Source organism: Manihot esculenta, chromosome 4 (assembly GCF_001659605.2).
Source record: "Manihot esculenta cultivar AM560-2 chromosome 4, M.esculenta_v8, whole genome shotgun sequence".
In the NCBI taxonomy this organism is placed as follows: Eukaryota; Viridiplantae; Streptophyta; class Magnoliopsida; order Malpighiales; family Euphorbiaceae; genus Manihot; species Manihot esculenta.
The window spans coordinates 226,695-298,783 of NC_035164.2; the positions used below are offsets into that span (position 1 = coordinate 226,695).

Below are 72,089 nucleotides of genomic sequence, written 5' to 3' on the forward strand. Positions count from 1 at the left end.
CAATCTGTCATGTCCACTATCTAACTATTACATACATAAGACTTCATTACTCTTCTTGACTTCTCTGTCTAACCCGTACCTGCAAACCTGGGGAATATGGGAGAGGGGTGAGCTACTAGAGCCCAGTGAGCAGAATAGTAAAGCATTTAAAACATATGATAACATGAAATGCATCACATCACAACTAATCATATCAAGGATGAACTTGTCACCATTTATCCCTCTACATAATCCAATCATGCCAGGGGCGTAGTGCAGGCCACACCTGGTCTTTCTCTTACACATAACATAACATAACATACATAATCCATGATGCCGGGGGCGTAGTGCAGGCCACATCCGGTCTTTCTCTTACATAGTGCCAGGGGCGTAGTGCAGGCCACACCTGGACTTCCATATCATATCATCATGTCATAACATATGAGGGCTAATGGATCATTCAACATTCATCCACATCATCAACATATTATGCAATGCAACATATTCGTGATTTCTAATGCAAGCATCCTAGAATATCACATGGCATCCGTGATGCATGAACATGCTCAAAACTGATTTATTTATTTATTTAAAACCATAAGAGTCATTCCACTCACCTCTGGCTAGCTCTGACAGACACAGAAGCAGCTGAACTCACTGCTGGGGTCCTCGGTTCCTCGGGTCCAAACCTACACAGGTGGACTCAAATGAGGGACCAACATACTATAACATAACTCTAAAAACATCCCCCAAAAACCCCCTTAAACATCTCAAAACATCCATGCAAGAACATGCAGAAGAAGGCTGGACAGGGCACTTTCGGCGGTAGGTTCGGCGGCCGAAAGTCCCTCCAGAGCCGAAAGTCAGGCAGGTTCGGCGGCACCTTCGGCGGCCGAAACTCCCAGACAGAGGCGAAACTCATGCATGTTCGGCGGCACTTTCGGTGGCCGAAACTCCCAGACAGAGACGAAAGTCTCCTTTCGGGGGCAAGCTTCGGCAGCCGAAGGCTGCCTCCACAAGAGGGTTCGGCGGCCGAAAGTCCCTTCGGCTGCCGAACCTGGTTTCTCCCAAATGGCAGAAACTTGGTTCAAACATGCACAAAAGCCTCAAACTCATACCATCATGCATTTAGCTCAACCAAAACATGCACACAAGCTCTCAGGGGTCTCAAACTAACTTAAACCCCAACTACAACACACATACACAAGCATTTGCAAGCCACATTGTTCATGAACATACATTTATACCCATAAACATAACTAAAACCTAAACATGCATTCTACCCTCATGAACTTCATAAAACTTGCTTAAAACATAATATAAGCTAGAGATCGACTCTTACCTCTTGAAGATCGAGAGTAGAGGCGACCAAACTTGGGGTTGGGAGAGATTTGAGTTCTTGAACCTCAAAGCTCCAAAACTTTGCTCAAAAGCTCAAATCTTCAAAAACAAAGTTAAAACAAGTGAAAAACTTGAAGGATCTAGAGGAAAAGCATCAAAGATCGGTGAGGGGCGGTGGAGAGCTCACCTTGGCCGAAAATGGGGAAAACTCGCCCGTTTTCGGCTAAGGGACCCTTTTATAGTGGCTGGCCAGGCCACGTTCGGGGGCCGAATGTGCCTCTGCATGCATGCCATGTTCGGCGGCCGAACTTGAGGTTCGGCGGCCGAACCTAGACTTCCCTCACTTATGCTTTCGGGGGCCTAAAGCACACCCGCAACGCATGCATGTTCGGCGGCCGAACTTGAGGTTCGGCGGCCGAACTTGAGGTTTGGCGGCCGAACCTGAGCTTTCCTCCAAGGTTGTTCTTATTCAAAAACTCATTTCCTTTTCATTCAAAATCATCAAAAACATTAAAACATCTCATGAAAACATGGTTTTACCCTTCTAGAGGTCTCCGACATCCGAGATTCCACCGGACGGTAGGAATTCCGATACCGAAGTCTAGCCGGGTATTACATTCTCCCCCCCTTAAGAACATTCGTCCCCGAATGTTCCTCAACTAACACATAGCATGGCATACACATAACATACACATAAAACACATAGAACTCACAAGGGACAAACCTCAGAAAAGATAAGAGTATTGCTGGAGCATGGACTCCCGTGTCTCCCAGGTGCACTCTTCCATATTGTGGTGGTTCCATAGGACTTTCACCATCGGGATTTCCTTGTTTCTTAGCTTTCTGATCTGGGTGTCTACGATCCGCACTGGCTGCTCAACATAGGTGAGATCCTCTTGGATCTCCACATCAGGCTCACTAAGAACCTTGCCCGGATCTGACACAAATTTCCTCAACATTGAAACATGGAAAACCGGATGGATTCTTGCCATTGAAGCAGACAAATCTAGCTTGTACGACACATTCCCAATCTTCTGCAAGATTTCGAAGGGTCCAATGTATCGTGGGGCTAGTTTACCTTTCTTCCCAAAGCGAACCACTCCTCTCATTGGAGACACCTTGAGCAATACCAGATCCCCCTCCTGAAACTCTACCTGTCTTCTGCGGATGTCTGCATAACTCTTCTGTCTGCTTGCAGCAGTCTTGATTCTCTCTCTAATTATGGGTACCACCCTGCTGGTGATCTCTACAAGCTCAGGCCCTGTCAAGGCCTTTTCTCCAACTTCCTCCCAGCACACAGGTGACCTGCACTTCCTCACATATAAAGCTTCATATGGAGCCATCCCGATGCTAGCATGATGGCTGTTATTGTAGGCAAACTCCACCAAAGGTAGGTGCTGCCTCCAAGAACCGCCGAAGTCCAGCACACACATTCTAAGCATATCCTCGATAGTCTGGATGGTCCTTTCGGACTGTCCGTCCGTCTGGGGGTGGACGGTAGGAATTTTGATACCGAAGTCTAGCCGGGTATTACAAACTATTACAAACTATATACTCTTCCTGTACCCTGCTGACTTCCCTCTGAATTCTGAACCTGCACAACTGGAGTTATGGGAGAGGGATGAGCTACTATAGTCCAGTGAGTAGAACATTAATAAAGAACAGGTGATAAAACATGCTCTCATGCAATGTATCACATCACAAGTAATCACATCTCAGTATGGACGGATCAACACTCCCTCTATTCCATATGTCTGGTCCTCGTAGGGCTGTTCCAGGTCTTTATGCCTAGTCCCCGTAGGGCTGTTCCAGGTCTTTATGCCTGGTCCCCGTAGGGCTGTTCCAGGTCTTTCCTCTGAGGGCTATTGAATCCTTACTATGTCCATACAGTCATAGGATCAAGGAAATGCAATGCATCATATTCGTGTACACGCATGCACTCACCCTATAGCATAGTCATGATGCATGAAGCATGATAAAATACTCCTTTCTCATATTAAAATACTAAGTTCAGTTCCACTCACCTCGGGTTGACTCTGAACTGACTCTGCAGGTTCTGAAACTGGACTCACTGCTGACCTCCCTGATTCCTCTGGTCCGTACCTACACAGGTGGACTCAAATGAGGGACCAAACTCACTCAAGAACATTTCTAAGAAACTCCCCAAAACCCTTCTAAACCATCCTAGAACATTCACAGAAAACATGCAAAAGAAGGCTGGACAGGGCACTTTCGGCGACAGGTTCGGCGGCCGAAACCCCTCTCTAGAGACGAAACTCATGCATGTTCGGCGGCACCTTTGACGGCCGAAGGTCTCGTCCAGAGACGAAACTCACATCCTTTCGGCGGCCGAACTCCCTCTTTCAGCGGCTGAAAGTCCCTTTCTAAACCGAAAGCTTAGCTTTCGGGGGCAAGCTTTGGCAGCCGAAACTGCCTCCAAGCATGTTCGGCGGCCGAACCTGGTTTTGTCCAGGGGACAGAACCTTGCTCTGTTTCATGCAAACTTTGCCCAAAAACCTACAACATGCATATCAACTACTCCCAACTAGCACATACTCATGGATATGCACAAAGGGGTCTCAAACTATCCTAAACCCCAAACAAACATAGCACATAACACTTAAACATGAAAGATCACCAAAAACCTCACCTAAACCTAAACATGCATACTACCCATACAAACTTCATAAAACCTTCAAAAATCAACAAAGAAGGTTCAGGATCTGTACTTACCTCTTCTAAACAAGAGATTACACGATCCTAACGTGGAGATAGAGAGAAATCCGTTCTCAAACTCTCCAAGCTTCAAACTTTGTTCTTTTTGCTTAAAACCTTCAAAAATCATCAAAACTCTTAAAACCTTGGAAAGATTTGAAGGAAATCATAAAAACCATGAAAGTCAACGTGAGAGAGGCTAGAACTCACCTCTGGCTGCAAGTGGAGGAGAAATAGCCTCCTTCCACCGACCTTTGGCCCTTTTATAGGTGGCTGGCCAGACCACCTTCGGCAGCCGAACGTGAATCCGAAACTATGCAATGTTCGGCGGCCGAAAGTGACCTTCGGCGGCCGAACCTTTGCATTTCTCCCTTATTGCTTTTCTTTCAACACTCAATTCCTTTCACACTTGAAAACATTAAAAACTCTTAAAACACACATGAAAACATATGTCTTACCCTTCTCGAGGGTTTCGACACTCGAGATTCCACCGAACTACAGGAATTCTGAGGCCGGACTCGAGCCGGATATTACATTCTCCTCCCCTTAAGCACATTCGTCCCCGAATGTCCCTAACACAACATAAAACACATAGAAAAGGGGAAAAACTAACCTTAAAACAGATATGGGTACTGTTGGAGCATAGACTCCCGTGTCTCCCAAGTGCACTCTTCTAGATTGTGGTGGTTCCATAGGACTTTCACCATTGGTATCTCCTTGTTTCTCAGCTTTTTGATCTGGGTGTCTAAGATCCGCACTGGCTGCTCTACATAGGTGAGATCACTTAAGATTTTCACCTCAGGTTCACTAAGAACCTTCTCTGGATCTGACACAAACTTCCTCTACATAGAAACATGGAATACCGGGTGAATTCTTTCCATAGAAGTAGGTAAATCCAGCTTATACGACACATTTTCGATCCTTTGCAAAATCTCAAAGGGACCAATGTACCGTGGGGCCAGTTTACCCTTCTTTCCAAAGCGAACCACTCCCTTCATTGGAGACACCTTTAACAATACCATATCCCCCTCCTGGAACTCTATCTGTTTTCTACGGATGTCTGCATAGCTTTTCTGTCTGCTAACAGCTGTCTTGATCCTCTCTCTGATGATAGGCACTAACTTGCTGGTAATCTCAACTAGCTCTGGCCCTGCAAGAGCTTTCTCTCCTACCTCTTCCCAGCAAACAGGTGTTCGGCACTTCCTCCCATACAAAGCTTCATAAGGGGCCATCCCTATGCTAGCATGATGGCTGTTGTTGTAGGCAAACTCCACCAGAGGTAGATGCTGCCTCCAAGAACCGCCAAAGTCTAACACACACATTCTCAACATATCTTCTATGGTTTGGATGGTCCTCTCTGACTGACCGTCTGTCTGTGGATGGAAAGCAGTGCTGAAATCCAATCTTGTGCCCAATTCACTCTGCAGACTCCGCCAAAACCTGGAGGTGAACTGAGGTTCTCTATCTGATACTATCGACACTGGAACTCCATGCAGCCTCACTATCTCATCTACATACACCTGCGCCAACTTGTCCACAGAATAGTTACTCCTGACTGGAATGTAGTGGGCAGATTTGGTGAGTCTATCCACAATCACCCATATGGAGTCTAGTCTGTTAGACGTCGCCGGTAACCCCACTACAAAATCCATAGCTATGTTCTCCCATTTCCACTCTGGAATCGGCAGTGGGTTAAGCATTCCAGTCGGCTTCTGATGCTCTAGTTTCACCCTTTGACATGTCTCGCAGGCTGACACGAACTGTGCCACTTCTTTCTTCATTGCTGGCCACCAATATACTCTTCTCAGGTCTTGATACATCTTGGTGGCTCCAGGGTGAACGTTATATCTTGCATTATGAGCTTCCCTCATAATGTCTTCCTTTACACTGGCGTCATCTGGTACACATAATCTCTTACCGTGACGAAGAATTCCCTCACTGTCAAATCTGAACTCTACACTGTCGCCAGACTGAACAGTCCTGGCAATCTTCACTAACTCAGGGTCTTCGTGCTGTTTCAGAGCCACTTGCTCGAGAAACACTGGTGTAACTCTCATCTGTGCAAGCAAAGCACCTGTACCAGATAACTGCAACTGTAGTCCTTCATCCATGAGTCTATAAAAGTCCTTCACCACCGGTCTTCTCTCTACTGCAATGTGGGATAAACTGCCAAGTGATTTCCGGCTTAAGGCATCAGCTACAACATTAGCCTTACCCAGATGATACTGGATCTTACAATCGTAATCACTGAGCAATTCTACCCACCGTCTCTGCCTCAAGTTTAACTCTCTTTGACTCAAGATGTGCTGCAGGCTTTTATGATCCGTATAGATCTCACACTTTACCCCATAGAGGTAATGCCTCCACATCTTAAGTGCAAAGATAACAGCTGCCATCTCAAGATCGTGTGTCGGATAGTTCAGCTCGTGCCTCTTCAGCTGCCTAGAAGCATAAGCTATCACTCTGTCATTCTGCATTAACACACAACCTAATCCCACTCGGGATGCATCACAGAACACTGTGAAGTCTTCATCATTAATCGGCAGAGCTAACACCGGTGCTGAAGTCAACCGTCTCTTCAACTCTTCAAAACTCTCATCACAATCCTCTGACCATACGAACTTCTGATTCTTCCTGGTCAGTATGGTCATAGGAGCAGCTATCTTCGAAAAGTCCTAAACGAACCTCCGATAGTAGCCTGCCAAACCCAGAAAACTCTTGATCTCAGTCACTGTCGTGGGTGTAGGCCAATTAGCTACTGCCTCTACCTTCTTGGGATCTACTGCTATTCCTTTCTCTAAAACTACATGTCCCAAAAAGGCAATGCTCCTTAGCCAGAATTCGCACTTGGAGAACTTGGCATACAAGCCATGCTCTCGCAAGGTTTGCAACACGATCCTCAGATGCTGGGCATGCTCTTCTGCATTCCTGGAGTACACCAAGATATCATCTATAAAGACGATCACAAAACGATCCAAGTACTCCCTGAAAACCCTATTCATGAGATCCATGAATGCTGCAGGGGCATTAGTCAACCCGAACGGCATCACTAGAAACTCATAATGCCCATATCTGGTTCGAAAAGCAGTCTTGGAGACATCTCCTTCCCTGATCTTCAACTGGTGGTATCCGGATCTCAGATCTATCTTAGAAAAACAACTGGCTCCTGACAGTTGATCGAATAGATCATCGATCCTGGGTAAAGGATACTTGTTTTTGATAGTAACTTTGTTCAACTGTCTGTAGTCGACACAAAGTCTAAGAGGTCCATCCTTCTTTTTGACAAATAAAACTGGAGCACCCCAGGGTGAGGTACTCGGGCGGATGAAACCCTTAGCTACCAAATCCTGTAACTGCTCTTTCAACTCTCTCAACTCTGCTGGTGCCATCCTGTAGGGAGGGATAGAGATCGGTCTGGCACTGGGCATCAACTCTATCTCGAACTCGATTTCCCTATCAGGTGGTAGTCCGGGAAGCTCTTCAGGAAACACATTTGGGAAGTCTTGAACAACTGGTACTGCGGATGGTTCCCTAACCTGACTGTCTAGCTCTCTCACATAAGCTAGAAACCCCTGACAACCTTTCCGCAACATCCTACGAGCCTGGAGGGCTGATATTAAACCCCTAGGTGTCCCTCTCCTGTCTCCTCTGAAGAAACACTCTGACCCATCCTGGTCTCTGAGACTCACTACCTTGTCCCTGCAGTGCAAGGTAGCACTATAGGTAGATAACCAATCCATCCCTATAATGACATCAAAATCTGTCAACTCTAGAACCACAAGGTCAGCTGGAAGGCATCTATCCTCTATAAACACTGGACTGAACTGACAGACAGACTCTGCCAATGATGGGTCACATCTAGGTCCACTGACCCAAAGAGGACACTCTAACTCGGAGACTATCAACCCCAATCTCTCTGCGGCTCTATAAGAAATGAAAGAGTGAGAAGCACCGGGGTCCATCAAAGCATACACCTCTGAACACCCAATGATGAGATTACCTGACACCACTGTGTTCGAAGTGTCTGCCTCCTGTTGAGTCATGGTGAAAATCCGTGCTGGAGCTGACGGACCTGCACCTCGGGAACCCATCCCTGATGAAGAGGCTGCCCCTCTTCCTCTACCTCTGCCACTGCTTGGTGGACGGACTGAAGCTGCTGACTGAACGACACTACCTGAGGTCATCTGCTGGGATGGTGTAACCAAAGTCGCCTGAGGACATTCCCGTGCATAATGTCCCTCCTGCCCACATCTATAGCAGGCTGTAGATCCCAACAAACAAGCTCCGCTATGTGGTCTCCCACACCTATTGCAAACTGGAATATCTGTACCAGAACCGGAGCCGCTCCTCATTCCCAGACCCGTTTTAATCCGGTTCCAGAACTTGCCTCTCTTTCCTCTGAGTTTGTCCCATCTCTTTTTACTCGCACTTGCTGTACTCTGTGAGGAGGAACCTGGTTTAGTACCAGAAAACTGTGCCTTTGGTTGATTGACTACTCCTTGACTTATGGCACTGGCCTCCATCTTTCTAGCAGCATCCACAATGGAGTGGAAACTCTCCTTCTCCGCGTGGAGAATCAAAGAGAAATACCGGGGATGAAGCCTTGTGGCATATCTCTTTGCCTTCTTCTGATCTGTATCATACGCCTGACCCACGTATGGTAACAATTCCAGGAACTTATCTGTATACTCATCAACGCTCATCTCCTCCGTCTGTCTCAACTGCTCAAACTCCACAACCTTTAGCTCCCTGGAACTGTCAGGGAAAGCCCACCCAGCAAATTCGTTGGCGAACTCTTCCCATGTCATACTGTCTATTCTGGGGTCCACATAGTTCTTGAACCATTCTCTGGCTTTCTTGCACTTTAATGTGAACCCTGCCATCTCAATGGCCCTGCTATCATATGCTCCCAACTCGCTTGTTATCATTCTCACTGCACTGAGATACTCAAAGGGATCATCTCCCGTATTGAATTTAGGAGCATCCAACTTTAAGTACTCAGTCATCTTCACCTTACTTCCCCCTGAAGAACTGGGTTGTGCTTCAACAACAGGGGCTACAGGTTCAGGTGGTGGTGGTGGAGGTACTGATTCTCTGGCTTTAGGCGATGCTGAACTTGGATGAAAAGGTGGGGGTGGATACATATGATATGGTGGATAGAAGGAAGGATAGGGCATATATGGCATGTAGGGTGGATATGGGGCAAAGCTGGAGTAATCCGACGTGCCTCCCATCGGATACTCTGGGCCCTGAGGAAAGGGTGGATAGCCAAACCCTGAGGCATGTGCGCCTCCCTGGGACTCCCCCATACCTTCTTCTGACCTTCCTATACCCATACTGACCTCTCTCCTCTGATCCTCCTCCATAGAAACTCTCTCTTCGTCTGATCTTCCCCCTCTGCCTATTCCTCTTCTGCTCTCGTCAGAAGACCTTCTAGGGTCTCGTGACGTTCCCTCCCTGCTTGACCTGTGAGATCTTGCCCTTGGCAAGGCAGGTGGACGAGCAGCTGTACCCTCACTTACAAGTGGGACTCTAGTCAATCTCGCGGATCGACGAGTTCCTCGCATCTTAACTCTCTATGGAAAACAACACATCACAGAGCACATAAGCAACACATATCAGCATTCATCACATATAAACTAATGCACATGTATGAATCATGGCATTGCACATCAACATATAGCGACAGGACTGACATCCTATCCTAGTGGACATGTTTCCCTATGGTGCCTGACCTGCTAAAACCTCTATAGGCCCAACTCTGTCTATATAGGTCCGACCATGTGAACCTAATGCTCTGATACCAATCTGTAACAGCCCGGAAACCGAACTGCCACCGGCACTAGGATCCAGATCGACTTAAGGTCGCCGGGACCCATAGTAAGCCTGCTATCCTGACTGTGAACCTGTGACATCCCATACATGATCATATATTTTCTGTAAAAACATAAAACTTTGCTTCATTCCAAGGCTTAACCTGTGCATGCACTATTTCTGTTCTCTACCAATCCCTACTAGAGCTCCTCATTGCTCTAGGCGGATAAAACTCAAACTCATAATGTTAAGCCTGGTTTTCTCATAAACATACAACAATATAGAAACATAAACTGATCATGTGAAAACACAAAAAGGGATTACATCTCTTGTAATCAAGCACCATTCTATACATTGTACACATACATTATCTCTTTACATTTACCGTTACATGTCCACACTAACTAACTATTACAAACTATATACTCTTCCAGTACCCTGCTGACTTCCCTCTGAATTCTGAACCTACACAACTGGAGTTAGGGGAGAGGGATGAGCTACTATAGCCCAGTGAGTAGAATAGTAATAAAGAACAGGTGATAAAACATGCTCTCATGAAATGTATCACATCACAAGTAATCACATCTCAGTATGGACGGATCAACACTCCCTCTATACCATATGCCTGGTCCCCGTAGGGCTATTCTAGGTCTTTATGCTTGGTACCCGTAGGGCTGTTCCAGGTCTTTATGCCTGGTCCCCGTAGGGCTGTTCCAGGTCTTTCCTCTGAGGGCTATTGAATCCTTACTATGTCCATACAGTCATAGAATCAAGGAAATGCAATGCATCATATTCGTGTACACGCATGCACTCACCCTATAGCATAGTCATGATGCATGAAGCATTATAAAATACTCTTTTCTCATATTAAAATACTAAGTTCAGTTCCACTCACCTCAGGTTGACTCTGAACTGACTCTGCAGGTTCTGAAACTGGACTCACTGCTGACCTCCCTGATTCCTCTGGTCCGTACCTACACAGGTGGACTCAAATGAGGGACCAAACTCACTCAAGAACATTTCTAAGAAACTCCCCAAAACCCTTCTAAACCATCCTAGAACATTCACAGAAAACATGCAAAAGAAGGCTGGACAGGGCACTTTCGGCGGCAGGTTCGGCGGCCGAAACCCCTCTCCAGAGACGAAACTCATGCATGTTCGGCGGCACCTTCGGCGGCCGAAGGTCTCGTCCAGAGACGAAACTCACATCCTTTCGGCAGCCGAACTCCCTCTTTCGGCGGCCGAAAGTCCCTTTCTAAACCGAAAGCTTAGCTTTCGGGGGCAAGCTTTGGCAGCCGAAACTGCCTCCAAGCATGTTCGGCGGCCGAACCTTCTTTCGGCGGCCGAACCTTCTTTCGGCGGCCGAACCTTCTTTCGGCGGCCGAACCTGGTTTTGTCCAGGGGACAGAACCTTGCTCTGTTTCATGCAAACTTTGCCTAAAAACCTACAACATGCATATCAACTACTCCCAACTAGCACATACTCATAGATATGCACAAAGGGGTCTCAAACTATCCTAAACCCCAAACAAACATAGCACATAACACTTAAACATGAAAGATCACCAAAAACCTCACCTAAACCTAAACATGCATACTACCCATACAAACTTCATAAAACCTTCAAAAATCAACAAAGAAGGTTCAGGATATGTACTTACCTCTTTTAAACAAGAGATTACACGATCCTAACGTGGAGATAGAGAGAAATCCGTTCTCAAACTCTCCAAGCTTCAAACTTTGTTCTTTTTGCTTAAAACCTTCAAAAATCATCAAAACTCTTAAAACCTTGGAAAGATTTGAAGGAAATCATAAAAACCATGAAAGTCAACGTGAGAGAGGCTAGAACTCACCTCTGGCTGCAAGTGGAGGAGAAATAGCCTCCTTCCACCGACCTTTGGCCCTTTTATAGGTGGCTGGCCAGACCACCTTCGGCAGCCGAACGTGAATCCGAAACCATGCAATGTTCGGCGGCCGAAAGTGACCTTCGGCGGCCGAACCTTTGCATTTCTCCCTTGTTGCTTTTCTTTCAACACTCATTTCCTTTCACACTTGAAAACATTCAAAACTCTTAAAACACACATGAAAACATATGTCTTACCCTTCTCGAGGGTTCCGACACTCGAGATTCCACCGAACTACAGGAATTTCAAGGCCGGACTCGAGCCGGATATTACAATGGGGATCTAGAATAATTTGATGTGAAAAATGCATTCCTCCACAGAGACTTGGAGGAGGAAGTGTATATGAAAATCCTTCCTGGATTTACTGATGAAAAAACACAAGGTGTGTAGGCTAAAGAAGGCTTTGTATGGGTTGAAACAATTACCCAGAGCTTGGTTTGATGGATTCGGTAGAGCTATGATTTCCTTTGGCTATCAATAGAGCAATACTGACCATATTCTATTTATCAGACATCACAATGATAAAATTACTCTTCTTATAATCTATATTGATGACATAGTAATGACAAAGGATAACACTAAAGAGATGACTCGACTAAAAAAGCTTTCAGCTCAGGAGTTTAAAATTAAAGATTTAGGAAAATTACAATATTTCTTGAGAATCGAGGTTGCTAGGTCAAAGAAGGAAATCTTTATTTCTCAGAGAAAATATGTAATACCCGGCTAGACTCCGGTATCAGAATTCCTACCGTCCGGTGGAATCTCGGATGTCGGAGACCTCTAGAAGGGTAAAAACCATGTTTTCATGAGATGTTTTAATGTTTTTGATGATTTTGAATGAAGAGGAAATGAGTTTTTGAATAAAAACAACCTTGGAGGAAAGCTCAGGTTCGGCCGCCGAACCTCAAGTTCGGCCGCCGAACATGCATGCGTTTCGGGTGTGCTTTAGGCCCCCGAAAGCATAAGTGAGGGAAGTCCAGGTTCGACCGCCGAAACTCGAAGTTCGGCCGCCGAACATGGCATGCATGCGGAGGTACATTCGGCCCCCGAACGTGGCCTGGCCAGCCACTATAAAAAGGTCCCTTAGCCGAAAACGGGCAAGTTTTTCCCCATTTTCGGCCAAGGTGAGCTTTTCGCCGCCCCTCACCGATCTTTGATGTTTTTCCTCTAGATCTTTCAAGTTTTTCACTTGTTTTAACTTTGTTTTGAAGATTTGAGCTTTTGAGCAAAGTTTTGGAGCTTGGAGGTTCAAGAACTCAAATCTCTCCCAACCCCAAGTTTGGTCGCCTCTACTCTCGATCTTCAAGAGGTAAGAGTCGATCTCTAGCTTATATTATGTTTTAAGTAAGTTTTATGAAGTTCATGGGGGTAGAATGCATGTTTAGGTTAAAGTTATGTTTATGGGTATAAATGTATGTTCATGAACAATGTGGCTTGCCAATGCTTGTGTATGTGTGTTGTAGTTGGGGTTTAAGGTAGTTCGAGACCCCTAGGAGCTTGTATGCATGTTTTGGTTGAGCTAAATGCATGTTGGTTGGAGTTTGGAGGCATTTGTGTATGTTTGAACCAAGTTTCTGCCCTTTGGGGGAAACCAGGTTTGGCAGCCGAAGGGACTTTCGGCCGCCGAACCCTCTTATGGAGGCAGCCTTCGGCTGCCGAAGCTTGCCCCCGAAAGGAGACTTTCGTCTCTGTCTGGGAGTTTCGGCCGCCGAAAGTGCCGCCGAACATGCATGAGTTTCGCCTCTGTCTGGGAGTTTCGGCCGCCGAAGGTGCCGCCGAACCTGCCTGACTTTCGGCTCTGGAGGGACTTTCGGCCGCCGAACCTGCCGCCGAAAGTGCCCTGTCCAGCCTTTCTTTGCATGTTTTGCATGGATGTTTTGAGATGTTTTAGGGGGGTTTTTGGGGGATGTTTTAGAGTTATGTTCTAGTATGTTGGTCCCTCATTTGAGTCCACCTGTGTAGGTTTGGACCCGAGGAACCGAGGACCCCAGCAGTGAGTCAACTGCTTCAGTCAGTGTCAGAGCTAGCCAAAGGTGAGTGGAATGACTCTTATGCTTTTAAATAAATAAATAAATCAGTTTTGAGCATATTCATTCATCACGGATGCCATGTGATATTCTAGGATGCTTGCATTAGAAATCACGAATATGTTGCATTGCATAATATGTTGTTGATGTGGATGAATATTGAATGATCCATTAGCCCTCATATGTTATGACATGATGATATGATATGGAAGTCCAGGTGTGGCCTGCACTACGCCCCTGGCACTATGTAAGAGAAAGACCGGATGTGGCCTGCACTACGCCCCCGGCATCATGGATTATGTATGTTATGTTATGTTATGTATAAGAGAAAGACCAGGTGTGGCCTGCACTACGCCCCTGGCATGATTGGATTATGTAGAGGGCTAAATGGTGACAAGTTCATCCTTGATATGATTAGTTGTGATGTGATGCATTTCATGTTATCATATGTTTTAAATGCTTTACTATTCTGCTCACTGGGCTCTAGTAGCTCACCCCTCTCCCAAATTCCCCAGGTTTGCAGGTACGGGTTAGACAGAGAAGTCAAGAAGAGTAATGAAGTCTTATGTATGTAATAGTTAGATAGTGGACATGACAGATTGTATAATGATGTATAGATATGTAATGATATTGAGGTTAGAAGTGTGCTTGACCATAGTATAATGTAATCCCTTTTGAAACATGATCTTAATGTTATTGATGTCCATGTTTAGCCAACTCAACTCTTGTTATGCCACCCATTGGGGGCATTGATGAGATCCCACAGAGGGGTCAAGTTTATGATTATGTATATGTTCAGTGCATGCACAGGTTGAGTTTGGTGGATGATAGAATGTATGAAAGAAAAGTTTTAAATTTTTATGTATGTTGTTGATCATGTATGGGATTAAACAAGTTTACAGGTTGCATGTCAGGCTTGCTACGGGTCCCGGCGGCCTTAAGCCGATCTGGATCCTAGCGCCGGTAACGGTCCGATTTTCGGGTCGTTACAGAATGGTATCAGAGCCCTAGGTTCATATGGTCGGACCTAGAGTGTCGGGCTCATAGATGTTATAGAAGGTCAAGCGCAATAGGAAAGGTCATGTCCACTAGGATAGGATGAGGAGTCCTGTCTTACATGATTATGTGAAATGCTATGATATGAATGATATGCTATGATGTGTGATGCGGGTTCATGTGTGCCCACATGAACCATACGATGCTAATGTTTATGTGATGTGTACTGTTTTTCAAAAAACAGGATGAGAGGAACTCGTCGATCAACAAGATTGACTGGAGTGCCACCTGAGGATGAGAGCACGAGCGCCCGTCCTCCAGCATTGCCTAGGGCAATGTCTAGTAGGTCTAGCAGAGAAAGAGCGGTAAGAGACCCTAGAAGGTCTTTGGATCTGGGTAGAAGCAGATCAGTCAGAGGAACAGTTCAGGGAGGAGCGTCAGAGGATATGGGGGATGATATGGATGTAGAGCAGAGGAGGGATGGCAGTCTGGGAGTCAGTATGTCAGAAGAAGGAATGGGAGAATCCCAAGGAGGCACTCAGGCCTCGGGATTTGTTCAGCCACCTTACTACCCACCCTTCTCACAAAACCCTAGGTATTCGATGGGAGGCACATCGGACTACCACAACTTTAGCCCTTATCCCACACAGATGCCATACCCACCCTACTACCCACCATATTCACAGTACCCAATGTATCCACCTCCACCTTACTATCCAAATCCAGCAAACCCTACCCCAGGTTGGGTAACTGGGGCTGCACCTCCTCCTCCAGCAGAACCAGCAGCCCCAGTTACCCAACCTCCTAGACCTAGCTCAGCCAGTGGGAGCAAGGTCAAGATGACCGACTATATGAAGTTGGGTGCTCCCCAGTATGAAAAAGGGGATGACCCGTTTGTGTATCTGGAGAGGGTTAAGGTGATCACAGATGAGATTGGGGCTGATGATAGTAGAGCCATTTAGATGGCTGGGTTCACACTTAAGTGCAAGAAGGCACAAGAGTGGTTCAAGAATTATGTGAACCTGAAAGTGGATAGCATGTCTTGGGAGGAGTTTGCAAACGAGTTTGCAGGATGGGCTTTCCCAGATAGTTCAAGGGAGCTGAAGATGATAGAGTTTGAGCAGTTGAGGCAGACTGATGAGATGGGTGTAGAGGAGTTCACAGACAGATTCTTGGAGCTGTTGCCATTTGCAGGGCAAGATCTTGACTCAGACCAGAAAAGGTTAAGGAGGTATATCATGAAACTCCACTCCAGATATTCCTCCTTGATCCAGTCAGCAGATAGGGAGAGCTTCCATGCCATAGTGGATATGGCTCGGAAAATGGAGGCCAGTGCCATCGTTCAAGGGTCAGTTAAGCAGTCAGTGGCACAGCCTTCTGGTTCTAAGACCCCAGGCTCTTCTTCAATGAGTGCAGCAACTTCAGGTAGCAAAAAGTGGGACAGGGGTCCCAGGAAGTCTAAGAAGAACAAGTTCTGGAACAAGGTTAAGTCCAGTCTGGGACTAGGGAGTGGCTTAAGCTCTGGTGCGGATAATGCAGTTTGTGCAAGGTGTGGTAAGCCACACAGAGGAGTATGTCGGTTTGGGACGACGGCCTGTTACAGATGTGGTCAGGAGGGGCATATGTCTCGAGATTGTCCAAGAGCAGCCCCGATGGCACAGTCCTAGCAGACAGCTTCAGGCAGTGTAGCGCAGCCAACAGCTCCAGCCATGACTCAGGCCAGTGGCAGAGGCAGAGAGAGAGGGGCAGCCTCTTCTTCAACGGGTTTCAGAGGTGAAGGTCCATCAGCTCCAGCACGGATCTTCACAATGACTCAGCAGGAGGCGGATGCATCTAACACCGTGGTGGCAGGTAACTTAGTCATTGGTTGTTCAGATGTGTATGCCTTGATGGACCCTGGTGCATCTCATTCTTTTGTTACACCGAGAGCCATCCAGAGGTTAGGGTTGATGATCTCTGAGTTGGAGTGTCCTCTCTGGGTCAGTGGACCTAAGTGTGATCCATCAGTGGCAGAGTCAGTCTGCCAGTGTAGTCCTGTATTTGTTGAGGGAAGATGCTTGTCCGCCGACCTTGTGGTTCTAGACTTGACAGATTTTGACGTCATTCTAGGGATGGACTGGTTATCTACCTATGGTGCTACCTTGGACTGCAGGGACAAGGTAGTCAGGTTCAGAGGTCAGGATGGGTCAGAGGTTGTCTTCAGAGGAGACAGGAGGGGTACACCTAGAGGTCTGATATCAGCTCTTCAGGCTCGTAGGTTGCTTAGGAGGGGATGTCAGGGGTATTTGGCTCATGTGAGAGAGCTTAGCAGTCAGGTTAGAGAGCCCGCCTCGGTGCCAGTGGTTAGAGAGTTTCTAGACGTCTTCCCAGACGAGCTGCCAGGTTTACCACCTGCTAGGGAGATAGAGTTCGAGATAGAATTGATGCCTGGAACCCGACCGATCTCTATTCCTCCCTACAGGATGGCGCCAGCAGAGTTGAAAGAGTTGAAGGAGCAGTTACAGGAGCTGGTAGACAAAGGCTTCATCCGACCGAGTACCTCACCCTGGGGTGCTCCAGTTTTGTTTGTCAGAAAGAAGGATGGATCCCTTAGACTTTGTATCGACTACAGGCAGTTGAACAAAGTCACTACCAAGAACAAGTACCCTTTGCCAAGGATCGACGATCTATTCGACCAGCTAGCAAGAGCGGGTTGTTTCTCCAAAATAGATCTGAGATCTGGGTACCATCAGCTGAGGATCAGAGATGAGGATGTGCCAAAAACGGCTTTCAGGACCAGATATGGGCATTTTGAGTTCCTTGTAATGCCGTTCGGGTTAACTAACGCCCCTGCAGCATTCATGGATCTCATGAACAGAGTGTTTAGTCAGTACCTGGATCACTTTGTTATTGTCTTCATAGATGATATCTTGGTGTATTCCAGGAATGCAGAGGAGCATGCCCATCATCTGCGGTTGGTTTTGCAGACCTTGAGGGAACATGGCTTGTATGCCAAGTTCTCTAAGTGTGAGTTCTGGCTGAGGAGCATTTCGTTCTTGGGGCATGTAGTGTCAGAGAATGGGATAGAGGTGGACCCCAAGAAGACAGAAACTGTGGCTAACTGGCCTAGACCCACTTCAGTGACGGAGATCAGGAGTTTCTTGGGTTTGGCAGGTTACTACAGGAGGTTCATTCAGGACTTCTCGAAAATAGCAACTCCTCTGACCAGACTAACCAGGAAGAATCAGAAGTTTCTGTGGACCGACCAGTGCGAAGAGAGTTTCGAAGAGCTTAAGAAGAGGTTGACTTCAGCACCAGTTTTAGCTCTGCCATCTAGTGATGAGGACTTTACAGTCTTTTGTGATGCGTCCCGTGTGGGACTGGGTTGTGTACTGATGCAGAATGAGAGGGTGATTGCTTATGCTTCTAGGCAGCTGAAGAAGCACGAGTTGAATTACCCCACTTATGACCTTGAGATGGCAGCAGTAATCTTTGCGCTCAAGATGTGGAGGCACTACCTCTATGGGGTAAAATGTGAGATCTTTACAGATCATAAGAGCCTGCAATACATCCTGAGTCAAAGAGACTTGAACTTGAGACAGAGGAGATGGGTGGAGCTGCTGAGTGACTATGATTGCAAGATTCAGTATCATCCGGGTAAGGCGAATGTTGTGGCAGACGCCCTAAGCCGGAAGTCACTAGGCAGTCTATCCCACATCATGGCAGAAAGGAGACCAGTGGTGAAGGAGTTTTACAAGCTCATTGATGAAGGTCTACAGTTAGAGTTGTCTGGTACCGGTGCTTTAGTGGCCCAAATGAGAGTGACACCTGTGTTTCTGGAGCAAGTGGCTCAGAAATAGCATGAGGACCCAGAGTTAGTGAAGATTGCCAGGACTGTTCAGTCAGGCAAGGACAGTGAGTTCAGATTTGACAATAAGGAGATCCTCCGCTATGGGAGTCGATTGTGTGTACCAGATGACATAGGGCTAAAAGGAGACATTATGAGAGAGGCTCATAATGCAAGATACAGCGTTCACCCCGGAGCCACCAAGATGTATCAAGATTTGAAGAAAGTTTATTGGTGGCCAGCGATGAAGAAAGAAGTGGCACAGTTTGTGTTAGCCTGCGAAGTGTGTCAGAGGGTGAAGCTGGAACATCAGAACCCGGCTGGAATGCTTAACCCGCTACCTATTCCAGAATGGAAATGGGAGAATATAGCTATGGACTTCGTAGTGGGGTTACTGGCAGCGTCCAACAGATTGGACTCCATATGGGTGATTGTGGACAGACTCACCAAATTTGCTCACTTCATCCCTGTCAGGAGTGGCTACTCTGTGGACAAATTGGCGCAAGTATATGTGGATGAGATCGTCAGGCTGCATGGGGTTCCGGTTTCAATAGTGTCGGATAGAGGGCCCCAGTTCACCTCCAGGTTTTGGCGGAGTCTGCAGAATGCCATGGGTACTAGATTGGATTTCAGCACTGCCTTCCATCCCCAAACGGACGGACAGTCCAAAAGGACCATCCAGACTATCGAGGATATGCTTAGAATGTGTGTGCTGGACTTTGGCGGTTCTTGGAGGCAACATCTACCTTTGGTGGAGTTTGCCTACAATAACAGCCATCATGCTAGCATCGGGATGGCTCCATATGAAGCTTTATATGGGAGGAAGTGCAGGTCACCTGTTTGCTGGGAGGAAATTGGAGAAAAGGCCTTGGCAGGGCCTGAGCTAGTAGAGATCACCAGCAGGGTGGTACCCATAATCAGAGAGAGAATCAAGACTGCTGCAAGCAGACAGAAGAGTTATGCAGACATCCGCAGAAGACAGGTAGAGTTTCAGGAGGGGGATCTGGTATTGCTCAAGGTGTCTCCAATGAGAGGAGTGGTTCGCTTTGGGAAGAAAGGTAAACTAGCCCCACGATACATCGGACCCTTTGAAATCTTGCAGAAGATTGGGAATGTGTCGTACAAGCTAGAATTGCCTGCTTCAATGGCAAGAATCCATCCGGTTTTCCATGTTTCAATGTTGAGGAAATTTGTGTCAGATCCGGGCAAGGTTCTTAGTGAGCCTGATGTGGAGATCCAAGAGGATCTCACCTATGTTGAGCAGCCAATACGGATCATAGACACCCAGATCAGGAAGCTAAGAAACAAGGAAATCCCGATGGTGAAAGTCCTATAGAACCACCACAATATGGAAGAGTGCACCTGGGAGACACGGGAGTCCATGCTCCAGCAATACCCTTATCTTTTCTTAGGTTTGTCCCTTGTGAGTTCTATGTGTTTTATGAGTATGTTATGTGTATGCCATGCTATGTGTTAGTTGAGGAACATTCGGGGACGAATGTTCTTAAGGGGGGGAGAATGTAATACCCGGCTAGACTCCGGTATCGGAATTCCTACCGTCCGGTGGAATCTCGGATGTCGGAGACCTCTAGAAGGGTAAAACCATGTTTTCATGAGATGTTTTAATGTTTTTGATGATTTTGAATGAAAAGGAAATGAGTTTTTGAATAAAAACAACCTTGGAGGAAAGCTCAGGTTCGGCCGCCGAACCTCAAGTTCGGCCGCCGAACATGCATGCGTTGCGGGTGTGCTTTAGGCCCCCGAAAGCATAAGTGAGGGAAGTCCAGGTTCGGCCGCCGAACCTCAAGTTCGGCCGCCGAACATGGCATGCATGCGGAGGCACATTCGGCCCCCGAACGTGGCCTGGCCAGCCACTATAAAAGGGTCCCTTAGCCGAAAACGGGCGAGTTTTTCCCCATTTTCGGCCAAGGTGAGCTTTCGCCGCCCCTCACCGATCTTTGATGTTTTTCCTCTAGATCTTTCAAGTTTTTCACTTGTTTTAACTTTGTTTTGAAGATTTGAGCTTTTGAGCAAAGTTTTGGAGCTTTGAGGTTCAAGAACTCAAATCTCTCCCAACCCCAAGTTTGGTCGCCTCTACTCTCGATCTTCAAGAGGTAAGAGTCGATCTCTAGCTTATATTATGTTTTAAGTAAGTTTTATGAAGTTCATGGGGGTAGAATGCATGTTTAGGTTTAAGTTATGTTTATGGGTATAAATGTATGTTCATGAACAATGTGGCTTGCAATGCTTGTGTATGTGTGTTGTAGTTGGGGTTTAAGGTAGTTTGAGACCCCTAGGAGCTTGTATGCATGTTTTGGTTGAGCTAAATGCATGATGGTTTGAGTTTGGAGGCATTTGTGCATGTTTGAACCAAGTTTCTGCCCTTTGGGAGAAACCAGGTTCGGCAGCCGAAGGGACTTTCGGCCGCCGAACCCTCTTGTGGAGGCAGCCTTCGGCTGCCGAAGCTTGCCCCCGAAAGGAGACTTTCGTCTCTGTCTGGGAGTTTCGGCCGCCGAAAGTGCCGCCGAACATGCATGAGTTTCGCCTCTGTCTGGGAGTTTCGGCCGCCGAAGGTGCCGCCGAACCTGCCTGACTTTCGGCTCTGGAGGGACTTTCGGCCGCCGAACCTGCCGCCGAAAGTGCCCTGTCCAGCCTTTCTTTGCATGTTTTGCATGGATGTTTTGAGATGTTTTAGGGGGTTTTTGGGGGATGTTTTAGAGTTATGTTCTAGTATGTTGGTCCCTCATTTGAGTCCACCTGTGTAGGTTTGGACCCGAGGAACCGAGGACCCCAGCAGTGAGTCAGCTGCTTCAGTCAGTGTCAGAGCTAGCCAGAGGTGAGTGGAATGACTCTTATGCTTTTAAATAAATAAATCAGTTTTGAGCATGTTCATGCATCACGGATGCCATGTGATATTCTAGGATGCTTGCATTAGAAATCACGAATATGTTGCATTGCATAATATGTTGTTGATGTGGATGAATGTTGAATGATCCATTAGCCCTCATATGTTATGACATGATGATATGATATGGAAGTCCAGGTGTGGCCTGCACTACGCCCCTGGCACTATGTAAGAGAAAGACCGGATGTGGCCTGCACTACGCCCCCGGCATCATGGATTATGTATGTTATGTTATGTTATGTATAAGAGAAAGACCAGGTGTGGCCTGCACTACGCCCCTGGCATGATTGGATTATGTAGAGGGCTAAATGGTGACAAGTTCATCCTTGATATGATTAGTTGTGATGTGATGCATTTCATGTTATCATATGTTTTAAATGCTTTACTATTCTGCTCACTGGGCTCTAGTAGCTCACCCCTCTCCCAAATTCCCCAGGTTTGCAGGTACGGGTTAGACAGAGAAGTCAAGAAGAGTAATGAAGTCTTATGTATGTAATAGTTAGAAAGTGGACATGACAGATTGTATAATGATGTATAGATATGTAATGTAATGATATTGAGGTTAGAAGTGTGCTTGACCATAGTTTAATGTAATCCCTTTTGAAACATGATCTTAATGTTATTGATGTCCATGTTTAGCCAACTCAACTCTTGTTATGCCACCCATTGGGGGCATTGATGAGATCCCACAGAGGGGTCAAGTTTATGATTATGTATATGTTCAGTGCATGCACAGGTTGAGTTTGGTGGATGATAGAATGTATGAAAGAAAAGTTTTAAATTTTTATGTATGATTGTTGATCATGTATGGGATTAAACAGGTTTACAGGTTGCATGTCAGGCTTGCTACGGGTCCCGGCGGCCTTAAGCCGATCTGGATCCTAGCGCCGGTAGCGGTCCGATTTTCGGGTCGTTACAGAATGGTATCAGAGCCCTAGGTTCATATGGTCGGACCTAGAGTGTCGGGCTCATAGATGTTATAGAAGGTCAAGCACAGTAGGAAAGGTCATGTCCACTAGGATAGGATGTGGAGTCCTGTCTTACATGATGATGTGAAATGCTATGATATGAATGATATGCTATGATGTGTGATGCGGGTTCATGTGTGCCCACATGAACCATATGATGCTAATGTTTATGTGATGTGTACTGTTTTTCAGAAAACAGGATGAGAGGAACTCGTCGATCAGCAAGATTGACTGGAGTACCACCTGAGGATGAGGGCACGAGCGCCCGTCCTCCAGCATTGCCTAGGGCAATGTCTAGTAGGTCTAGCAGAGAAAGAGCAGTAAGAGACCCTAGAAGGTCTTTGGATCTGGGTAGAAGCAGATCAGTCAGAGGAACAGTTCAGGGAGGAGCGTCAGAGGACATGGGGGATGATATGGATGTAGAGCAGAGGAGGGATGGCAGTCTGGGAGTCAGTATGTCAGAAGAAGGAATGGGAGAATCCCAAGGAGGCACTCAGGCCTCGGGATTTGTTCAGCCACCTTACTACCCACCCTTCTCACAAAACCCTGGGTATTCGATGGGAGGCACATCGGACTACCACAGCTTTAGCCCTTATCCCACACAGATGCCATACCCACCCTACTACCCACCATATTCACAGTACCCAATGTATCCACCTCCACCTTACTATCCAAATCCAGCAAACCCTACCCCAGGGGATGCTGCACCTCCTCCTCCTCCAGCAGAACCAGCAGCCCCAGTTACCCAACCTCCTAGACCTAGCTCAGCCAGTGGGAGCAAGGTCAAGATGACCGACTACATGAAGTTGGGTGCTCCCCAGTATGAAAAAGGGGATGACCCGTTTGTGTATCTGGAGAGGGTTAAGGTGATCACAGATGAGATTGGGGCTGATGATAGTAGAGCCATTCAGATGGCTGGGTTCACACTTAAGTGCAAGAAGGCACGAGAGTGGTTCAAGAATTATGTGAACCCGAAAGTGGATAGCATGTCTTGGGAAGAGTTTGCAAACGAGTTTGCAGGATGGGCTTTCCCAGATAGTTCAAGGGAGCTGAAGATGATAGAGTTTGAGCAGTTGAGGCAGACTGATGAGATGGGTGTAGAGGAGTTCACAGACAGATTTTTGGAGCTGTTGCCTTTTGCAGGGCAAAGCCTTGACTCAGACCAGAAAAGGTCAAGGAGGTATATCATGAAACTCCACTCCAGATATTCCTCCTTGATCCAGTCAGCAGATAGGGAGAGCTTCCATGCCATAGTGGATATGGCTCGGAAAATGGAGGCCAGTGCCATCGTTCAAGGGTCAGTTAAACAGTCAGTGGCACAGCCTTCTGGTTCTAAGACCCCAGGCTCTTCTTCAATGAGTGCAGCAACCTTCAGGTAGCAAGAAGTGGGACAGAGGTCCCAGGAAGTCTAAGAAGAACAAGTTCTGGAACAAGGTTAAGTCCAGTCTGGGACTAGGGAGTGGCTCAAGCTCTGGTGCGGATAATGCAGTTTGTGCAAGGTGTGGTAAGCCACACAGAGGAGTATGTCGGTTTGGGACGACGGCCTGTTACAGATGTGGTCAGGAGGGGCATATGTCTCGAGAATGTCCAAGAGCAGCCCCGATGGCACAGTCCCAGCAGACAGCTTCAGGCAGTGTAGCGCAGCCAGCAGCTCCAGCCATGACTCAGGCCAGTGGCAGAGGCAGAGGGAGAGGGGCAGCCTCTTCTTCAGCGGGTTTCAGAGGTGAAGGTCCATCAGCTCCAGCACGGATCTTCACGATGACTCAGCAGGAGGCAGATGCATCTAACACCGTGGTGGCAGGTAACTTAGTCATTGGTTGTTCAGATGTGTATGCCTTGATGGACCCTGGTGCATCTCATTCTTTTGTTACACCGAGAGCCGTCCAGAGGTTAGGGTTGATGATCTCTGAGTTAGAGTGTCCTCTCTGGGTCAGTGGACCCAAGTGTGATCCATCAGTGGCAGAGTCAGTCTGCCAGTGTAGTCCTGTGTTTGTTGAGGGAAGATGCTTGTCCGCCGACCTTGTGGTTCTAGACTTGACAGATTTTGACGTCATTCTAGGGATGGACTGGTTATCTACCCATGGTGCTACCTTGGACTGCAGGGACAAGGTAGTCAGGTTCAGAGGTCAGGATGGGTCAGAGGTTGTCTTCAGAGGAGACAGGAGGGGTACACCTAGAGGTCTGATATCAGCTCTTCAGGCTCGTAGGTTGCTTAGGAGGGGATGTCAGGGGTATTTGGCTCATGTGAGAGAGCTTAGCAGTCAGGTTAGAGAGCCCGCCTCGGTGCCAGTGGTTAGAGAGTTTCTAGACGTCTTCCCAGACGAGCTGCCAGGTTTACCACCTGCTAGGGAGATAGAGTTCGAGATAGAATTGATGCCTGGAACCCGACCGATCTCTATCCCTCCCTACAGGATGGCTCCAGCAGAGTTGAAAGAGTTGAAGGAGCAGTTACAGGAGCTGGTAGACAAGGGCTTCATCCGACCGAGTACCTCACCCTGGGGTGCTCCAGTTTTGTTTGTCAGAAAGAAGGATGGATCCCTTAGACTTTGTATCGACTACAGGCAGTTGAACAAAGTCACTACCAAGAACAAGTACCCTTTGCCAAGGATCGACGATCTATTCGACCAGCTAGCAGGAGCGGGTTGTTTCTCCAAAATAGATCTGAGATCTGGGTACCATCAGCTGAGGATCAGAGATGAGGATGTGCCAAAGACGGCTTTCAGGACCAGATATGGGCATTTTGAGTTCCTTGTAATGCCGTTCGGGTTAACTAACGCCCCTGCAGCATTCATGGATCTCATGAACAGAGTGTTTAGTCAGTACCTGGATCACTTTGTTATTGTCTTCATAGATGATATCTTGGTGTATTCCAGGAATGCAGAGGAGCATGCCCATCATCTGCGGTTGGTTTTGCAGACCTTGAGGGAACATGGCTTGTATGCCAAGTTCTCTAAGTGTGAGTTCTGGCTGAGGAGCATTTCGTTCTTGGGGCATGTAGTGTCAGAGAATGGGATAGAGGTGGACCCCAAGAAGACAGAAACTGTGGCTAACTGGCCTAGACCCACTTCAGTGACGGAGATCAGGAGTTTCTTGGGTTTGGCAGGTTACTACAGGAGGTTCGTTCAGGACTTCTCGAAAATAGCAGCTCCTCTGACCAGACTAACCAGGAAGAATCAGAAGTTTCTGTGGACCGACCAGTGCGAAGAGAGTTTCGAAGAGCTTAAGAAGAGGTTGACTTCAGCACCAGTTTTAGCTCTGCCATCTAGTGATGAGGACTTTACAGTCTTTTGTGATGCGTCCCGTGTGGGACTGGGTTGTGTACTGATGCAGAATGAGAGGGTGATTGCTTATGCTTCTAGGCAGCTGAAGAAGCATGAGTTGAATTACCCCACACATGACCTTGAGATGGCAGCAGTAATCTTTGCGCTCAAGATGTGGAGGCACTACCTCTATGGGGTAAAATGTGAGATCTTTACAGATCATAAGAGCCTGCAATACATCCTGAGTCAAAGAGACTTGAACTTGAGACAGAGGAGATGGGTGGAGCTGCTGAGTGACTATGATTGCAAGATTCAGTATCATCCGGGTAAGGCGAATGTCGTGGCAGACGCCCTAAGCCGGAAGTCACTAGGCAGTCTATCCCACATCATGGCAGAAAGGAGACCAGTGGTGAAGGAGTTTTACAAGCTCATTGATGAAGGTCTACAGTTAGAGTTGTCTGGTACCGGTGCTTTAGTGGCCCAAATGAGAGTGACACCTGTGTTTCTGGAGCAAGTGGCTCAGAAACAGCATGAGGACCCAGAGTTAGTGAAGATTGCCAGGACTGTTCAGTCAGGCAAGGACAGTGAGTTCAGATTTGACAATAAGGGGATCCTCCGCTATGGGAGTCGATTGTGTGTACCAGATGACATAGGGCTAAAAGGAGACATTATGAGGGAGGCTCATAATGCAAGATACAGCGTTCACCCCGGAGCCACCAAGATGTATCAAGATTTGAAGAAAGTTTATTGGTGGCCAGCGATGAAGAAAGAAGTGGCACAGTTTGTGTCAGCCTGCGAAGTGTGTCAGAGGGTGAAGCTGGAACATCAGAAGCCGGCTGGAATGCTTAACCCGCTACCTATTCCAGAATGGAAATGGGAGAATATAGCTATGGACTTCGTAGTGGGGTTACCGGCAGCGTCCAACAGATTGGACTCCATATGGGTGATTGTGGACAGACTCACCAAATCTGCTCACTTCATCCCTGTCAGGAGTGGCTACTCTGTGGACAAGTTGGCGCAAGTATATGTGGATGAGATCGTCAGGCTGCATGGGGTTCCGGTTTCGATAGTGTCGGATAGAGGGCCCCAGTTCACCTCCAGGTTTTGGCGGAGTCTGCAGAATGCCATGGGTACTAGATTGGATTTCAGCACTGCCTTCCATCCCCAAACGGACGGACAGTCCAAAAGGACCATCCAGACTATCGAGGATATGCTTAGAATGTGTGTGCTGGACTTTGGCGGTTCTTGGAGGCAACATCTACCTTTGGTGGAGTTTGCCTACAATAACAGCCATCATGCTAGCATCGGGATGGCTCCATATGAAGCTTTATATGGGAGGAAGTGCAGGTCACCTGTTTGCTGGGAGGAAATTGGAGAAAAGGCCTTGGCAGGGCCTGAGCTAGTAGAGATCACCAGCAGGGTGGTACCCATAATCAGAGAGAGAATCAAGACTGCTGCAAGCAGACAGAAGAGTTATGCAGACATCCGCAGAAGACAGGTAGAGTTTCAGGAGGGGGATCTGGTATTGCTCAAGGTGTCTCCAATGAGAGGAGTGGTTCGCTTTGGGAAGAAAGGTAAACTAGCCCCACGATACATCGGACCCTTTGAAATCTTGCAGAAGATTGGGAATGTGTCGTACAAGCTAGAATTGCCTGCTTCAATGGCAAGAATCCATCCGGTTTTCCATGTTTCAATGTTGAGGAAATTTGTGTCAGATCCGGGCAAGGTTCTTAGTGAGCCTGATGTGGAGATCCAAGAGGATCTCACCTATGTTGAGCAGCCAATACGGATCATAGACACCCAGATCAGGAAGCTAAGAAACAAGGAAATCCCGATGGTGAAAGTCCTATAGAACCACCACAATATGGAAGAGTGCACCTGGGAGACACGGGAGTCCATGCTCCAGCAATACCCTTATCTTTTCTTAGGTTTGTCCCTTGTGAGTTCTATGTGTTTTATGAGTATGTTATGTGTATGCCATGCTATGTGTTAGTTGAGGAACATTCGGGGACGAATGTTCTTAAGGGGGGGAGAATGTAATACCCGGCTAGACTCCGGTATCAGAATTCCTACCGTCCGGTGGAATCTCTGATGTCGGAGACCTCTAGAAGGGTAAAAACCATGTTTTCATGAGATGTCTTAATGTTTTTGATGATTTTGAATGAAAAGGAAATGAGTTTTTGAATAAAAACAACCTTGGAGGAAAGCTCAGGTTCGGCCGCCGAACCTCAAGTTCGGCCGCCGAACATGCATGCGTTTCGGGTGTGCTTTAGGCCCCCGAAAGCATAAGTGAGGGAAGTCCAGGTTCGGCCGCCGAAACTCGAAGTTCGGCCGCCGAACATGGCATGCATGCGGAGGCACATTCGGCCCCCGAACGTGGCCTGGCCAGCCACTATAAAAGGGTCCCTTAGCCGAAAACGGGCGAGTTTTTCCCCATTTTCGGCCAAGGTGAGCTTTTCGCCGCCCCTCACCGATCTTTGATGTTTTTCCTCTAGATCTTTCAAGTTTTTCACTTGTTTTAACTTTGTTTTGAAGATTTGAGCTTTTGAGCAAAGTTTTGGAGCTTGGAGGTTCAAGAACTCAAATCTCTCCCAACCCCAAGTTTGGTCGCCTCTACTCTCGATCTTCAAGAGGTAAGAGTCGATCTCTAGCTTATATTATGTTTTAAGTAAGTTTTATGAAGTTCATGGGGGTAGAATGCATGTTTAGGTTAAAGTTATGTTTATGGGTATAAATATATGTTCATGAACAATGTGGCTTGCCAATGCTTGTGTATGTGTGTTGTAGTTGGGGTTTAAGGTAGTTCGAGACCCCTAGGAGCTTGTATGCATGTTTTGGTTGAGCTAAATGCATGTTGGTTGGAGTTTGGAGGCATTTGTGCATGTTTGAACCAAGTTTCTGCCCTTTGGGGGAAACCAGGTTCGGCAGCCGAAGGGACTTTCGGCCGCCGAACCCTCTTGTGGAGGCAGCCTTCGGCTGCCGAAGCTTGCCCCCGAAAGGAGACTTTCGTCTCTGTCTGGGAGTTTCGGCCGCCGAAAGTGCCGCCGAACATGCATGAGTTTCGCCTCTGTCTGGGAGTTTCGGCCGCCGAACCTGCCTGACTTTCGGCTCTGGAGGGACTTTCGGCCGCCGAACTTGCCGCCGAAAGTGCCCTGTCCAGCCTTTCTTTGCATGTTTTGCATGGATGTTTTGAGATGTTTTAGGGGGTTTTTGGGGGATGTTTTAGAGTTATGTTCTAGTATGTTGGTCCCTCATTTGAGTCCACCTGTGTAGGTTTGGACCCGAGGAACCGAGGACCCGAGGAACCGAGGAACCGAGGACCCGAGGAACCGAGGACCCGAGGAATCGAGGACCCCAGCAGTGAGTCAGCTGCTTCAGTCAGTGTCAGAGCTAGCCAAAGGTGAGTGGAATGACTCTTATGCTTTTAAATAAATAAATAAATCAGTTTTGAGCATATTCATGCATCACGGATGCCATGTGATATTCTAGGATGCTTGCATTAGAAATCACGAATATGTTGCATTGCATAATATGTTGTTGATGTGGATGAATATTGAATGATCCATTAGCCCTCATATGTTATGACATGATGATATGATATGGAAGTCCAGGTGTGGCCTGCACTACGCCCCTGGCACTATGTAAGAGAAAGACCGGATGTGGCCTGCACTACGCCCCCGGCATCATGGATTATGTATGTTATGTTATGTTATGTATAAGAGAAAGACCAGGTGTGGCCTGCACTACGCCCCTGACATGATTGGATTATGTAGAGGGCTAAATGGTGACAAGTTCATCCTTGATATGATTAGTTGTGATGTAATGCATTTCATGTTATCATATGTTTTAAATGCTTTACTATTCTGCTCACTGGGCTCTAGTAGCTCACCCCTCTCCCAAATTCCCCAGGTTTGCAGGTACGGGTTAGACAGAGAAGTCAAGAAGAGTAATGAAGTCTTATGTATGTAATAGTTAGATAGTGGACATGACAGATTGTATAATGATGTATAGATATGTAATGATATTGAGGTTAGAAGTGTGCTTGACCATAGTATAATGTAATCCCTTTTGAAACATGATCTTAATGTTATTGATGTCTATGTTTAGCCAACTCAACTCTTGTTATGCCACCCATTGGGGGCATTGATGAGATCCCACAGAGGGGTCAAGTTTATGATTATGTATATGTTCAGTGCATGCACAGGTTGAGTTTGGTGGATGATAGAATGTATGAAAGAAAAGTTTTAAATTTTTATGTATGTTGTTGATCATGTATGGGATTAAACAGGTTTACAGGTTGCATGTCAGGCTTGCTACGGGTCCCGGCGGCCTTAAGCCGATCTGGATCCTAGCGCCGGTAACGGTCCGATTTTCGGGTCGTTACAGAATGAATGGAACAATTGGTACTCACTCTCACCAGACTATTCCCTTAAAGTGGGAGGTCAAGGGTTCGAGTAGTGGGGGAGGCGACCTAATTTCCAAAGGGAAATTTGGGCGAAATCCACTTGGGGAAGGATGCATTCGATGCGAGAACCCAAGGGGACAAATCCTGCCAGGAACCCGTGAGGGTGAATGGATGTTAAGAGCTGTTCACGACGCCAGTGGAAAGCCCGAGGTGGCAAAGAGGCCAGGCGAGAGATAGCCATGGGCCGTGAACGGTAACAGTACCGGGGATCACGTCCGGGCTGTTACAAAATATATTTTGGATCTTTTAGAAGAAATTGGTATGTTAAGTTGCAAACCAACAAAAACTCCCTTTGAGAGCAATCACATGTTACAAGCAAGGATTGGTGAATCAATGGATATAGGCAGATATAAGAAATTGGTAGGTAGACAGTCTTTTGCATATTCGATCAGACATAGCATATGCAGTCAGCTTAGTCAGTTAGTTTATGCATGATCCTCGTGAGTCTCACATGTAAACTGTTTTTTGCATTTTGCGATACTTGAAGTCTGCTTCTAGAAAAGATCTCATATTCTCTAAATACAATCATTTTCGCATATATTCATTCACAGATGTAGATTGGGTTGGATCTCTTGATGATAGAAGCAAAAAAATAAAGTGTTGTTACTCGATCAAATACTGAGGCGGAATATAGAGCGATGACACAAGGTATTTGTAAACTCCTATGGTTGCAGAGATTGTTGGGGGAATTGAAACTACTGGAGAGGGATAAACTCCTCTTGTACTGTGATAACAATGCTGTCATTAGTATAACTCACAATCAGGTTCAATATGACTGAACGAAGCATATAGAGATTGATCGACACTTCATTAAAAAGAAATTAATAAATAGTGTCTTGAGGTTAGATCATGTGACTTTCGATGAACAGCTAGTTGATGTGTTTACCAAATAGCTTAACAACAAAACCTATTATATCTTAGTTTGCAAGTGGTGTATGTGTGATATATTTGACTGACATAGAAAGTTCTTGATTAGGAGGATTCAAATTTTTGGAATTCTAATTAGACTTGATTTAAGGGATTTTATTATTTCTAATTCAGGTTGATTTTTTGAATTTGTAAAGATTAATTCAATTGAAATAAAATAAAAAAATTTTTAAAAAATTCTTTAGATGGATAGTGAAATTTTGATGTATTTTTATTTTGCATATTTATGGTGCTGAATGATGGGGGATTCGATTTTTTAGTCTATCTGCGTATGAGATTCGGTGGCTCGTTCTTTGCTTCTCTGGGAAGTTTTTTTGACTTCGTGATGTTTGCGTCTCGAGACTGCATTGTTATGTTTGATGGGTTACGCTCGAATAGGCTGATGATCGGCTGAGATTTACTTTGCTGCCTCCTTTGGTTTCTTGATCTGTCGGAGCCGCTGCTGTCTTTTTTTTTTTTCTAGATCTTGGTCCTTCGGCGTCATGTTTGATTTTTTCAGTTTATGTTGGTTTTCCTGTTGTTGCCGTGGCCTTTCTTGGTGCAAATTTGGTTTTCATCGTTGTTTTGGGTTCGGTAGCGCAGTGAAGACGAGCGAACGGCGTGCATTGTGTGATCAAGATTTGGCGTGTTTTCTAGGCTGTCTTGTGGCTTTGGGCCGCGTTTAAGTCTGAGTTGTGGATTGTGTTTTTCTAGATTTGGAGTGATTCTTTTTGGATTGAGCTCTGGTGATTCAGATAGTGAACATTTAGATTGAACAAATTTTCATTCTCTTTATAACTTGGTCAAAAGAAAAAATCAGCCTGGGCCCATCTTCGGGTCTCCTTGAGATTAGATAAAGCCAATATATTCCATTATCATAGCATCCAGTTGGGAGAAATCCTTTGCCACGCGTGGGGTGGCAGCCAAGCATGCAGAAACACAATTCAATCGCTTCGCAACCTATAATGGCCCAACTCCACATCAGCATTTCTCATCAGTCCTACCATCAGGCCATGGTGTAAGCTGGACTCAATTCAATCGCTGAACTCTAGCGGTTGTAAATTGTAATGATACTTGATAAACAGTAATGAACCTTCCAAATTCTGCTATTTCATTGTCTTGAATGTTGGGGTCGGCCACTTCCAACTCTCCAACTACACCTACATTATTGAACATATACACACTGCTTTTCAAATCCATTGAATAGCCATTGTTTGTTTTGGCAGTCCCTGTACACCATTCCAAGAAAGGTTTCCAATTCCAAAATCCTACTCAAACAAATAGCTCATAGCTACACCAAAAAGAAAGAAAGAAAGAAAAAAAAAAGGCAACCTTTAAATAAATGCGAAAGTCCCCACATCTCACAGGTCAAACTCCCAGAATCTTTGCTTGATTCTTAAACGTGTACCCTAACATTAAACATTAAGTGTGATGAGAAGGGAAGAGGGAGAGAGAGAGAGAGAGAGATCTTGCTGATTTGGCATTTTACAGTTTCATATAAAGCCTTGAAGAGGATGCCATGCATTGCTCAGTTCCAGAGGGCTCTGTACAGGGCTCCATATGTGATTCTTTTCACTTGTTGAAAACCTCCCAACAAAGAAAGTAACAAAACCAGCAAAGACAGAATAATAAAAATTCTAGAAATCAGCTTCTGATTGCCCCTCCTAACTGAGAAGAAATCAAGTACGCATTTTGGTGATTCCTCAGATGTCTTTGCATTGGAGACGTCATGCGTTTTCTTGTCTAATTTGATTCTTCGGTTTGCTGTTCCTTGCATAGGAATCGACTGTAAAGGAAGTGATTGTGAAGCAATTAATTCAGGAGGCTGTTGAACTTCTATCTGAGCCTCAGGCTTACTAGCAATAACTGGAAACTCCAAGATGGCAGACAATGAAGTTTCATCCAGCTTAACTATATCATCTTTCAGTATATCAGCATAAAAATCATCTTGATTATCAGAATCCTGGAATTTAAGAGCATAAAATCAGACTTTGAGATTGCAACTGAAGTCTCGACCACGTGGAAATAGAATTTAGAACAGACGATAGGAGGTGCCTTCTTATTGAGAACCTCCAACTTTTGATGTCAAAACCAAGACTACGACGTATAGTATAGCCGCTTTAAAACAAAAAATAAAATAAGAAGAGAATGGACTTTAAAATTATAATAATAATACAAAAACAAATAAGCGAACACCTGGGGACGGCTAGAAGATTCTGCCAAAAGAGCCTCATTTGATAGTTTCTGTTCAGATTCTGATGCAGAATCCAATTGCTCAATAGAATGAGAGTCGTGACTGCTACTACACTTTCTCGAGCATTCAGCTGTCTTCTCCCCTTCAGATGTGCCCGCCCGATCAAGACCACCTTCAGAAACTGATAACTGTCTTCTATTAAGAGAACTGCGGTTTGAATTGTCATTTGGACGAAACTCAACATTCCTACGAAGGCGGCAAACAACAAGAGAATCCTGCAGTTCACAAGGGGTAATTTAAACCACATACCTCATCATGTTTACAGAAAGAAAGCATAGCAACAGAAAAGCAAGTTCAAATTTACAATGAACAATGTTTGTCCACTAAAGAAATATCATAAAAAATGACATATGCAGCGAATGGTCGCATAACAAAACGAATTATTAATGCCATACCTTTAACAAGAAACTAAGAAAAATTTAAAAATCTAACAACATCCCAGCCATCTTCAATCAGTGGCAGAGGTACCAATCCAGAAAATTCTTCAATTATTGCTTTCTCAAAACTTAAACAGGCATTTAAATTTCTTCTCAAGGTTGATGCTTCAATATAAAATCACCCCAACCATTTCAATGGAATTCAGGTGTGTTGGCACTAAAAGCTTACACCAGCATATGGTGAAGCCTGTAGATATGCTAACTTCATACTGATCCATCTTTGAGCCATTCAACAGGGTGCACATTCTATTCATGAAAATCATCGAAAATAATTCATTCGTCTGACTAGAAAGTAAAAACTAATAGGCAAAAGCGACAACCAACCATACATCACTTTTCTTCAGGGTAACACTTTGGCTTTTATGAAACTGAAAGTCGCTGGGGCTTACTATAGCTAGTTGGAAAAGCAAGTTGTATATATATATATATATACAAAGTAAACCGCTTGCCTGATCAAGCTAGAGGTACAAAATTAATTTTGGAAGCTAGCTACAAGATGCTGCCTCCAGCCTAGGCTGCTACCAAAAAATGATAGGTTGAACAAAATCGCTGAAGATTAAAGGATGACCATAATTCTATCCTAGAAACCACCTGGTCGGTGCCATCAAAATCCTATTGTACATAAATGAATTATAATGTTTATTCATAATTATCGGACAAGTATATAATATGATCATAATGAAAAGGACAACATGATATCATATGAATAGCAGGGGGAGAGAGTGGCAATATAAACGTGGATAGTGACAGGTAAAAAAGACGATAATGATTATGATGAAATTGCCGGCAAAGGAAAAGAACAAGTGACCGATAAACCAAAACGATAAGTTCAAGTGTTCCATTTGCAAGAGTTAATATTCAATCATTTAATTTGGTAACTCTCTTTCTTTTAGGATAATGACTAACATATCTTTGATACCAACTTCTATTCAATTAACAAGGGGAAGCATTTCTCATGTCCAAAGTATCCATTTTGTGTGTCGGAAATGATAGCACATAAGCTCAAATGGTTCGAGCTTTTCTCCAAAAGGATGCATTTGAGAAAAAGATTTCTCTTGGGAAGGAAGCTTTAAAAGAAAACTTATTTCCACAAGAGGGATGACTTTGGCTACATAGATGTGTTAACAAACAAGTGGGGATTTAAAAAATCATGACGGGAAATAAGGACCAAATTGTAGTATAGTCACATCTACAAAACACCGAGTACAAGTCTATATCATGATTGTAAAATATGACGTCCAAGTCATGCAAGTCAGCCAGAAAAGCCATGTTTATGGCTAGTCGTGATCTTCAATTATGACTTGATAAGGTGGTGACAAGGCTGAAGGAGATAAGTTGACTAAACATGATGTTGTTTGTCTACTATTAAGGACCAAATGATTACTACTCATCCATTACTTATATATAGAGAGAGAAATGATCCTCCTACTTGTTTCTTTCTATCTTTCCATTTTTCTTTTCTTTTCCCCTCGCTCCCTTTCTCCAACAAGGTGTCAAAGCAGAAATACATACCCTGAAACTTAACTAATTAATATTGCACAAGAAAAGGTTATATATCTCACTTAAGAGGAGCTTTGGTTTACAATCATCAAGCACGTACACCTATAACTAAATAAGAAACTATAATTAACTTGATAACCAAAAATATTTCTACATGTAAATTATTCCAAAAAGAAAATGGTGCAAGATTGTCGAGCCAAATATTTACTATTGATCCACTAAAGTAAAACACTTGTCACCACCTTCTTAAGCCAAGAACCATGATGGCTTATTCTGGTAGACTTGCACTACTTGCATTTAACAATCACGACAAGACATGCCGTGTTCCTTTTCCACAATTTGCAGAATTTGTGCAGACATGCATTCAGGTTTTGTAGATGTGACTACACTTTATAGTTTTGTCCCTAGTTCCTGTCCTGATCTTGAATCACAACTTGGTTGTTACAGCTCCTTTGGGGCCAAAACTTACCCCTTTAGGGAAATGCATTTTCGCTCACCCCATTTTGGAAATACTTTTCTGAGATGCACACTTTTGGAAAAAGCTCGAAGCAAGTTTCAGCTACAAGTGTAAACTATAATACCAAAAGCAAAGGAGATAGAACGAAGGAGAGAAGAGAATAGTTCAAGGTTTTTTTAAAAACAAAATAAAAAACTTGGACTAGTTCAAGTTTCAAGAAAAAGAAATTTCTCCCAGTTTTTCTTTTGTCTGCAGGTTATCAATAAAGTGGCAACAACCAAAATGTCATCTCAATCAAAAGGCTTTCTCAATGAAGAAAATTTTCATCTCAAGTGATCCACGCACATTATATAGGTTAGCAATAAAGTGGCAGCAACCAAAATGTTCCATAACTTGAAGGCACTATTTATTCCCTCAAGGTGAATTTCAAAACAAGAACTAGTTATTGAAAATTGTGTCCCATCTCAAAGAAGAATGCTCCAGGTAATAATAATAATAATAAAACAATTCATCGGTAATAGCAGAATCACCTGGGATTTCCCATCCATGCAATATTCATGCATAATCCATTCTGTCCTTTCCCCTTTGGGTGCACGACCAGTATGAAACACAAGAGTTCTCTTCGTACCAATTACAACAGAGCCAGACTTAACATTTCGTTCTTTCCCGGTTGCCTTCCAGTAACCCCGTTCCGTTGCCCTCCTACTTTGTGAACCATTTGGATATTTTCTTCCACGAGCAGAAAAGAAGAACCATTCATTATCTGACTGGATGATAGATTTGGCTGGTTACAAATAATCCAGCACTAATCAGTGACCAAACCAGGAAAAGTTCTGCTTAGTTTATTAAGAGAACTGCATCCTGATGCCAATCCACCATCACAATACACATATACAATTATGCATAAACGAGTTTCAGCATTCTACATATGAATTCTAACAGTAGCATTATCCCCTTATTAATTTATCCATATGTATTCATTCAAAGATATTGCTTAACAGGCATAACCATAAACCAAATTTAAAAACTGGAATAAGCCAAAAGAATATACAAAACTGTTTCTGTTGATAGCACGCTACAGTTGCGCCAAAATTAAAAAATAATGTGTCGAGCTTGAACAGATCGATTTGAATCAAATCTTAACTGAATTGAAACTGAACCAAAACCAAACTACAACTGAGAAAATCCATTCACTGTAATCCAAAATTTCCAATCATTACGAGCCGCTTTGGGACTTGAAACGCGACTGAGCACCGAGCACATATATAATAGAAACGAAATTAGTATTTTTTAAAAAATAGATAATGGAGGTAAAAATTGGACCCACTCTTTGGAAATGGACTCCTATTGTCATCGGAGCACGTGTCAAACATGTAAAGCCCCAGCATGTAGTTGAAGTCGAACAAATATTACGCGTGGACGAAAACAATAAAATGGGAAAAAAAAATGATAACTTGTTTTTTTAAAGAAAAAAAAGAAAACAAGAGAGAAAAAGAGAGACAGAGTGAACCTGGCAAATCCCATGGCTCGTATTTGCAAATTTCAACCTCGGAAATGACCTCTACACATTTCTCATCTCCGTCGAACTTCTTTTTGAGGTAAAAGGAAATCAGTTCTACGTCAGTCGGAGAAAACCGAAACCCTGGAAACATCGACGACGCTTCTATCGACAACTGCGTCTCTTTGGACACACCAGCCATAACCTCCGTTTGTTTATCTCTGGAAAATAATTTTGAGACGGTTAGAAGTTTTTCTGAGAAAGAAGAAGAAGGGGAAAAAAGATAAAAAAAAGACAAAGACAATAATCATAATAATAAAGTATATCTGAGAATTGAGAATTCTTTGCTTTGCTTTGCCTTTCGGTTGCTATGTGGAAGGAAAGAGATTTATTTTTTCTTCTTGTGTTGACTCCTGAGTCGGCTTACCTTTGCTTTGCCTTGTCGGGCGTTTTTATTTATCGAGGGAATTGAGTTTAGCGTGTCCAGAGGCAGAGCTCTCCTCTTTCCCAAGAAATGCAAGTGAATCGCATTGGCACGCGACCGTTTGTACGGACCGCCATTGTGACGTGTCTTGTTCCATTTTCATGTTCTTTTATTGGGGGCAAATCGCCTTTTTAAAGTCTCGCGTAATTTAACTGCTGGGAAAAAAATTTTAAAATTTAACTGTACTTTTTAAAAAATTATTATTATTTAGTTCACGATGAAATTCATTAGATGATTTTTTATAAAATGTTGAAGTTATTTTATAGTTATTGTTAAAATAAACGTTATTTTTTAATTAATGTATATAATGTCATGAAAGTAAGAAATTTAAATGTTTTAATTTTTTTTTATAAAATGGATTTTTTTGAAGAAAATTGCATTTCTATTAGTTAAGTATTTCCCTTCTTTATAAATAATTACTTTAAAACTTTTTATAAAATTTTATTTTGAAATCATAATAAAATAGAATTTAAATATAAAGAAGACTAAGAATTTGAAAATTATAAAAAAAGGAAATATAAAAATTAATTTAAATCATAAAAATTCAAAATAAATTATTTTTCAATAAAAATTTAATTTTAGTTTTACTTTGTAATAAATTATCATAGGCATTTTTTACAATCTCGATATTCTTTTCTTTTCCATAAAAATATAACAGATTAAATAACTTTATTGAGTCGATAAACTTTTTAATTTAGGAATTGTAATAGAATCTTTGGTATAAATAATATTCTTTTATTAGTTAAAATAAAATTAGAAATTGATTTTTCCTATAAATTTTTATTGCCTTATATTATTAGCAATAGATTCCTTGTCCCTAAACAATATATTCTTTATCGCTAAATCATATAATTGGCAACACATTTTACACTCTCACTAAAGATATTCTATTTTATCAACATAAATTTTTAGTTTAATTAATCTTTTGTAAATATTTTATTTTATATTTTAATCATCAAATTTAATTAGAATTTAAGTAATAAAAGAATCCTTTAACTAATTATATCTAAATGAAAAAAAAAATCTATATAAATGATACTAAATTTTTTATATTATTTTATTGTCAATTAAAATTAAAAAAATATATTTATAATTATTAAAATTAACTATGAGCAATCTTATTTTTTTATATATTAAAGAATAATTTTGTTTGCAACTTGCATGGACTGTTATTTATATTTGTTATTTTTTTTTATAAAAAAAATCTTTTTAAATTTTTGATAAATTTTGAAATAGTCAAGTAGGTTATAATAAATTTTTTGGTTCGAAGAAATCTCTAATTAAACAGTAAGATCGGATTAAACTATAATTATAGATAAATTAGATCGATTTAGATATTTTGTTAGTCACGTGAATCACATGTGTCTAATGTCGTTAAATTGGTGTTATCCACTGTTATCACCATTTCAACGTCTCTCTCGCTGAAGTTGTTCAATGGTTTTTTTTTTCTTCTTCGAATCGTTCCACAGCATATATAACGAGTTATCCGAGGATAAGAAGAGTTGTATTCCTGTGTGGTGGGAGTGTAGCGTTGTGGTGTTTCAGAGGAGCAGAGGGAGGAGCTTGGCATCAAGGTAAAAAGGGTACCTATCAATTACAGAGTTGCCTCAGCAATCGCCGCCGGCTTAAGAAAAAGGATTTTTAGGGTCGGGTATATTTTGGTGTTTTACGAGTTGGTTGTTTTCAGATTTTGAGATTTTGCGTTCATCTATTTATCCCTTTGTGTTTCCCTCTAGATAAGATAGGGAGATAGACGCACATACAGTGAAAGAGAATACAAACCAAAACTCAAAATGATTTCATCTCTCTTTTATCTTTTTACGGTGGGTCGGGGAGTAATACAGATAGAGATTGTAAAATAGAGGTTTTTATGAGAAGTGAAAGAGAGAGAAGGAAGAAGAGGAAAGAGTCGTGAATGAGAGAGAAAATTACAAAAAAAAAAAGGAGCAACCCATATTCAATCCTGCAATTATGGATAGAACAATGGCTATAGAGGAATGAGCAATCAAAAATAGATTCTGCTTTTACTGGATAAAGTATCAGCTACGTATATGGCAAGAGTTTGGAGTGCAGATAAGAAGAACTTTTGTCCATCTAACGGAAAGGTGGATAACAATTAATTTTTTGACTTAATTGTTTAATATTATTTAATTAAGGGGTTCAATGGATCAAAAATTTTATTGAAGGTTTAAGTGAATTTTTTAAAATTTGTTAGGACTTAAAGAGTCCTTTTGCCTTTTTTTCATATTAATGCATAATATATTGCATTTCATCAAAGCCCATAAGGTTATATACAAAGAGGGTAGACAGATACATTAATGGCATAGCCTAAAGAAACTAAAACCAAACCCAACAACCCAAAGAAAAATGAAATAAAAAATCGACTCAACAAACCAAGCCAACCAACAATTGAATCAAGCCCCCCAACCCAACACATGCAAACACAGAAACCAACCAAAACATAGAAACTAATTGCACTGCTATCGACTGACTGCACCTCATCAGCGACTGAAGTCAAACAAAGCTATGCGCTTCAAAAACCAGCATAACAAAGGGCATCAGAATGGCGAATCGGGAAAACAAGTATCACAGAATAAACATGTAGGAGGATAGAGGCCATCAGCACAAACAAAAAAACCACCGACCATAACAACTCAAGAGGAAAGACGTGACAGAGCCTAGCTGAAAAATGCCGTAGGGAGCGTGAACCACCAGATGCATCGGTACTGTCCCGGGGTGTCACATCACACATACAAGAGATTCCCCTACTAGCATTTGTTAAGATATGGAGTGTAATAATATATTTGAGTGCTATTTTATCTTTTTATATTTTTTTGGATATATAAATATATAATATTCTCCTAGTATATTTCATTCAAAAACTCACAGAGAAATAAGAAAATCCTAGTCATCGTAGACGTAGCCAAATTGGTGAATCACATTAAATCTGTATGTCAATTTCTTTTCATGCTTTTTTTAGATTTTGTGATTGTTCGATTCTTAACAACTGGTATCAGACCAAAGGGGATGTATGTATCCAAACCTCAAGTGGAGGTAAATGGAAGTTGTAGGATGTCAGATATATTCTTGACTTGAAGAAAAATCTAATCTCAATTGGCCAGTTGGACAGTATGGGTTATAGAATAGTATTTGGGGAGAGTTCCTAGAAAATTATAAAAGAAGTTATGGTGATAGCATGGGGCATAAAATCTAGAACTTTATACACTATTGCAGGGTGTTCAGTTATGGTTGCTACGGTTGACTGTACATCAAGCTCAAATATATGGCACAACAGGCTTGGACACATGAGCGAGAAGGGGATAAAGATGCTAGCTTCAAAAGGGTATCTGCAAGTGTTGAAATATGTGATATGGGTCTATGTGAGAGTTGTATTCTGAAAAAGTAGAAACAGATCAGTTTCACAAAAGCTATTAGAGAACCAAAGGCAGAACGGTTAGAACTAGTATATACAGACGTGTGGGGGCCATCCCCAGTTTCTTCTCTTGGTAGTTCGAGATACTATGTTACCTTCATTGATGACTTCAGTAGGAGGATATGGGTTTACTTTTTAAAACACAAATTAGATGTGTTTGCCACTTTTAAGAAATGGAAGGCTGAAGTTGAAAATCAAACTGGGTTAAAGATCAAATGCCTAAGGTCTGATAATGGAGGAGAGTATGATTTTATAGAATTCAATAAGTTTTGTGCTGATGAGGGAATTAGGTGCACCAAGACAGTTCCTGGCAAGGCAAAACAGAATGAGATTGCTGAAAGGATGAACAGAGCATTGAATGAGGGAGCAAAAAGCATGAGGCTACATGCTGGGCTGCCAAAAATGTTTTAGGCAGATGTAGTGAGCATAATAGCATATTTGATAAATAGAGGACCTTCTATTCCTTTGAGTTTCAAGATTCTAGAAGAAGTTTAGTTGAGTAAGGAGGTCAAGTTTATTTATGCGTGCTACCTATGTTCACATTGATCCAAAAAAGAGAGACAAGCTTGATACAAAGGCTTTGAAGCATTATTTCATTACGTATGGTTGAGATCAGTTTGGGTATATATTTTGGGATGACAAGAAGAGGATGATATTGAGACATTGTGATATGATATTTGATGAGAATGTTTTGTATAAGAACAAGTCTAAGGTGTGATCTGAAGATACAGAAGAAGTGGGAGCTTAGATTGAGTTGCAGGAAATTTCACCTAGTAATATTGCAATAAGACCATAGGAGAATTCAGAAAACACTGTTGCAGAACCAAAACAACAGGCAGTTACACCTGCACCAGTGTTGAGGAGATCTACTAGAAAGGTATTGAGCTTCCCTGTATTATTTGTTGTTGACTGATAAAGGGGAATCAAAATCCTTTAATAAGACTTTGCAGGTGAAGGATTCAATCAAGTGGGAGAAAGTCATGGATGATAAGATATGGTCATTTAAGAAGAATGACACTTGGGAATTAACTGAGTTGCCTGCAGAGAAGAAAGCTTTGTTGAATAAGTGGATTTACAGGATCAAGAATGAAATTGATAGTAAAATTAGGTTCAAGGTTGGATTGATGGTTAAGAGGTATTTACAAAGAAAATATATTAATTACACTGAAATATTCTCTCATATTGTTAAGCTAACCACAATCAGAATTTTGCTGAGTATTGTTGCAGCAAAAAACTTGCACCTTGAGTAGATGGATGTAAAAATAGTATTTTTACATGGGAATCTGGAGAAGAGATCTGCATGCAGCAACCATAGGGATATAAGGTTTCTAGTAAGGAACACATGGTGGTGTGCAAGCTCAAGAGGAGTCTATATGGATTGAAGCAGGCTCCAAGACAGTGGTATAAGAAGTTTGACTCTTTCATGTGCAAAAATGGTTTTCACAGGAGTGAAAAGGATCAATGTTGTTATATTAAGAAGTCTACTGACTTCTTTATTGTTTTACTCTTGTGTGTGAATGATATGTTAATTGCAGGGTCAAGTATGGAAGAGATCAATAATCTTAAGAAGAGACTGTCATTAGAGTTTGAGATGAAAGATTTAGATATAGCAAAACAGATTCTAGGGATGAGGATTTTCCTGGATAGGTCTGCTGGAATTCTAAATTTATCCTAGAAGCAATACATTGAGAAGGTGTTGTCCAGATTCAGAGTTGATGATACTAAACCCAGGAGCATGCTTTTGGCTAACCATCTCAAATTGTCAAAGGAGCAATCACCCAAAACAGTTATGGAGCGTGATCACATGGCAAAAGTACCTTATGCTTTCGCAGTTGGGAGTTTGATGTGTGCTATGGTCTACACTAGGCCTGATATAGCACATGCAATGGGAGCTGTGAGCAAATATATGTCAAATCCAGGGAAAGAGCATTGGAAAGTTGTGAAGTGGCTTCTGAGATACTTGAAAGGAATAACTAGTATATCACTTTGTTATGGGAATGGTAAGGTAGTATTAGAAGGTTTTTTTTATGTTGATCTTAGTGAAGATATGGATACAAGCAAAAGCACATCTGGGTATATCTACACTATAGATGGGATAGCAGTGAATGAGATGTCTAAATTTTAGCAGTGTGTCTCTATGTCATCTACAGAGATTGAATATGTTGCAATTATTGAAGCTAGTAAGGAAATGATATGGTTGATTGATTACTTGGAAGAGTTGGATAAGAAGCAGCTTGACAAGGTTCTTTTCACTGATAGTCAAAGTATCATATAGTTGGTGAAGAATCCAGTGTATCACTTTAGAACAAAACACATCCTACATAAGGTACCATTTCACTCGTAGTCTGGTGGAAGAAAGTGAGATGTGTTTAAAGAAATTTGAAGGTACTAAAAATTCAGCAGACATGTTGACTAAAGGTATTAATGCTGGAAAGTTGGGGTTGTGCAAGGCCTCAGTTGGCTTTCTACAGTAGTATGGAAGATATTTGCGGCTAGGTATTTTTATTGGATACGTTGACATGGAGAATGAAAATGGTTGGGTTGACTGGATTAGTCTCCAAGTTGGAGAATTGTTAAGATATAGAGCATAATAATATATTTGAAGGCTATTTTGTCTTTTTTGTATTTTCTCTAGGCATATAAATATATAATATTATCATAGTGTATTCTATTTGAAAACTAACAAAGAAATAAAAAAACCTTAGCCGCCGTGGATGTAGCCAAATTAGTGAACCACATTAAATCTGTATATTAATTTTTTTTTATGTTTATTTTTTAATTATGTAATTATTCGATTCTTTACAGCATTAATAGTCGAACTCTCTAGAAAATAGGTCCATCAAGGCAAAACTCCCTCACACGATTCTTAACAATATTCATAGTCGAACCCTCCAAAAAATAAGTCCATCAAGACGAAACTCCCTCACAAGATCACATTGAAACTTGGAAAAAATATACAAAAAGAAACAAAAAAATAAATTGCACATCCTAGTCCTATAAAGGAGAAAACAAAGAAAGAACGATGGTAGCAAATAAATTGTCTTTCCTCACCTAAAGACGATGAAAAATGAAGCAAAACAATAAACAATCAAATCAAAAAACAAACGAAAATAAGAAAATAAGACTCACGCTTTATTTAGAAAGATCGACGTTGTAATACCCGGTTAGACCCAGGTATCGAAATTCCTGCTCTCCGGTGGAATCTCCGTTGGAATTTGGAATTTCTCGGATGTCAGAAACCTTCTAGAAGGGTAAAATCATGTTTTTATAAAATTTTTTTACATGTTTTATGCTTTGATTAAAGAAAGAAATTGAGTTTTGAAAGAAAAGACCAAGGTTGGAAAAGTCAGGTTCGGCCGCCGAACGTTGGTGACTTGCGGAAGCTCTTTTGGCCCCCGAAGGTGGTCTGGCCAGTCACCTATAAAAGGCCCCTTGTCCGAAAATGGGCGAGTTTTCTCTCTCTATTTTCGGGCAAAGGTGAGATTTCGCCCTCCTTTGGTTGATTTTGAGTTTTTCCTTCAATCTCTTCAAGTTTTAACAAGTCTTAACTTGGTTTTGAAGATTTTTGAGCTTAGATCGAAGTTTGGAAGCTTGGAGACCCAGAGCACGATTTCTCCCTATCTCCGAGTTTGGATCGCCTCTCCTCTCGATTTTCAAGAGGTAAGAGTAGATCCTACCCTTCTTTCATGTTTTTAGTGAGTTTTGAGGGGTTTGAAGGGTGTTGGATGCATGTTTAGAGTAGTTGTAAGATGTTAGGGTTTATGTGAGTTAAATGATAAAATGTATGTTAAATGTTGATGTTGTTGGGGTATAGGTTAGTTTTAAGCCCCTAAATGCTTGAGAATGTGTTTATGCATGATTTTGAGTGGTTTGGTTTGAGTTTAGAGGTTTTGGGTGGCTGGATGAGTGTTTGTGGCTTGGGTTTTGCCATTTTGGAGGACCCAGGTTCGGCAGCCAAAGCCATGTTCGGCCGCCGAACCTGCCTATGGAGGCAAGTTTTGGCCGCCTAAACTCGCCCCCGAAAGTTGGACTTTCGGCTCTAGAAGGACTTTCGGCCGCCGAACCTACCCCCGAAAGTGGGTGACTTTCGGCTCTGGAAGGACTTTCGACTGCCGAACCCTACCCCCGAAAGTGCCTGACTTTCGGCTCTGGAGGGACTTTCGGCCGCCGAACCTACCGCCGAAAATGCCCTGTCCAGCCTTCTTTTGCATGTTTTCTATGAGTGTTTTATGATATTTTAGGGGGTTTTTTTTTGGGAGATGTTTAGAGTCATGTTAGTGTTTGTTTGGTCCCTCATTTGAGTCCACCTGTGTAGGTTTGGACCCGAGGAACCGAGGACCCCAACAGTGAGATAGCTGCTTCAAAGTCTTTTCAGAGTCAGCCTGAGGTGAGTAGAATGGATCTTTATTTTTCAAAATAATTAAATTTTGAGCATATTCATGCATCACGAATGCCATAAGACATATTAGGTTGCTTGCATTAGAATTCACGAATATGTTGCATTGCATAATATGATGTTGTTGTGGATGGATATTGGATGACCCATTAGCCCTTGATATGGCATGATGATGACGATACGGTATGGAAGTCCAGAGGCCCATTCTATGCCCTGGCACGATGTAAGAGAAAGACCAGAGACCCATTCTACGTTCTGGCACTAACACGCGGTTGTCGAAGCCGGTCAAAAATAACCTTTCTGGTTATCAACAATTTTACAACTGCAGATAGTGGTGAAAGGATCGAATCCACAGAGAATTGATTACCTATTTATTTTTCTTAACAAGACCAATAAAATAAACTGAAACAATAATAAATTAAAGATGAGATAAAAGACTGAAAGTGGGATCAAATGAGATAAACTGGAAGCAGAATAAAAATAAATTGCAATAAAAGTAAAATGGGGGGTTTGAGATTGATTGCAGTAACTAATAATGAGAGTAATAATAGAAAGCAAATAATTAAAATAAAAGAGTAAATCAATATGAGAAAAGCCTAGTTGAAGATATGGATCCACTTTGGTTGTTTGGGTTGATCATTGAAACTTAAATTATCTTGATTGGTTCAATAGATTAGTTATGGGGGTGGAAGACGCTTCTCACCACCATGTCTCTCCTTATGATTAAATTAATTAGGGAACGTCCTCTAATTAATTACTAATTAACAAATTACCAAGGAACGTCCTTGGGCCATAGGCATCAAAACAATTGTCAATTGCATAAAGAAATAGAGAGATCCAATCCTAGCTACCCAAACGTATGGAGATAACGCTAGATCATGCAATTCCTTGGTTTTTACGCCAAGTGTTCTAAGGTCAGAATATTTCCAGCAATTACGGACTAAAAATAATCCCAACTAACAATCAATTAACTTTGCAATTAAAATCAAGTGGCCAATTTGATCAAAACAACAAAGTAATCATATAATTAAAGCATCAATTGCATAAATATTGAACAAAACCAAAGACAATAATTTATGTTCAGATCTCACAACCCATTAAACAACTTTAGTTTCAACCAATCCTCAACTAGAATTAAAGATTTCAGCCTCTCATGGCTGAAACAAAACTAAAAATAAAAGAAAAGAAGAAAGGTAGAAGAAGAGATGTGAATTTCGTAGGTGTCTCCCAAGGGGAGCTTAAAGACCATGTAGAGGCTTCCTATGTGGCTTTTTGTAATACCCGGCTCGAGTTCGGCATCAGAATTCCTGTAGTCCGGTGAATCTCGGGTGTCGAAACTCTCGAGAAGGGTAAGGCATATGTTTTTCAAGGTATTTTCACTTGTTTTCATGTTTTGAAGTGTTAAAAGACTTGAGTTTTGAAAGAAAAGCAACAAGGGAGAATGCAAGGGTTCGGCCGCCGAAGGTCACTTTCGGCCGCCGAACATTGCATGGTTGCGGCTTCACGTTCGGCTGCCGAAGGTGGTCTGGCCAGCCACCTATAAAAGGGCCAAGGGTCGGTGGAAGGAGGTTATTTCTCCTCCACTTGCAGCCAGAGGTGAGTTTCAGCCTCTCCTACGTTGACTTTCATGTTTTCCATGATTTTCATTAAATCTTTCAAGAGTGTTAAGAGTTTTGGTGCTTTATGAAGGTTTTGAGCAAAAGAACCAAGTTTTGAAGCTTGGAGCTTTGGAAGAGCTTTTCTTCATATCTCCACGTTAGGATCCTTCATCCTCAAGTTGTGTAAGAGGTAAGTGAAGATCCTGAGCTTCTTTGATGATTTTGAAAGGTTTTATGGCGTTTGTATGGGTAGTATGCATGTTTAGGTTTAGGTGAGGTTTTTGGTGATTTGTGGTGTCCCAGCATGATTAAGTGTTATGTGCTATGTTTGTTTGGGGTTTTAGGGTAGTTGTAGACCCCTTTGTGCATATATATGTGTATATGCTAGTTGGGAGTAGTTGATATGCATGTTGGTAGGTTTTTGGGCAAAGTTTGCATGAAACAGAGCAGGGTTCTGCCCTTCGGGCAAAACCAGGTTCGGCCGCCGAAGGAAGGTTCGGCCGCCGAACCCTTTGTGGAGGCAGTTTCGGTTGCCAAAGGTTGCCCCCGAAAGCTAGGCTTTCGGTTTAGAAAGGGACTTTCGGCTGCCGAAAGAGGGAGTTCGGCCGCCGAAAGTGTGTGAGTTTCGTCTCTGGACGAGACCTTCGGCCGCCGAAGGTGCCGCCGAACATGCATGAGTTTCGTCTCTGGAGTGGGGTTTCGGCCGCCGAACCTGCCGCCGAAAGTGCCCTGTCCAGCTTTCCTTTGCATGTTTTATGTGATGGTTTTAGGATTGTTTAGAGGGGTTTTGGGGAGTTTCTTAGAGATGTTCTTGCGTGAGTTTGGTCCCTCATTTGAGTCCACCTGTGTAGGTACGGACCAGAGGAATCAGGGAGGTCAGCAGTGAGTCCAGTGTCAGAACCTGCAGAGTCAGTGCAGAGATAACCAGGTGAGTGGAATTTAACTTAATGTTTTAATATGAGAACTGATATTTTATCATGTTTCATGCATCATGAATATGCTTTAGGGTGAGTGCATTAGTGTACACAAAGATGATGCATTGCATTTATCCTTGTACTTGGCATGGCTCCTTGTACATTGCTTATGTGAGACGGCACGGACTTCGTGAGGATTCATTAGCCCTCAGAGGAAAGACCTGGAACAGCCCTACGGGGACCAGGCACATATACAAAGACCTGGAACAGCCCTACGGGGACCAGGCAAATGGTACTTAGGTACCCCAGATGAGATAGAGGGAGTTTTGATCCGTCCGGCCGAGGTTATGTGATTATGTGTTGCATTCCATGAGAGCATGTTTTATCACCTGTTATTTGCCTATTCTACTCACTGGGCTATAGTAGCTCATCCCTCTCCCCTAACTCCAGTTGTGCAGGTTCAGAGGTCAGAGAGAACTCAGCAGGGTACAGGAAGAGTACAGAGTTTTGTAATAGCTAGTGTGGACATGAATATGTATAGAGATAATGTATATGTACAGTGTATAGAATGGTGCTTGACTATAAGACTTGTAATCCCATTGTGGAGTCACATGATCAGTTTATGTATGTTTCTTTATTATTGTATGTTTATGAGCAAAACCAGGCTTAACATTATGAGTATGATCCGCCTAGAGCCATGAGGAGCTCTAGTAGGGATTAGTATAGAACAGAGAGTGTGCATGCACAGATTAAGCCTTGGAATAAAGAAAAGTTTTATGTTTTTCCAGCAAATGTATGATCATGTATGGGATTTCACAGGTATACAGACAGGATAGCAGGCTTACTACGGGTCCCGGCGACCTTAAGTCGATCTGGATCCTAGTGCCGGTGGCAGTTCGGTTTTCGGGCTGTTACAGATTGGTATCAGAGCCCTAGGTTCACATGGTCGGACCTATAGAGAGAGAGTTGGGCTCATAGAGAGGTTTAGCAGGTCAAGCACCATAGGAAAAACATGTCCACGAGGATAGGATGTTATGCTGATGTGCAATGCCCTGAGTTATGCATGTGCATGTTTTTGATGTGTTGCTGATGTGTTATGTGATTTGTTGTTTTCCAGAGAGTGAAGATGCGAGGAACTCGTCGATCCGCGAGATTGACTGGAGTCCCACCTGTAAGTGAGGGTACAGCTGCTCGTCCACCTGCCTTGCCAAGGGCAAGATCTCACAGGTCAAGCAGGGAAGGAACGTCACGAGACCCTAGAAGGTCTTCTGACGAGAGCAGGAGAGGAGTAAGCAGAGGGGGAAGGTCAGTAGAAGAAAGAGGTGTGAGGGAAGAGGATCAGAGTAGAGATGCAAGCATGGGTGTAGGCAGGTCAGAAGAAGGTATGGGGGAGTCCCAGGGAGGCATGCAGGCCTCGGGGTTTGGCTATCCACCCTTTCCACAGGGCCCAGAGTATCCGATGGGAGGCACATCGGATTACTCCAGTTTTGCCCCATATCCACCCTACATGCCCTATATGCCCTATCCTTCCTTTTATCCACCATATCACATGTATCCACCCCCACCTGTTCATCCAAGTCCAGTACAGCCTGAAGTGAGGGAACCAGTTCCTCCACCACCACCTTCTGAACCAGTAGCCCCTGTTGTGGAAGCACAGCAACCCAGTTCTTCAGGGGGAAGTAAGGTGAAGATGACCGAGTACTTAAAGTTGGATGCTCCTAAATTCAATACAGGAGATGATCCCTTTGAGTATCTCAGTGCAGTCAGAATGATAACAAGTGAGTTGGGAGCTGATGATGGTAGAGCCATTGAGATGGCAGGGTTCACGTTAAAGTGTAAGAAAGCTAGAGAATGGTTCAAGAACTATGTGGACCCGAGACTTGAGAGTATGACATGGGAAGAGTTCGCCAACGAATTTGCTGGATGGGCTTTTCCTGACAGTTCCAGGGAACTAAAGGTTGTGGAGTTTGAGCAGTTGCGACAGACGGAAGAGATGAGCGTTGATGACTATACAGATAAGTTCCTGAAATTGTTGCCATATGTCGGTCAGGCATATGATACAGATTAGAAGAAGGCAAAGAGATATGCCACAAGGCTTCATCCCAGGTATTTCTCTTTGATTCTTCATGCGGAGAAGGAAAGTTTCCACTCTATTGTGGATGCTGCTAGAAAGATGGAGGCCAGTGCCATAAGTCAAGGTGTAGTCAAGGCACAGTCTTCTGGTGTTAAACCAGGTTCCTCCTCACAGGGTACAGTAAGTGCAAGTAAGAAGAGATGGGAGAAATTCAGAGGAAAGAGAGGCAAGTTCTGGAACAGGCTTAAGTCGGGTCTGGGAATGAGTAGTGGCTCCAGTTCTGGCGCAGATTTTCCAGTGTGCAAGAGGTGTGGCAAACAGCATAGAGGAGCTTGTCAGTTGGGATCCACAGCCTGCTATAGATGTGGGCAGGAGGGACATTATGCACGGGAATGTCCTCAGGCGACTTTGGTTGCACCATCCCAGCAGATGAGTACGGGCAGTGTAGTACAGCCAGTAGCTTCAGCCATACCACCAAGCAGTGGCAGAGGAAGAGGAAGAGGGGCAGCCTCTTCATCAGGGATGGGTTCCCGAGGTGCAGGTCCGTCAGCCCCAGCACGGATTTTCACCCTGACTCAGCAGGAGGCAGACACGTCGAACACGGTGGTGTCAGGTAATCTTATCATTGGGTGTTCAGAGGTGTATGCTTTAATGGACCCCGGTGCTTCTCACTCTTTCATTTCTTCTAGAGCTGCAGAGAGGTTGGGTCTGATGGTGTCTGAGTTAGCGTGTCCTCTATGGGTCAGTGGACCCAAATGTGATCCATCTTTGGCAGAGTCAGTCTGTCGGTTCAGTCCAGTGTGCATAGAGGGTAGATACCTTCCAGCTGACCTGGTGGTTCTAGAGTTGACAGATTTTGATGTCATTCTAGGGATGGACTGGTTATCTACGTATGATGCTACCCTGAACTGTAGAGACAAGGTAGTCAGTGTCAGAGACCAGGATGGGTCAGAGTGTGTCTTCAGAGGAGACAGGAGAGGGACACCTAGGGGTTTGATATCAGCCCTCCAGGCTCGTAGAATGTTAAGGAAGGGGTGTCAGGGGTTCCTAGCTTATGTGAGAGAGCTAGACAGTCAGGTTAGGGAACCATCCTCAGTACCAGTTGTTAGAGACTTCCCAGATTTGTTTCCTGAAGAGCTTCCAGGACTGCCACCAGATAGGGAAATAGAGTTCGAGATTGAGTTGATGCCCAATGCCAGACCGATCTCTATTCCTCCCTACAGGATGGCACCAGCAGAGTTGCGAGAGTTGAAAGAGCAGTTACAGGACTTGGTAGCTAAGGGTTTCATCCGCCCGAGTACCTCACCCTGGGGTGCTCCAGTATTGTTTGTCAGAAAGAAGGATGGACCTCTGAGACTTTGTGTTGACTACAGACAGTTGAACAAAGTCACTATCAAAAACAAGTATCCTTTACCCAGGATCGATGATCTATTCGACCAGCTGGCAGGAGCAGGTTGTTTTTCTAAAATAGATCTGAGATCCGGATACCACCAGTTGAAGATCAGGGAAGGAGATGTATCCAAGACTGCTTTCAGAACCAGATATGGGCATTATGAGTTCCTTGTGATGCCGTTCGGGTTGACTAACGCCCCTGCAGCATTCATGGATCTCATGAACAGGGTTTTCAGGGAGTACTTGGATCGTTTTGTAATCGTCTTTATTGATGATATCTTGGTGTACTCCAGGAATGCAGAGGACCATGCCCAGCATCTGCGGATAGTGCTGCAAACCTTGAGAGAGCATGGCTTGTATGCCAAGTTCTCCAAGTGTGAGTTCTGGCTAAGGAGCATTTCCTTTTTGGGACATGTTGTATCAGAGAACGGTATAGCAGTAGATCCCAAAAAGGTAGAGGCAGTAGCCAACTGGCCTACACCCACTACAGTGACAGAGATCAAGAGTTTTCTGGGTTTGGCAGGCTACTATCGGAGGTTTGTTCAGGACTTCTCGAAGATAGCTGCTCCTGTGACCAGACTGACCAGAAAGAACCAGAAGTTTGTGTGGTCAGAGGAATGTGAGGAGAGTTTTGCAGAATTGAAGAGACGGTTGACTTCAGCACCGGTGTTAGCTCTGCCGATCAGTGAGGAAGATTTCACTGTGTTCTGTGATGCATCCCGAGTGGGATTAGGTTGTGTGTTGATGCAAAATGACCGAGTGATAGCTTATGCTTCTAGACAGCTGAAGAAGCACGAGCTGAATTACCCGACACACGATCTTGAGATGGCAGCTGTTATCTTTGCACTTAAGATGTGGAGGCATTACCTCTATGGGGTAAAATGTGAGATCTATACGGATCATAAGAGCCTGCAGTACATCTTAAGTCAGAGAGAGTTAAACTTGAGGCAGAGACGGTGGGTAGAATTGCTCAGTGATTATGATTGTAAGATCCAGTATCATCCGGGCAAGGCTAATGTTGTAGCTGATGCCTTAAGCCGAAAGTCACTTGGCAGTTTATCCCACATTGCAGTAGAGAGAAGACTGGTGGTGAAGGATTTCTACAAGCTCGTGGAAGACGGGTTACAGTTGCAGTTATCTGGTACAGGTGCTTTGATCGCACAGATGAGAGTGACACCAGTGTTTCTAGAGCAAGTGGCTCTGAAACAGCACGAAGATCCCGAGTTAGTGAAGATTGCCAGGACTGTTCAGTCGGGCAACAGTGCAGAGTTCAGATTTGATAGTGAGGGGATTCTTCGACATGGTAAGAGGTTATGTGTACCAGATGATAGCAGTTTGAAGGCAGACATTATGAGGGAAGCTCATAATGCGCGGTATAGCATTCACCCGGGAGCCACCAAGATGTATCAAGATCTGAGAAGGGTGTATTGGTGGCCAGCAATGAAGAGAGAAGTGGCACAGTTCGTGTCAGCCTGCGAGACATGTCAAAGGGTGAAGTTAGAGCACCAGAAGCCGGCTGGACTGCTTAACCCACTGCCGATTCCAGAATGGAAATGGGAAAACATAGCGATGGATTTTGTAGTGGGGTTACCGGCGACGTCTAACAGACTAGACTCCATATGGGTGATTGTGGATAGACTCACTAAATCTGCTCACTTCATTCCAGTCAGGAGTACCTACTCTGTAGACAAGTTGGCGCAGGTGTATGTAGACGAGATCGTAAGGTTGCATGGAGTTCCAGTGTCGATCGTATCAGATCGAGGACCTCAGTTCACCTCCAGGTTTTGGCGGAGTCTGCAAACGGAAATGGGCACAAGGTTGGATTTCAGCACTGCTTTCCATCCACAGACAGACGGTCAGTCTGAGAGAACCATCCAGACCATTGAAGATATGCTGAGAATGTGTGTGTTAGACTTTGGCGGTTCTTGGAGGCAGCATCTACCTCTGGTGGAGTTTGCCTACAACAACAGCCATCATGCTAGCATAGGGATGGCCCCTTATGAAGCTTTGTATGGGAGGAAGTGCCGAACACCTGTTTGCTGGGAAGAGGTAGGAGAGAAAACTCTTGCAGGGCCAGAGTTAGTTGAAATAACCAGCAAGTTAGTGCCTATCATCAGAGAGAGGATCAGAACAGCTGTAAGCAGACAGAAAAGTTATGCAGACATCCGTAGGAAGCAGATAGAGTTCCAGGAGGGGGACATGGTATTGCTTAAGGTGTCTCCGATGAAGGGAGTGGTTCGGTTTGGAAAGAAGGGTAAACTGGCCCCACGGTACATTGGTCCCTTTGAGATCTTGCAGAAGATCGGGCCTGTATCGTATAAGCTAGATTTACCGGCTTCTATGGAACGAATTCACCCGGTATTCCATGTTTCTATGTTGAGAAAGTTTGTGTCAGATCCAGAGAAGGTTCTGAGTGAACCTGAGGTGGAAATCTTAAGTGATCTCACCTATATAGAGCAGCCAGTGCGGATCCTTGACACCCAGATCAGAAAGCTGAGAAACAAGGAGATACCAATGGTGAAAGTTTTGTGGAACCACCACAACCTAGAAGAGTGCACGTGGGAGACTCGGGAGTCCATGCTCCAGCAATACCCATATCTGTTTTAAGGTTAGTTTTCCCCTTTTCTATGTGTTTATGTGTTTATGTTGTGTTAGAGACATTCGGGGACGAATGTTCTTAAGGGGGGGAGAATGTAATACCCGGCTCGAGTTCGGCATCGGAATTCCTGTAGTCCGGTGAATCTCGGGTGTCGGAACTCTCGAGAAGGGTAAGGCATATGTTTTTCAAGGTATTTTCACTTGTTTTCATGTTTTGAAGTGTTAAAAGACTTGAGTTTTGAAAGAAAAGCAACAAGGGAGAATGCAAGGGTTCGGCCGCCGAAGGTCACTTTCGGCCGCCGAACATTGCATGGTTGCGGCTTCACGTTCGGCTGCCGAAGGTGGTCTGGCCAGCCACCTATAAAAGGGCCAAGGGTCGGTGGAAGGAGGTTATTTCTCCTCCACTTGCAGCCAGAGGTGAGTTTCAGCCTCTCCTACGTTGACTTTCATGTTTTCCATGATTTTCATTAAATCTTTCAAGAGTGTTAAGAGTTTTGGTGCTTTATGAAGGTTTTGAGCAAAAGAACCAAGTTTTGAAGCTTGGAGCTTTGGAAGAGCTTTTCTTCATATCTCCACGTTAGGATCCTTCATCCTCAAGTTGTGTAAGAGGTAAGTGAAGATCCTGAGCTTCTTTGATGATTTTGAAAGGTTTTATGGCGTTTGTATGTGTACACAAAGATGATGCATTGCATTTATCCTTGTACTTGGCATGGCTCCTTGTACATTGCTTATGTGAGACGGCACGGACTTCGTGAGGATTCATTAGCCCTCAGAGGAAAGACCTGGAACAGCCCTACGGGGACCAGGCACATATACAAAGACCTGGAACAGCCCTACGGGGACCAGGCAAATGGTACTTAGGTACCCCAGATGAGATAGAGGGAGTTTTGATCCGTCCGGCCGAGGTTATGTGATTATGTGTTGCATTCCATGAGAGCATGTTTTATCACCTGTTATTTGCCTATTCTACTCACTGGGCTATAGTAGCTCATCCCTCTCCCCTAACTCCAGTTGTGCAGGTTCAGAGGTCAGAGAGAACTCAGCAGGGTACAGGAAGAGTACAGAGTTTTGTAATAGCTAGTGTGGACATGAATATGTATAGAGATAATGTATATGTACAGTGTATAGAATGGTGCTTGACTATAAGACTTGTAATCCCATTGTGGAGTCACATGATCAGTTTATGTATGTTTCTTTATTATTGTATGTTTATGAGCAAAATCAGGCTTAACATTATGAGTATGATCCGCCTAGAGCCATGAGGAGCTCTAGTAGGGATTAGTATAGAACAGAGAGTGTGCATGCACAGATTAAGCCTTGGAATAAAGAAAAGTTTTATGTTTTTCCAGCAAATGTATGATCATGTATGGGATTTCACAGGTATACAGACAGGATAGCAGGCTTACTACGGGTCCCGGCGACCTTAAGTCGATCTGGATCCTAGTGCCGGTGGCAGTTCGGTTTTCGGGCTGTTACAGATTGGTATCAGAGCCCTAGGTTCACATGGTCGGACCTATAGAGAGAGAGTTGGGCTCATAGAGAGGTTTAGCAGGTCAAGCACCATAGGAAAAACATGTCCACGAGGATAGGATGTTATGCTGATGTGCAATGCCCTGAGTTATGCATGTGCATGTTTTTGATGTGTTGCTGATGTGTTATGTGATTTGTTGTTTTCCAGAGAGTGAAGATGCGAGGAACTCGTCGATCCGCGAGATTGACTGGAGTCCCACCTGTAAGTGAGGGTACAGCTGCTCGTCCACCTGCCTTGCCAAGGGCAAGATCTCACAGGTCAAGCAGGGAAGGAACGTCACGAGACCCTAGAAGGTCTTCTGACGAGAGCAGGAGAGGAGTAAGCAGAGGGGGAAGGTCAGTAGAAGAAAGAGGTGTGAGGGAAGAGGATCAGAGTAGAGATGCAAGCATGGGTGTAGGCAGGTCAGAAGAAGGTATGGGGGAGTCCCAGGGAGGCATGCAGGCCTCGGGGTTTGGCTATCCACCCTTTCCACAGGGCCCAGAGTATCCGATGGGAGGCACATCGGATTACTCCAGTTTTGCCCCATATCCACCCTACATGCCCTATATGCCCTATCCTTCCTTTTATCCACCATATCACATGTATCCACCCCCACCTGTTCATCCAAGTCCAGTACAGCCTGAAGTGAGGGAACCAGTTCCTCCACCACCACCTTCTGAACCAGTAGCCCCTGTTGTGGAAGCACAGCAACCCAGTTCTTCAGGGGGAAGTAAGGTGAAGATGACCGAGTACTTAAAGTTGGATGCTCCTAAATTCAATACAGGAGATGATCCCTTTGAGTATCTCAGTGCAGTCAGAATGATAACAAGTGAGTTGGGAGCTGATGATGGTAGAGCCATTGAGATGGCAGGGTTCACGTTAAAGTGTAAGAAAGCTAGAGAATGGTTCAAGAACTATGTGGACCCGAGACTTGAGAGTATGACATGGGAAGAGTTCGCCAACGAATTTGCTGGATGGGCTTTTCCTGACAGTTCCAGGGAACTAAAGGTTGTGGAGTTTGAGCAGTTGCGACAGACGGAAGAGATGAGCGTTGATGACTATACAGATAAGTTCCTGAAATTGTTGCCATATGTCGGTCAGGCATATGATACAGATTAGAAGAAGGCAAAGAGATATGCCACAAGGCTTCATCCCAGGTATTTCTCTTTGATTCTTCATGCGGAGAAGGAAAGTTTCCACTCTATTGTGGATGCTGCTAGAAAGATGGAGGCCAGTGCCATAAGTCAAGGTGTAGTCAAGGCACAGTCTTCTGGTGTTAAACCAGGTTCCTCCTCACAGGGTACAGTAAGTGCAAGTAAGAAGAGATGGGAGAAATTCAGAGGAAAGAGAGGCAAGTTCTGGAACAGGCTTAAGTCGGGTCTGGGAATGAGTAGTGGCTCCAGTTCTGGCGCAGATTTTCCAGTGTGCAAGAGGTGTGGCAAACAGCATAGAGGAGCTTGTCAGTTGGGATCCACAGCCTGCTATAGATGTGGGCAGGAGGGACATTATGCACGGGAATGTCCTCAGGCGACTTTGGTTGCACCATCCCAGCAGATGAGTACGGGCAGTGTAGTACAGCCAGTAGCTTCAGCCATACCACCAAGCAGTGGCAGAGGAAGAGGAAGAGGGGCAGCCTCTTCATCAGGGATGGGTTCCCGAGGTGCAGGTCCGTCAGCCCCAGCACGGATTTTCACCCTGACTCAGCAGGAGGCAGACACGTCGAACACGGTGGTGTCAGGTAATCTTATCATTGGGTGTTCAGAGGTGTATGCTTTAATGGACCCCGGTGCTTCTCACTCTTTCATTTCTTCTAGAGCTGCAGAGAGGTTGGGTCTGATGGTGTCTGAGTTAGCGTGTCCTCTATGGGTCAGTGGACCCAAATGTGATCCATCTTTGGCAGAGTCAGTCTGTCGGTTCAGTCCAGTGTGCATAGAGGGTAGATACCTTCCAGCTGACCTGGTGGTTCTAGAGTTGACAGATTTTGATGTCATTCTAGGGATGGACTGGTTATCTACGTATGATGCTACCCTGAACTGTAGAGACAAGGTAGTCAGTGTCAGAGACCAGGATGGGTCAGAGTGTGTCTTCAGAGGAGACAGGAGAGGGACACCTAGGGGTTTGATATCAGCCCTCCAAGCTCGTAGAATGTTAAGGAAGGGGTGTCAGGGGTTCCTAGCTTATGTGAGAGAGCTAGACAGTCAGGTTAGGGAACCATCCTCAGTACCAGTTGTTAGAGACTTCCCAGATTTGTTTCCTGAAGAGCTTCCAGGACTGCCACCAGATAGGGAAATAGAGTTCGAGATTGAGTTGATGCCCAATGCCAGACCGATCTCTATTCCTCCCTACAGGATGGCACCAGCAGAGTTGCGAGAGTTGAAAGAGCAGTTACAGGACTTGGTAGCTAAGGGTTTCATCCGCCCGAGTACCTCACCCTGGGGTGCTCCAGTATTGTTTGTCAGAAAGAAGGATGGACCTCTGAGACTTTGTGTTGACTACAGACAGTTGAACAAAGTCACTATCAAAAACAAGTATCCTTTACCCAGGATCGATGATCTATTCGACCAGCTGGCAGGAGCAGGTTGTTTTTCTAAAATAGATCTGAGATCCGGATACCACCAGTTGAAGATCAGGGAAGGAGATGTATCCAAGACTGCTTTCAGAACCAGATATGGGCATTATGAGTTCCTTGTGATGCCGTTCGGGTTGACTAACGCCCCTGCAGCATTCATGGATCTCATGAACAGGGTTTTCAGGGAGTACTTGGATCGTTTTGTAATCGTCTTTATTGATGATATCTTGGTGTACTCCAGGAATGCAGAGGACCATGCCCAGCATCTGCGGATAGTGCTGCAAACCTTGAGAGAGCATGGCTTGTATGCCAAGTTCTCCAAGTGTGAGTTCTGGCTAAGGAGCATTTCCTTTTTGGGACATGTTGTATCAGAGAACGGTATAGCAGTAGATCCCAAAAAGGTAGAGGCAGTAGCCAACTGGCCTACACCCACTACAGTGACAGAGATCAAGAGTTTTCTGGGTTTGGCAGGCTACTATCGGAGGTTTGTTCAGGACTTCTTGAAGATAGCTGCTCCTGTGACCAGACTGACCAGAAAGAACCAGAAGTTTGTGTGGTCAGAGGAATGTGAGGAGAGTTTTGCAGAATTGAAGAGACGGTTGACTTCAGCACCGGTGTTAGCTCTGCCGATCAGTGAGGAAGATTTCACTGTGTTCTGTGATGCATCCCGAGTGGGATTAGGTTGTGTGTTGATGCAAAATGACCGAGTGATAGCTTATGCTTCTAGACAGCTGAAGAAGCACGAGCTGAATTACCCGACACACGATCTTGAGATGGCAGCTGTTATCTTTGCACTTAAGATGTGGAGGCATTACCTCTATGGGGTAAAATGTGAGATCTATACGGATCATAAGAGCCTGCAGTACATCTTAAGTCAGAGAGAGTTAAACTTGAGGCAGAGACGGTGGGTAGAATTGCTCAGTGATTATGATTGTAAGATCCAGTATCATCCGGGCAAGGCTAATGTTGTAGCTGATGCCTTAAGCCGAAAGTCACTTGGCAGTTTATCCCACATTGCAGTAGAGAGAAGACTGGTGGTGAAGGATTTCTACAAGCTCGTGGAAGACGGGTTACAGTTGCAGTTATCTGGTACAGGTGCTTTGATCGCACAGATGAGAGTGACACCAGTGTTTCTAGAGCAAGTGGCTCTGAAACAGCACGAAGATCCCGAGTTAGTGAAGATTGCCAGGACTGTTCAGTCGGGCAACAGTGCAGAGTTCAGATTTGATAGTGAGGGGATTCTTCGACATGGTAAGAGGTTATGTGTACCAGATGATAGCAGTTTGAAGGCAGACATTATGAGGGAAGCTCATAATGCGCGGTATAGCATTCACCCGGGAGCCACCAAGATGTATCAAGATCTGAGAAGGGTGTATTGGTGGCCAGCAATGAAGAGAGAAGTGGCACAGTTCGTGTCAGCCTGCGAGACATGTCAAAGGGTGAAGTTAGAGCACCAGAAGCCGGCTGGACTGCTTAACCCACTGCCGATTCCAGAATGGAAATGGGAAAACATAGCGATGGATTTTGTAGTGGGGTTACCGGCGACGTCTAACAGACTAGACTCCATATGGGTGATTGTGGATAGACTCACTAAATCTGCTCACTTCATTCCAGTCAGGAGTACCTACTCTGTAGACAAGTTGGCGCAGGTGTATGTAGACGAGATCGTAAGGTTGCATGGAGTTCCAGTGTCGATCGTATCAGATCGAGGACCTCAGTTCACCTCCAGGTTTTGGCGGAGTCTGCAAACGGAAATGGGCACAAGGTTGGATTTCAGCACTGCTTTCCATCCACAGACAGACGGTCAGTCTGAGAGAACCATCCAGACCATTGAAGATATGCTGAGAATGTGTGTGTTAGACATTGGCGGTTCTTGGAGGCAGCATCTACCTCTGGTGGAGTTTGCCTACAACAACAGCCATCATGCTAGCATAGGGATGGCCCCTTATGAAGCTTTGTATGGGAGGAAGTGCCGAACACCTGTTTGCTGGGAAGAGGTAGGAGAGAAAACTCTTGCAGGGCCAGAGTTAGTTGAAATAACCAGCAAGTTAGTGCCTATCATCAGAGAGAGGATCAGAACAGCTGTAAGCAGACAGAAAAGTTATGCAGACATACGTAGGAAGCAGATAGAGTTCCAGGAGGGGGACATGGTATTGCTTAAGGTGTCTCCGATGAAGGGAGTGGTTCGGTTTGGAAAGAAGGGTAAACTGGCCCCACGGTACATTGGTCCCTTTGAGATCTTGCAGAAGATCGGGCCTGTATCGTATAAGCTAGATTTACCGGCTTCTATGGAATGAATTCACCCGGTATTCCATGTTTCTATGTTGAGAAAGTTTGTGTCAGATCCAGAGAAGGTTCTGAGTGAACCTGAGGTGGAAATCTTAAGTGATCTCACCTATATAGAGCAGCCAGTGCGGATCCTTGACACCCAGATCAGAAAGCTGAGAAACAAGGAGATACCAATGGTGAAAGTTTTGTGGAACCACCACAACCTAGAAGAGTGCACGTGGGAGACTCGGGAGTCCATGCTCCAGCAATACCCATATCTGTTTTAAGGTTAGTTTTCCCCTTTTCTATGTGTTTATGTGTTTATGTTGTGTTAGAGACATTCGGGGACGAATGTTCTTAAGGGGGGGAGAATGTAATACCCGGCTCGAGTTCGGCATCGGAATTCCTGTAGTCCGGTGAATCTCGGGTGTCGGAACTCTCGAGAAGGGTAAGGCATATGTTTTTCAAGGTATTTTCACTTGTTTTCATGTTTTGAAGTGTTAAAAGACTTGAGTTTTGAAAGAAAAGCAACAAGGGAGAATGCAAGGGTTCGGCCGCCGAAGGTCACTTTCGGCCGCCGAACATTGCATGGTTGCGGCTTCACGTTCGGCTGCCGAAGGTGGTCTGGCCAGCCACCTATAAAAGGGCCAAGGGTCGGTGGAAGGAGGTTATTTCTCCTCCACTTGCAGCCAGAGGTGAGTTTCAGCCTCTCCTACGTTGACTTTCATGTTTTCCATGATTTTCATTAAATCTTTCAAGAGTGTTAAGAGTTTTGGTGCTTTATGAAGGTTTTGAGCAAAAGAACCAAGTTTTGAAGCTTGGAGCTTTGGAAGAGCTTTTCTTCATATCTCCACGTTAGGATCCTTCATCCTCAAGTTGTGTAAGAGGTAAGTGAAGATCCTGAGCTTCTTTGATGATTTTGAAAGGTTTTATGGCGTTTGTATGTGTACACAAAGATGATGCATTGCATTTATCCTTGTACTTGGCATGGCTCCTTGTACATTGCTTATGTGAGACGGCACGGACTTCGTGAGGATTCATTAGCCCTCAGAGGAAAGACCTGGAACAGCCCTACGGGGACCAGGCACATATACAAAGACCTGGAACAGCCCTACGGGGACCAGGCAAATGGTACTTAGGTACCCCAGATGAGATAGAGGGAGTTTTGATCCGTCCGGCCGAGGTTATGTGATTATGTGTTGCATTCCATGAGAGCATGTTTTATCACCTGTTATTTGCCTATTCTACTCACTGGGCTATAGTAGCTCATCCCTCTCCCCTAACTCCAGTTGTGCAGGTTCAGAGGTCAGAGAGAACTCAGCAGGGTACAGGAACAGTACAGAGTTTTGTAATAGCTAGTGTGGACATGAATATGTATAGAGATAATGTATATGTACAGTGTATAGAATGGTGCTTGACTATAAGACTTGTAATCCCATTGTGGAGTCACATGATCAGTTTATGTATGTTTCTTTATTATTGTATGTTTATGAGCAAAACCAGGCTTAACATTATGAGTATGATCCGCCTAGAGCCATGAGGAGCTCTAGTAGGGATTAGTATAGAACAGAGAGTGTGCATGCACAGGTTAAGCCTTGGAATAAAGAAAAGTTTTATGTTTTTCCAGCAAATGTATGATCATGTATGGGATTTCACAGGTATACAGACAGGATAGCAGGCTTACTACGGGTCCCGGCGACCTTAAGTCGATCTGGATCCTAGTGCCGGTGGCAGTTCGGTTTCCGGGCTGTTACACTTTTTATAGTTGAAAAGTGTTGCCCTAGGTCATACTTACTGCCCAAGAGGTATTTTCTGCCCAAGATGTGTCTGAAAAGGAAAGAATCGCGCTTTTCGGCTTCAGAAGGAAGGCTGCGCGAAAATGCACTGCGGAAGGAAGTTGGTGCGCGCGGTTTGGTCTCAGAAAGGGAAGGAGGCGCAGATTATGCTTCCTAAATAAGTTTAGATGCTGATCTTACTTCCTAATTAGTGTAGAGGCTGCCCAAGGTGCTGCCCATGTGCAACTTGCTGCCCAAGTTGTTGCAGAAAAGGAAGGTGGCGCGCAGATGGCTCTCAGAAGAGGAAATCGCGCAGATTGTTTCTGAATAGGAAGGATGCACGAATTTTGATCTTCAAAGGGGAAGATATGCTTGTCCATACATTCCTTTTTAGGTGGAGCCTCTTTTGAAATTTGAATATTGAATGCAGAAGAGGAAGAGCATCTCTTTGAGATCTTGCTGCCTAAATAGGAAGATATGACTGCTGCAGTGTGTGCACATCTTTGAACAAGGAAAGAAAGATCTGCGATTTGAATTTCAAATGATCTTCTGACTAAGCTTTCCTTGTTTGCTTTTGCTTCTGCACTTTCCTCATTTGAAAACTTTTCTTTTCTGAAAACTTTCCTTATTTGGAAACTTTCCTTTTTTGGCACTTTCCATATTTGGCACTTTTTAGCAGTTTTAAGAGCATTTTCTACAGATTGTATCTTTACACCTAATATCTGCAAAACATAATTAAAACCACAAAATTAAGTAGAAAAGATGTAAATAAACATCAAGAACATAATGATAAAATGGACTAAAATATGCTCTATCAGGCACATTAGAATGTTATGATATGTTATGTTTAAGGGAAAGATTAGAGACCCATTCTACGTCCTGGCACTGTTGGATTATGTAGAGGGCTATTGGTGACAAGTCTATCCTTGATATGAATTGTTTGTGATGTGATGCATTCCATGAAAGCATATGTTTTAATATATTGTTTTACTATTCTGCTCACTGGGCTCTAGTAGCTCACCCCTTTCCCTTAACCCCCAGGCTTGCAAGTTCAAATTAGATCGGGAGGTCAGCAAGAGTAAAGACATAATGTATGTAATAGTTAGTTATGGACATGAAAGATAATGTAACATATTGTAATGTAAGATATTGTTCAGATTTGTATTGAGGATTAGTATTGTGCTTGACCCTAGAGTTTATGTGTAATTGATCAAGCATAATTTAGCCACATTTTTATTATCTTTTTTATTGTTTATTTACACATTTTTTAGTTTAATTTATGGTTTCTATCTTGTTTTTACAGAAAAGGAAAGAATTGGAAAATTGGAGAAAAAGTGCAGAAAATTGACAGAAAAGTGATTGGGTCAGTGATTCGCCCAGTGATCTGCCTAGTTCAAGCTGAAGCAGAAACCTGGAGGCAACAGGTAGAAGTGATATGGGCAGTGATTTGCCCAGGACACTCGAGGACACTGGCCAAATCACTCGCAGAAGACAGAGAGAACTGACTGGCAGAAACGTGATCAGGTCTGTGATTTGCCCAATCCCTTGAAGAAACTGGTCAAATCGCCGGGCAAATCACTTCGACAGCAGAAAATACAGCAGAGCGGGAAATTGTTCAGGAAACCAAATTTCAAGTTTTCAGAAGTCCAAATCCAACTCAATCACTACCAAAACAATTCCAAGAGCCACGAAAGAGTTTCTCACCTAAGGAATTCCAGTTGCAATTAAATTCAACATCAAAAGAGGAGTCACAAGCCAAATTAAAAAGGGATTTCAAAACCCTAGAAGGATGGAACTCTTCAACTATAAAAGGGCAACCTCCAAACCAGCAAAGGCATCTTCTGCTGAGGAATTGAACTCGCCAGAAACTCTCCAGCATCTTCCTTTTTCTTTTCCTTTCATCTTTTTGTGTATTTAGTCCACCATGAGTGGCTAAACTCTTTTCTTTCTAGTTGAAGTTGGTGAATTTCAGATTTTGTTATGAATTGGGAGATTTAAATCTCCATTGTTAAACTTCTATTTATTCTCAATATTTATGCAATTTGAGCTTTCCATAATTATTACTTTACTTTTAGAATCAATAAGGGCCCATTGCTTTTAAATTGCTTAAAGTAATATTGTTTGAATGATTTAGGTCCGTAATTGCTTAGGTTGTTCAAATACACATTTAATCAAATTGCATAATCTAAACTTGACCACGCGGTTGGAAAGGATAGAATTGGGTTTCTCTAAGTCTTAATGCAGTCAACAGTTGTTCGATGCTATAATGCCTCAAGGACGTTCCTTGGCAACTTGTTGATTAGTGTTTGATTAGCGAACGTTTCCTAATCAAACTAGAACTAAGGAGGAATTTGGATTGTGAGAAGCGTCTTCCACATCCTAAACTAATTTATTGAGATAAATAGGAGTATTAAAGAATCAATGATCAATTCTAAACAATCTGAAATAAGATCCATACTTCAACTAGAAGCTTTCCTCTTATTGATTTACTCATCTTTAAATTATTGCTTTCTTTTGTTATTTAGTGTTAATCCATCAACTCAAAACCCCCCTCTCTTAATTATTTGTTATTTACTTATCTTGGTTATTATTAGGAAGATCTTTAGTGTCAATTCCCTGTGGTTCGACCCTATTGCCACTATCTACAAGTTTATTGTTGATTGTTTAATAGGTTTATTTTTGACGGCTTCGACAACCGCCTATCAAAAATTGGTGCCGTTGCCGGGGAGTTGATTTAAACTAACGTATTTTCCCTTTATGACAAGGTCTGGCCGTAAAGACACTCTTCTTTACGATCCGGAGATTGAAAAGACTGCCAAGAGCTTAAGGAAGCAAGCAAATTTGAGGAACCAAGCCTCAAAACCATCTTCATCAACAACTCCACCTCACAGACCACCTACTGCCCCTGCTGAAGAAATTTCTGCACCAGCAGAAACTTCCATCACCGCACCTGCTACAGCAGAATTCTTACCAGAAACTGAATTTCTGGTCATGGCAGAAAATCCAGCAATGGCAGCACCACCTGCTGCACATGTAGAAGCTGAAAATCAAGCAAGAAACGTGCCCATCTAAGCACCACAACAAAGGGAAAGAACTCTCGGAGAGTTAGCTGAACCAACAGGAGATCAAGCACCCTTATGCATTGAATATCCCCTATTGACAGCACCATTCGAGCTAAGGACAGGTCTGATTCATCTCCTTCCTAAATTCAGAGGCCTAGAAAATGAAGATCCTCACAAGCATTTAAAGGCATTCCACGTTGTGTGCTCAACCATGAGACCCCAAGGCATTCCAGAAGACGATATCAAGCTTAGAGCCTTCCCTTTTTCCCTTGAAGACTATGCCAAAGAATGGTTATTCTACTTGGCACCAGGATCCATCACATCATGGGCTGATATGGTAAGAGCATTCTTGAGAAAATTCTTTCCAACCTCAAAAGCCATAGGCATCCATCGAGAAATAAGTGGCATAAAGCAAAAGCACTTTGAAGGCTTGTATGAGTACTGGGAGAGGTTCAAAAAGTTGTGCACAAGCTGCCCTCGGCATGATATTTCTGACCAATCTCTCATTGAGTACTTCTATGGAGGTTTGCTACCCTCGGAGAGAAAATTTATTGACGCAGCCTGTGGAGGAACAATTGAAAAAAAATCACCTCGAGAGATGAGGGACTTAATTTCCTCCATGGCTGCAGCTTCTCAACAATTTGGAGACCAAGAGCTGCCAACAAGGAATGTAAATGAGGTGAGTAATTCCATTTTATCATCCCAACTTTTTGAACTCACCAATGCTGTCCGTAGCCTTGTTGTGAGTCAAACCCAACAAGTCCAGCAGATTCAGCAGCCCAAGACCTGTGGAATGTGTGCCAACAACCACCCAACTGATCTATGTCCTTCCCTTCAAGAGGAGGACCAGCAAGTCAATGCTGTTGGAGGTTTTAATGGACAAAGAAGGTATGATCCCTATGCAAATACTTACAATCCAGGTTGGAGGGACCATCCAAATTTCAGTTATGCAAGGGGACAGCAATATCCAAGTTACCAGCAAAGAAACCAAGCTCAGGCTGCACCTCAAAATTCTAATGCATCTCTTGAAGAGATTGTGAAAAATTTGGCAAATACTGTGCAGAATCTTGAGAAACAAATGGGGCAAATGGCTTCATCCTTGAACAAAATTGAATCACAAGGAAAGCTATCTTCCCAAACTGAGATAAATCCAAGGCAAAATGCTAGTGCCATCACATTGAGGAGTGGAAAGGAGTTGCAAGACAATAGGGCTGAAAAAGTGCAAAAACAGGGCATGGAAGAAATTCTGCCAGAAAGTGATCAGGGCAGTGATTTGCCCAGTTTGCTCGTAGAAACTGACCCGATCGCTGGGCAAACTAAGCTGTCCAGCAGTGATTTGCCCAATTCTCCAGAGAAGGCAGAAAGTGATTTGCCCAAATTAACAGACCAGGTAGAATCCAACCAAAGGCAGAAACAGCAACTTATGGAGAAATTCAAGGTACCTCCTCCCTTCCCAAAGAGATTTGCAAGGTCCCAAAAGGAGAAAGAAGAAAAAGAGATACTTGAGACACTCCGCAAGGTGGAAATCAACATTCCCCTACTTGATGCTGTAAAGCAAATTCCAAGGTATGCCAAGTTTCTCAAAGAACTATGCACCAACCGAAGGAAACTTGCTGAACGTGAAAAGGTAAGTGTGGGGGAGTGTGTTTCAGCTGTAATCCAAAGGAAACTTCCAACCAAATGCAAGGATAGAGGGATGTTCGCGGTTTCATGCAAGATAGGCAATGTGGGAATAAAGAAGGCCATGTGTGACCTTGGAGCTTCAATAAATGTCATGCCACTTTCCATTTTTAACTTGTTGAATGCAGGTACACTCAAGGACACCAGTATTGTGATCCAATTGGCTGACCGATCCATTGTCTACCCCAAGGGAGTGCTAGAAGATGTGTTGGTACAAGTGGACCAATTAGTCTTTCCAGCAGATTTTTATGTTATTGACATGGAGGAAGACAAGAGCAACACCACCTCTGATATCTTACTTGGGAGACCATTCTTGAGCACAGCAAGAACAAAAATTGATGTGCATGATGGCACATTAACTATGGAGTTTGAAGGGGAAGTTATCAAATTTAATGTTTATGATGCCATGAAATTCCCCAATGATGTTTCTCATGTTTATGGCCTTGATGTTATTGATAATTTAAGTCAAGAAGTTTTTAATTTTGATCAAGAAAACTTACTTTATGAAGGTCTTTGCAAGAGAAAAGAAGTGGACAGCAACATCTCTGAAAAAGACAAAACAGCAGACTGTTGTAACTTGCTGGATGTGGGTGATTTGCCCAGAACACCAGAAAATCTGCTCAAATCACAGCTCAAATCGGACAGCAGGCAGACAGAAAACCAGCAGACAGAAAATGCACCAGAACTTAAACCCTTGCCTAACCACCTCAAATATGGCTACTTGGGAGCTGGAAATACACTTCCAGTAATCATCTCCAACCAGCTCAGCCAAGAAGAAGAGGAAAAGCTCCTGGATGTGTTGAGGAAACACAAGAAGGCAATTGGGTGGACATTGGAGGACATAAAGGGTATCTCACCCTCAACATGCATGCATCGGATACTTATGGAGGATGAGTGAAAACCTGTTCGTGAGGCACAAAGAAGGCTGAATCCACCTATGATGGAGGTTGTAAAGAAGGAGATTGTGAAGCTCCTAGACATTGGAGTAATCTACCCCATTTCTGACAGTAAATGGGTGAGTCCCATCCATGTGGTACCAAAGAAGACCGGGATTACCATTGTCCCTAATTCTGAAGGAGAGCTCGTACCCACTCGTGTACAAAATGGGTGGAGAGTTTGCATGGACTACAGGAAGCTCAACACAGCCATAAGGAAGGACCACTTTCCCTTGCCCTTCATGGACCAAATGCTTGAGAGACTTGCTGGAAAAAGCCATTACTGCCTCCTTGATGGATATTCTGGATTTTATCAAATCCCCGTTGCACCTGAAGATCAAGAGAAGACCACTTTCACATGCCCATTTGGCACCTTCGCATTTAGGAGGATGCCCTTCGATCTTTGCAATGCACCAGCCACCTTCCAAAGGTGCATGATGAGCATTTTTTCTGACTATGTGGAGAGGATCATTGAAGTCTTCATGGATGACTTTACGGTGTATGGCAACTCATTCCATGAATGCCTAGCCAACTTGGAGAAGATACTTCAAAGGTGTTTGGAGACAAACTTGGTTCTCAACTATGAGAAGTGCCACTTCATGGTCAGCCATGGCTTAATCTTAGGCCATATTGTTTCAGCAAAAGGGATTGAGGTGGACAAAGCCAAAATTGACACCATCAAAAATCTGCCCTATCCAACCAGCATTAGGGAGATTCGATCATTCCTTGGACATGCTGATTTTTACAGGAGGTTTATCAAGGATTTTTCTAAAATAACTCAGCCTCTTTGCAGATTGTTACAGCAGGATGTACCATTCACCTTTGATGACAGCTGCAAATCAGCCTTTGATTTGATCAAATCACTCCTAATTTCTGCCCCAGTCATCCAGCCACCTGATTGGACCCTTCCATTTGAGATCATGTGTGATGCCAGCAACTTTGCTGTAGGTGCAGTATTGGGACAGCGTATAGGTAACTCTCCTCATGTCATTCACTATGCCTCACGCACCCTAGATGCTGCACAATGCAATTATTCCACCACGGAAAAAGAGTTGCTGGCTGTTGTGTTTGCATTGGAGAAGTTTAGACCCTACTTACTTGGTACAAAGGTGATTATATACTCAGATCATGCTGCACTAAGGTATTTAATCAAGAAAAAGGAGTCCAAACCAAGGCTGGTGAGATGGATATTGCTGTTACAAGAGTTTGACTTGGAGATCCGTGACAAGAAAGGCAAGGAGAACCTTGTGGCTGATCACCTCAGTAGAATTCTGACCGAGATGGAGACATGCCCCATCAATGAGACCTTCCCTGATGAGCACCTCTTTGCTGTCCAAGAAGAGGAACCATGGTATGCTGATATTGTTAATTTCCTTGCCATAGGTGATTTGCCCACTAATTTGCCCAAACACATAAGAGACAAGATCAAGAAAGAGGCAAGGTATTATGTGTGGGATGAGCCTTACCTATGGAAGCATTGTGCAGACCAAGTCATAAGGAGATGCATCCCAAACCATGAGATCACATCTGTCCTAACTTTCTGCCACTCTTACAGCTGTGGAGGTCACTTTGGGCCACGCAAGACAGCCTTGAAAGTTCTTGAAAGTGGGTTATTTTGGCCTAACATATTTAGAGATGCTTATTTATTTTGTAGGTCATGTGCAAGATGCCAACAAATAGGAAACCTTGGCAAAAGAAGTGAAATGCCACAAGCACCCATCATGGTGTGTGAAATCTTTGACATATGGGGCATTGACTTCATGGGACCATTCCCACCTTCCTTTGGCAACACCTACATACTACTTGCTGTGGATTATGTGTCCAAATGGATTGAAGCCAAAGCAACAAGAGCTGATGATGCAAAAACAGTGGGTGATTTTGTAAAATCCCACATTTTCTCAAGATTTGGACTGCCCAAAGCCATAATCAGTGACCGAGGCACCCATTTTTGCAACAAGGTAGTAGAAACTCTCCTCAAGAAGCACCATGTCATCCATAGAACATCTACTGCCTATCATCCTCAAACAAATGGGCTGGCTGAAGTATCAAATAGGGAGATCAAGTCCATCTTGGAGAAAACGGTCTGCCCAAATCGCAAGGACTGGAGTACACGCCTCAATGATGCCTTATGGGCATATAGAACAGCATATAAAACTCCAATTGGGATGTCTCCATATAGGCTGATTTATGGGAAAGCATGCCATCTACCTGTGGAACTTGAACATAAAGCCTATTGGGCTGTGAAGAGCTGTAATCTTGATGAAAAAGAAGCTGGAGTTAACAGAAAATTACAGATTCAAGAGCTTGAGGAGATCCGGCGTGATGCCTATGAAGCTTCATGGGATTACAAAACAAAGACTAAAGCCTTCCATGATAAGAATATCTCCAGAAAACACTTCCAGGTTGGTGATAAAGTCTTGCTTTTTGATTCCAGGTTCAAATTATTCCCTGGGAAGCTTCGGTCTAGGTGGATTGGACCATTCTTGGTTGAACATATCTATCCACATGGAGCTGTTGACATTAGGAGCCCACAAACTAGCAAAGTTTTCAAGGTTAATGGGCATCGTTTGAAGAGATTCTATGAAGGTTTTACTGTCCATGTTGTGGAGGAGGTTCCCTTGGATCCCCCTTCCCAAGACTGCTGAGCAAGACACTGAAGTCCAGCCCAAGACAGAAAACAGGGCGCTACTGGGAGGCAGCCCAGAGACAGTGATTTGCCCAGTGATTTGCCCACTGCTTGCCCAAATCGCCGGGCAAATCGACTGAATGTACCATAATCACAAGTGATCAAGACAGTGATTTGCCCAATTGCCCAGATAATGTGACCAAGATCACCGGTCCCATCGCAAAATCAAGCACACCATCAGCAAAGGGCGTGAACAGTACCAGCCCCGCAACTGCAAAGGAGGAGTGATCTGGCCAAAGTGATTTGCCCACCGCTTGCCCAAATCACTGGGCAAATCACCCTGTCAAGAATCCAGAGGGCCAGCATTAAATGATCAGGGCAGATCACATACCCTAATCACTTTAAGTAGTCTTTTCTTTTATTTTAAATTTTTACGCTAAACTACTGTTTTTATCTCTTCTACTTCTTCAAGCTTTCTCCTCTCCGACCACCACTCACCTACCGGCAAACTCAAGACCACCATGGTCCGAATCAAGATGAAGGCCACCGGCGGACCGTTCATGTGGAAAAAACTAGGGCTACCAAAACCCATCCCCTATGACAGTGACGATGAAGCGTGGGATACCACTCCACCAGCCACCACCAGCACCGAAACGCCACCGGCTACTTGATACGGATCCAATAGGGCAAATTTCTAACAATGGTGTGGAGCAAACTTATGTCATTCAAATGGATCTAAAAGGAGTTCAAAATCATATTCATATGATCTATATATATTTGGGGCGTGCTTCAACTCATATGGGACAGATTTGGTGCAACACTTGCAATCATAGGCTTAGAGAGCCTAATCAAACCTATGGGCTAAAACTACACAAAGGGAAGCCTAAAGTGAAGATCAAGTAAGGTTTTTGTGAAGATTCAGCTTTGTTATGATGGGCTTGCTATGTTTTATTATTTGAACACTTATTTTATTTTAGCTTTGTTTGGGCTTGTATTCTGGCCATATTTTATCTTTTAAGTTTTAGAGTGTTGGGCCATGTTTTGGGCTTATGTTTTAATACTTATGTGTTATTTTAGTGTGTGATTGGGCTTGGGCCTTATGTGTTTAAGTCAGGCCCAAGAAGAGTGTCTTAGGGTTTTATTTGTTTTTCTCCTTACTATATAAGGATAAGAAACAATTGTAAGAGGGAGCTTTTAATCAAAATTTCAGAATTATTTTCATGCCTTTGGCGTGTATTGCTTTGAGTGAGAGTGAAGATTTGCTTTCATCAATTGCACCAGGAATCTTGGCTTACTTATCAACTATTTATTGTGGTGTTTGTCAGATTCTCATCTAAATCCTTCGATCATTGGTGTTTCAGCTTCTCTAAGTTTGGGGTGCCATAGGAGGTGGGTTTATCAAATCTTTGGATTCCGTATCTACTTGTGCGTGTGGGTTTGAGGCTTGTGCCATAGGGTTCCGCATCACTACTGAACCAGCGACCGGACGCACCGACTCACCGGCCGCCCAGACATATCGCCGG

At 43.8% G+C, this 72,089-nt stretch overlaps 1 protein-coding gene across 3 annotated transcripts; it reads right to left on the reverse strand.

The window, feature by feature from the left end:
- Positions 1-32,421: 32,421 nt before the first annotated feature.
- Positions 32,422-37,773, reverse strand: LOC110613205 (NAC domain-containing protein 89). Of its 3 annotated transcripts, none has more exons than XM_021754227.2 (5): positions 37,680-37,773; positions 37,265-37,473; positions 36,285-36,538; positions 33,303-33,575; positions 32,422-33,069 (listed from the first exon to the last, which is right to left on the reverse strand). In XM_021754227.2, the coding sequence occupies exons 2-5, from the start codon at positions 37,452-37,454 to the stop codon at positions 32,635-32,637; spliced, it is 1,152 nt and encodes a 383-aa protein (XP_021609919.1). In that variant the 5' UTR covers positions 37,455-37,473; positions 37,680-37,773; the 3' UTR covers positions 32,422-32,634. The 3 variants fall into 3 exon arrangements, with proteins under 3 accessions (XP_021609919.1, XP_021609918.1, XP_043811732.1); XM_021754226.2 differs by having other exon boundaries at positions 37,611-37,691; XM_043955797.1 differs by lacking the exon at positions 37,680-37,773 and adding an exon at positions 37,082-37,098 and having other exon boundaries at positions 37,265-37,422.
- Positions 37,774-72,089: the final 34,316 nt, after the last annotated feature.

Coding starts and splice junctions, on each gene's coding strand:
- LOC110613205 (XM_021754227.2), bottom strand. CDS start 37,454: ATGGCTGGTGTGTCCAAAGAGACGCAGTTGTCGATAGAAGCGTCGTCG. Junction 36,539..37,264: donor CGAGCCATGGGATTTGCCAG/GTTCACTCTGTC, acceptor ATTTGTAACCAG/CCAAATCTATCATCCAGTCA. Junction 33,070..33,302: donor AATCTTCTAGCCGTCCCCAG/GTGTTCGCTTAT, acceptor CTTAAATTCCAG/GATTCTGATAATCAAGATGA.